The following is a 72089-nucleotide window of genomic DNA, read 5'->3' as shown; positions in this document are numbered from 1 at the left end:
TTTATTTAGTAATATAACAGAGGATTGAGTCAACCAAGGCTTACCCAAAGTTGTATGGTATGAATATATAGGATTTTTAATTTTGCCTAGTCAACGAATCGTACATGTCTTGGCACGTTTCCTTAATTTTCGTTGAGCAGTTTCTGGTTGACTAGCAAAGGAGACATGAAGCCGATCTGATGGTGCCATCCATGTTTTCGGCTTCTTTGGGTCTCCTGTCTAAACGATACAATAGAAATTTTATAATGCACACATATAATTATGTTCTTGTTAACAAAAAGTATTAATGTAGAGGTAAGTGATACTTACAAAACCCAAATGGTGATGATAGCGGCGTCGAGGGCTTGTCGATGGTAAATGTGATATAAATTTTCGAAGTACACCCAAAAGTCCTCCTCCCCGCGGAAGATATCATGGTCACGATACTTGACTCCAAACATTTTCCCATGATCCTTCGACATTCGCAGGTACCATATATGCAAATTGATCATCTGCGTGCCTAGACTTTTCTCCTCTTCCTCAGTGACAAAAGATTTTCCATGCTGGAATAGAGTAAGAACGGGAGCGACAGGGATTTCTGCCTCCACTTGCCCTGTTGCCTCCTCTAGCGTTAATCCAGTTTCAGAAAGAAATATCGCGGCCTGTAGGTCCGCCTGGAGTTGTACGTCCGTCGGGTGTAGGAGTGGCAACCCTGGCACCCGGAGGGGCTCGAGTCCTTTTTATTGTGTGCCAAGCTGAGGAATGGTCTTGCCACATTTTATCTTCAGATTTCTGATCTTGTGTGCTTTTGTCAGAGTACAATCATAGTCCGAGGGTAAGCTTTTCGATTTTGGTGGGTTGTCTAGGTTTGCGAGAAGCTTTTTTCCTAGTTCTAAAGGTACCTTTTCCCTCGGCGGGGGGACTTTAGGCTTCAATTATTCTTTTATATATTGAGCAGTCTCCTCTTCCAATTTCTCAGCAGTTTTCTCATAGGTTAATTTTCTTTCGATCGTTTTCTGCTTCTTCTTTGAGGATCCAGCCGCTGGGAAGCCGGATGCTGTCTTTTTCTTTCCTTTTTCTGGGTCAGGAGGAGTTGGAGTACTCGTGGCCCTTTGCGCCGGTGGAGACGGTGGTGAAGGAGGTGGTTGTGGGGACGGCGGTGAGGGAGACCGCGGAGACGGGCGATCGGTCTGCACGGGAGCCGTTGTGCTTGCAGTAAGTTTGATGTCGGCCTTGCGCCATAGAACGACCCCGTGCAGTGTGTCTCCCAATGTCTTCTCTCCATCCCCTCCAACGAAGTCGAGCTCAAGATCCTCATTGTTTCCAACTATCTGCTCGACTGTGACGGAGGTGTAGCCAGGGGGTATCGGCCTTCCATGAATTGTAGTAGAAGGATTTAGGGGCAGGGCTGACCCGTATGCGACATGAATGGATATATTTCTTGCTCGCACATGAAGCTCGCACGGTGTCGGCATGGTGACATCGTCCACTGGATACCTCTGGTCATCTACCGCCGTTGGCTCAATATGGGGTTGCTGTTCCGCTTGTACGTCGGGCGCCGCTGTGGATGCACAGCTGCTGCGTCGCTGAGAGACCGGGCTTATCACAACATCCGGGTGAGACCCAGCAGTGCCCCTTTGGTTTAGAGCTAGCTGCACTGCCTTATTGACACTGGGGTCCATCTGAGATTCCAAGGACGCAACCTTCCTTGTCATCTCTTCTTGCATGGCACGAAGTTTCTCTTCCTGTTCGGCTTTGCTCTTTCGGTGAGTCTTGTAAGAGGAATCTCCGGCCCAAGCAACTTTCCATGGGACCACGCCGATGCCGCGGGCTCATCCAAGGTGTTCCGGATTCTTTAATGTCCTTATCGGCTCATCATTCTCCCTTTGAGGATGGAATGTTCCTTGTTGGGTCTCATCTATTGCAGCGACTAGATCGCGGGACACTTCTTGCATATGCTCGGGCACGACCAAATTTCAATCCAACTGGTTTAGTGTCACGCCATTAGCAAATAACCACCACTTGGATCTATCCGGCCAATCCCTAGTCGTCGGCCTGATGCCTCTATCCATAAGGACCTGCTCCATCTTCTGCCATTTTTTATTGACTTCTTGTACCCGGCAGCCCCAAGGTGGTGGTTGTACTTCTTATTTGCTGCATTCACCTTGGCCTGTTTGGATTTTTCTTGGGCTTCCTCTGATAGTTTGTATTGTTTGAACTCCTCCCAGTATGGTTTAACCTGGGAAAGATCGTCCCAGTTCGGCTCCTTATCCTTTTTGATGTAATTGATGTACAACTTCTTCTTGAAAGTTGCAAAGCCAAGGGCCATCTTTTTCAAGGCACATTTCTTCACAAGTTCTTGGTCAACTCCTTCAGGAAGAGTGAACATATCCTTGAGTTCTGCCCATAGCATTTCCTTCTGATGTGCAGGCACGGCGTGTTGCTGTTCTTCGGGTTTGCTCTTTTTCCATAGTCTTGTGGTGATCGGAATTCTTGCCCGAACAATAACCCCACATTGGTTGATAAATTTTGTGCTAGCAGCCTCTGGAGCACTTGGACAGCCCTCTGCGTCCACTTCTGTGACGACCTATCTTCCCTCCATTTTCTTGGTTGGCCGGAGTCTCCCTTTTGACTGGCTCAACGAAGTCGATGCGGAGGTCGACTAAATTACAGAAAAGATATGTTAATCACAAAACTAATCTACCGAAGTCACCATGCATATAGTTTTAAGATTCGTACTGGAACATGCTGCTGTTGATTGGGCGGCGGCGCAAAGTCATCATCTTCTTCATCGGCATCTCCAGACATATTCAGGAACGAATCAGCTGTCCGAGCATCTTCTTCACCGATTGGCTGGGTGGTGTTGGCCCTCGTATCTTCATTTATTGCGTCCAACATGTATTGCCTGGCGGCCTCATCATCACCGAGGGGGTCCATCCTTAACTGAAACCGTAAAACTGTGTTAGAGTATGTGTCCATTCTTAAATGAAGCAGGAGAATTCAATTCTTTGAACGAATATGTGTGTTTGAAAGAGAGAGAGAGTGTGTGAGAGAGAGTGTGTGTATGTTAGAGGGAGAGAGAGAGAGAGTGTGTGTGTGTTTGTGTGTTAGTGGGACAGAGAGAGAGAGTTAGTGAGTGTGTGTGAGTCAGTGTGTGTGTGTTTGTGTGTTAGTGGGACAGAGAAAGAGAGAGAGAGTTAGTGAGTGTGTGTGTGAGTCAGTGTGAGTGTGTGTGAGTGAGTGTGTGTGTGTGAGAGTGTGTGTGTGTGTGTGAGCGAGAGACCGAGTATCGGTGAGGAGACAGCGAGATAGAGTCGGTGTTAGGGGGCCGCGCTCTAAATTTAAAGCGTCGAGGTGTTAGTGTGTGTGTGTGTTAGTGTTAGTGTTAGTGTGTTAACGTGTGTGTGAGAGTGTGTGTGTGTGTGTGTGAGAGAGAGAGACAGAGAGAGTGTTAGTGTGTGTGTGTGAGAGAGAGGGAGTGCGAGTGTGTTAGTAACGCGTTAGAGGGCCGCACTCTAAATTTAAAGCGTCGAGGTGTTCGAGCTCGAGAATTAATTTAAATCAATCTAAATTACACATGGAATACATGTAATGAGTTACAGAGGAGCTTGATAAATTGAAGTCTTTGAATACATGTCCATTTACAATAAATTTAAGTCTTTAAATACATGTATATTTACAATAAATTGAAGTCTTTGAATACATGTACATCTAAATTACACTTGTAAAAAAAAGTAACAAATAATTGACATTGACATGTACATTATTCACTGCAAAAATTAAATAGAAATTATTTCTTTTCATTATACTAAATTCTCTACATTCTCTCTATCTAAATTCTTCTCTCTATACTAAATTATTCACCACATAATTAAATAGTACAAATAGAAATTACAAACTAGAAAATTACACATTATTCACTACATAATTAAATACTAGAAATAGTAGAAAAACATTAGATATAATAATTAAGAAAAAAAAGGAAAAAAGCAAGAGCCGGCGGCGGCGGCGCCATTGTTTACGTCGATGGGGGGAGGTCGGTGGCAGTGGTGGAGGGGGAGCAGCTCGGCGCGGCGCGGTGGAGGAGGCCGGCGAGTCGGCGCGCGGCGCGTAGGAGGGGGCCATCGTCGAGTTGCGGCACGGGGGAAGGCCGGCGGCGCGCCGGGGGCGTCGAGGGCGGGGGCGTGGAGGCCGATGCCAGGGCGCTCGAGGTCGGCGCGGCGTGGAGGTGGCCGGGGCGTTCGAGGTCGGCGCGGCATGGAGGCCGATGCCGGGGGCACTTGGGGGCGCCGAGGCGGGGCCGGCGTCGACGGCGGGGGCGTCGAGGGCGGCTGGCGTTGAGGGCAGCGGCGTCGAGACGGCGCGGCGGTGGACGACCAAGCATGGAGGGGGCGGCGGAAGATCGGGCGTGGAGGGCGTGGAGGGTGCGTCGTGGAAGTCGACGATCGGGCACTGGAGAGGAAGCAGAGTGGGAGGAAGAAGAACAGGGCTTTGTACCCGGGCCCTTAGGTACCGGGTGAAAACATAACCCGGTACCTAAGAAAATCCTAAGGCACCGGTTGTAAACCCAACCGGTACCTTAGGCACCGCAAAGGTACCGGTTAGGTTTGCACCCGTTACCTTAGTTCCCAATGGGCGGGAAACTAAAAAGGCCTAAGGTACCGGATAAATAATACCAACCGGTACCTAAGGCCGTAAATTCTGTTGTCTTTAGTATTTTTGCCGCCCGTTGTTTCGAATTCACAGAGTAGCTCAATGGCAACACTACACACTTTGCAAGCTGCGGCCAGGGTTCGACTCCTGCCGCGCAACCATTTTTTGCAAAAAGGTACCTTTGGTACCGGGTGAAGGTTTCAACCGGTACCTTAGACCTCCTTTTCTATTCTTTTTTTAATAGTTCACAAACAAATTAGTTAATTACCTAGAAAATCATTTAGTTGCCCAATAAATATATTAATTATGTAGTAAATCATTTAATCTCATAATAAATTAGATAATTGAGTAATAAATCTGATAATTACCTAATAAATAATTTAATCATCTAATAAATTAGATAATTGAGTAATAAATCTGATAATTGCCTAGTAAATTATTTAATCGTCTAATAAATTAGATAATTCATAATAAATCTGATAATTGCATAATAAATCATTTAATCATCTAATAAATTAGATAATTCATAATAAATCTAATAATTGCATAATAAATCTGATAATTGCCTAGAAAATCATTTAATGATCTAATAAATTAGTTAATTCAATAATACATCTGATTAATGCCTAATAAATTTGTTAATTGCTTAATAAATCTATTAACTACCTAATAAATCATTTAAATGCCTCATAAATCTGATAAATGGCTAGAAAATCAGTTAATTTCCCAATAATTATATTATTTATCAAATTTATCATTTGATCATCTAATAAATTAGTTAATTGAATAATAAATCTGATAAATGCCTAGAAACTCATTTAATTGCCCAATAAATCTAATAATGTTCACAGAAAATATTACAAGACATAATCATTCAACTAAGGGAATATTAATGATGGTTCGCTTTACAATCGTCCCTTCATTATGATCATGACGTGCGTACGGAGCCTCCTCTTCGGCTAAAAGAATACTTGTGTCAACCTCCACTGCGAACGGAGTCATATCTTCAACCTTATTGTATTCTTCTTCATCTATGACATCGTCGACTCCCATAATTTTCCTTTTTCCTGCCAGAACAATATGGCACTTTGGCTCATCTCCGGTACCTACAAAACTTGATTTATTCCTGTACTTGTCCTTTCTCGTTTGCTAGACATGTCCTGCACATAGAAAACTTGAGTGACATCTTTAGCTAGGACGAATGGTTCGTCTCGATAGCTAAGCTCTTTGAGGTCTACCGTTGTCATTCCGTACTCGTCGATATCGACACCTTTTCCTGTGAGTTTAACCCATTGACAATGAAATAGAGGTATTTTCAACGGCCCATAGTCGAGTTCCCAGATCTCTTCAATGTAACCAAAATATGAGTTCGTTTGGCCACTAGAGTCGGTGGCATCTATACGGATACCACTATTTTAATTGGTGCTCTTGTTATCTTGGACTCTTGTATAAAATGTGTAACCATTAATTTCATATCCTTGGTACATCAAGATTGAATTTGCCGGACCCCTGGCCAGCCAAGCTAGCTGCTCATGAATTTGATCGTTAGCCATGACTTCCTTCTGCAACCAGGTGGCGAATGTATCATTATGATGTTTTGTAATCCATGTCTCAGACTTCAAAGGGTATATGCTTTGCATAATTTGCATGTGCTCCTCCATGTATGGAGCCACCAAGGCTGATTGTTGCAGAACTGTGAGATGTGCTTTGGTCAACGTGGCATGATCTGTGGCATTTACTGATTTTCTTCCAAGTGTGCCCTTTCCAATCAGCCGCCCCTCATAACGTGATACTGGAATCCCAATTGGGCAGAGTTCTTCCACATAGTCATCACAAAACTCAATAACCTCCTCTGTGACGTAACCCTTCGCAATGCTTCCTTCTGGACGAGCCCGATTACGAACGTATTTCTTTAGGACTGCAAAGTATCGTTCAAAAGGGAACATATTATGAAGGAAAACAGGACCGAGAATACCAATCTCTTTGACCAGGTGAACTAGAAGATGTGTCATAATATTGAAGAATGATGGAGGAAATATCAGTTCAAGACTTACTAAACTTTGGACAACATCCTCTTGTAGCCTGCTTAAACTCGATGGATCGATTGCCTTCTGAGAAATTTTGTTGAGAAAGGCGCATAGCTTTATGATTGTTGCGCGAACATTAGCTGGTAGAATACCTCTAAGTGCAACTAGAATCAATTGCGTCATCAACACGTGACAGTCATGGGACTTTACGTGTGCGAATTTCTTCTCTTTCAAGTTCAGTAGCCTCTTTATATTAGAAGAGTAGCCTGATGGGACCTTGATACTGTTCAAACAGTCAAACATACTTTGCTTCTCTTTCTTACTAAGAGTGTAGCACGCAGGACCTAGATAATGACGTCATTTATCCCTTTTTTCTGGATGTAGGGCGGCCCGTTGTTTCACACGTTGAAGATCTTGCCGCGCTTCCAATGTATCCTTTGCCATACCGTAGACACCAAGGAAACCTAGAAGTTTCACACAAAGATTTTTTGTTAGGTGCATCACATCAATTGCGTGGCGGACGTCTAAGACTTCCCAATAAGGTAACTCCCAAAAAATACTCTTCTTCTTCCACATAGGTGCACGTCCATCATCACTCTGCACTGATTTGCTGTTGGGTCCTTTTCCGAATACTACTTTTATATCTTTGACCATTTCAAACACCATTTTCCCACAACGGTGCCTAGGCTTGGTACGATGATCTGCCTTTCCATCGTAGTGAGCATGCCTCCTCCTTAATGGGTGCTTGATCGAAAGAAATCGACGATGACCCATATACACGATCTTCCTATAGTGATTGAGGTACATGCTGTCGTTTTCTTCTAAACAATGGGTGCATGCCCTATAACCATTATTGGATTGTCCAGAGAGGTTACTTAGTGCTGGCCAATCATTGGTGGTTACGAAAAGCAATGCACGAAGGTTAAAATGATCCTCTGCATGCGCATCCCACATACGAACACCCTCCTCTTTCCACAACAATAGAAGATCCACAATCAGTGGTTTTAGATACACATCTATATCGTTACCGGGTTGCTACGGGCCGGGGATAAGCACCGGCATCATAATGAATTTCCGCTTCATACACAACCAGGGAGGAAGGTTGTATATACAGAGTGTCACATGCCAGGTACTATGGCCACTGCTCTGCTCACCGAAAGGATTCATGCCATCTATACTTAAGTCGAATCTTATATTCCTCGCATCATTTGCAAATGTTGGGAATGTTCTGTCCACTTTTCTCCACTGCGACCCATCAGCGGGGTGTGTCAACATATTGTCTTGCTTACGTTCTTCTTTGTGCCATCGCATCAATTTAGCATTCGTTTTGTTCATGAACAAACGTTTCAGACGTGGTATTAGAGGAAAATACCACATCACCTTGGCAGGCACCCTCTTCTTGACACGCATCCCCTCAACGTTGCCTGGATCATCTCGAGGGATCTTATACCGGCATGCGTTGCATACAGGGCATGAATCCAAATTTTCATACTCACCTCGATATAGGATGCAGTCATTAGGACAAGCATGTATCTTCTGTGCCTCCAATCCTAAAGGACAAACAACTTTTTTTACCTCGTATGTTGTCTCCGGCAAGGTGTTACCCTCAGGGAGTAAGTTTTTTATAAGTTTCAGCAACTCTTCGAATCCCTTGTCAGACAAACCATTTGATACCTTCCATTGTAATAATTCCAATGTGGTACCCAACTTCTTTTGGTCTTGTTTGCAATCAGGGTACAACAATGTTTTGTAGTCCTCCAACATACGCTTCAGATCTCTCGATTTCTTTTCTGTTTCGCAACCTTCCTCAGCTTCGCGCAACATCTGACCAAGATCATCTTCTATAACGTATCCTTCAGTATCTTCTTCAGGCTCACCCATTGCAGTGTCATTGAAAAATGAATTATAATTGGCTGCAAAGTCAGGAATCCTGTCCTCTTCTTCTACATTATTATCCAGCACAATTCCTCTTTCGCCATGCTTGGTCCAAACATAGTAGTTCGGCATGAAACCACTATTGAACAAGTGACTATGGATGGTTCTTGATGATGAGTAATCCTTCTCATTCTTACAGAATTTGCATGGACAACGAACGAAACCATCATACTTGTTTTTCTCGGCCGCTTCTATGAATTCATGCACGCCATCCATGAACTCCTTTGAACGCCGGTCGGCCATGTACATCCATTGCCGACTCATCTGGGTCCACAATACATTTATATACATCATTGTACTGTACAAATAGTTCATTCATACTACCAATTTATAACAATACATTTATATAATTGATAATGCATATAACTATAATAAATAGATACTATTCACTTATCAAATAAATGGATAAAACATATAAATACAATAATTTGATAGTATTCAAATATCAAATAAATTGATAACGCACATAACTACAATAAGATGCTACAAATAAAAATAATTATCACATGTATAAACTAAATCAAGTAATAACTGTTTCTAAAAATTAATTGCTAAGTTATAAAGAAAAATAACTAACCTTTTTTCAAAAAAAAGCAAAAATTCCCCTCCCCTCTCCTCACCTCACTCAGCTGCCATGAACAGTGAGTTCACGGCAGCTTGAGGGGGGAGGGGCTGGGGTATTTATAGGCTCGGGCCAAAGGCACCGGTTGGTGCCTTGACCCTGTGCTAAATTTTGTTCAATAGCACCGGGTCAAGGCACCAACCGGTGCCTTAGGCACGAGCTCCTGGCAGCTGCCACGTTTCATCACCATAGGAACCGGTTATTACCATCAACCGGTGCCTATAACGCCGCCATCATTTGGTACCGGGTGGTGGTTCAAACCGGTGCCTATGCTGACGCATTGGAACCGGTTGGAACCACCACCCGGTGCCAATTGTCCTCCATAAGGTTGGTCCAAGGCTAAAGGTACCAGCTGCTGTTGCAGCCAGTACCGATGGGTACCATCGGAACCGGCTGCAACAGCAGCTGGTACCTTTGGGCTGGACCGATGGCCCATTTTCTAGTAGTGGATGTTCGTAGTGCAGTCCCACGAACGGCCACCAGAAAGTAGACGAAGTAGTTGTTCGGGTCGCCGGGATGTAGTCGTTCAGGCCACCAAGAAGTAGAGGACGTAGTTGTTCGGGAGCCTTGCGAGCAGTCGGGTCAAGACGCTCCTCAAAAACCTGATTGCCCCGCTATCCCGTGCAGGACTTTCAGCGGGCAATGGTTTTGGAGGCATGCTCTTGCTAGGACTGTGCGCGCAGTGCTAGCGATGGAGATTGCAGAAAGCAGGAGAGGGAGAAGGAAGAGATCTCCTAAGCAGGAGTACCTGAAGCAAGTGCTTGAGTGTGTAAGAATGAGAGGAGGAGGGGCTGGCTTATATAGGTGAGGAGGTGCCTTAGATTCAACGAACCTGGACGTTCTGATGGGATTTGATGAGTGCAGTTACTAGTGAATCATGGTCATCAGTTACTAGTAACTGCCAAGGATATGATTCTCCAGTCATCACTGTTAACGTTTTATTGTCTCAGAATTATTGCATTCAACAACAAAGTCGCACCGCACCGCACGCCACGCCACGCCACGGCCGCGCCTCGCCACGCCCACGCCCACGCCCACGCCCACGCCCACGCCCTCGCCCTCGGCCTCAGCCCGGCTCGGCGAGGCGAGCGTGGGTGTGTGCGCGTGTGGTTCACCAATCTCCTCTTACCGGCTTCTCAAGGGGTGTACATAAAGTCCACTATTTAAGTCGGTTGAGATCCTCCTCAAATACCCATATGGGATTAGGCACTTGATTCCCTAGCATTTATTAGTGGGCTTTTAATTCTTAAATTGTAAATAAATGGGCCAAGACCATATATTCTAACATCCCCACCAAAAATTTCAAGCCACACTAGAAATGCTCTCATTTCCTCTTTAATATATCAGTATTTGACAGAGACTGTTAAGTTGAACTTCTATCTAGAACTAAGACTACACTTGCTCACACCTGTACAATGGACTATGCCTTGAATTGACAGTCTTGTGCAAACAAGTTTTACCAAAGTCCTACACTGGTACTAGGCTGCATAAGCATCCCCGCTGTTTGGAGCTTATAAGTCATACTCATGGCCTTTCATGAGTTTCTAGAGAATACCCACTTCTCATAGACTATGACCAGTAGTCAGACTCATATAGGTGTGTTTCTTTTAGATGTTCTATAGGACAACATCTTTGTTTCAAGAAAATAACTCATTTGTTTTCTAGAAACCACATGGAACACATTAAGGTATAAACCATCCTACCATATAGATTAGAAGAGAAATGCACCTTTCACGTGGAATGAGCCTTTCACAGAGGTTCTCTTCTCTCAGTCAAACTATAGCTTGTTTCACCTTCCTACTTCACGGGATCTCCGATCACATAGAACATGTTGCCACTATAGACTCACGTGAGTCTCATTCCCAATTCTAAGGATGCATTGACTATCACATTTCGTGAAACACCCTTTGTGAATTGATTTGCCAGGTTCTTCGCCATTTGAACATAGTCCAAAGCAATAACTCCGGAGTTTTTCAATTTTTTGACAGATTTCAACCGCCTTTTTACATGCCTGGAAGACTTCATATTGTCCTTAGAACTGTTTACCTTGACAATCACAGTTTGATTATCACAGTTCATTAGGATAGCCGGTATCAGTTTGATTATCACTGTTTCCATTGTTCCTTTTAGATAGCGCATAACTCTTTCAAGAACCTTCCAATGATCATCTCCCGGGTTTGAAACAAACCGGCTCAGTTTGCTCATAGCAAACAAGATGTCAGGCCTTGTTGCGCTAGCTAAATACATCAATGAACCAATAATCTGAGAGTACCTCAGCTGATCTTTCATTATCCTTTTATTTTTTTCTCAGAACCACACTGGCATTGTAAGGTGTTGAGACAGGTCTATAGTCACTATATCCAAAGCGACTTAAAACCTTCTCCACATAGTGAGACTGTGTAAGAGTCACCCCACCATTACTTTATTTTACCAGTTTTATATTAAGGATAACATCAGCTTCTCCCAGATTCTTCATCTCAAAACTTTGAGATAAATTTTTTTTGACTTCATTAATTACATTAAGGCTTGTCCCAAAGATTAGTATGTCATCCACATACAAGCATAGAACACTCCTTCAGCACCACCAAAACGATAGTACACACATCTATCAGCTTCGTTTACAACAAAACCCGCAGATGTTAAAGTTCTGTCGAACTTCTCATGTCACTGCTTAGGCTCTTGCTTGAGATCATATAAAGATTTCAGCAACTTACACACCATTCCTTCTTGACCTTTTGATATAAAACCATCTGGCTGATCCATATAGATCTCCTCCTCCAACTCTCCATTAAGGAAAGTTGTCTTAACGTCCATCTGATGAACGAGAAGACCATGAGAGGCTGCCAAGGAAAGTAACACTCGGATCGTGGTCAATCGGGCAACAGGTGAATAAGTATCAAAGAAGTCTTCTTCTTCTTTCTGGGTATAACCCTTGGCCACAAGCCTAGCCTTATACTTTTCAAATGTACCATCTGGCCTGAGCTTCTTTTTGAACACCCATTTGCATCCTACAGGTTTGCACCCATAAGGACGTTCAACAACTTCCCAGGTACCGTTAGACATAATAGAATTACTCCTCACTGCTTCCTTCCAATAGTCAGCATGAGGAGATGAATATGCCTCTTCAATGGTTCTGGGTGTATCATCCAAGAGGTATACAAAGAAGTCATCACCAAAAGACTTTGCAGTTCTTTGTCTCTTGCTCTTTCTAAGAGTTTCATTGTTATCCTCCTCAGGATTATCTACAAGTGTAGGTTCACTGTGTTCTATCGGTTCAGTAAAGTTATCATTTTCGATAAACTCTTGCGTAGATGAACTTGTTTCATCTCTCATGGGAAAAATATTTTCAAAAAATGTAGCATCTCTGGACTCCATTATAGTACCAACATGCATGTTAGGTACTCCAGATTTCACTATTAGAAATCTATAATCAACGCTGTGAATAGCATAACCTAGAAAGACACAATCCATAGTTTTAGGTCCAAGCTTACATTTCTTGGTTATTGGCACACTGACCTTGGCCAAACAACCCCGTGTGCGTAAGTATGAAAGTTTTGGCCTTTTCTTCTCCCATTCCTCGAATGTGTTATCTCTTTATTCTTTGTGGGAACACGATTTAGGACATGACATGCAGTCAATATAGCCTCACCCCACCATTTCTTGGAAAGTCCCGCAGTATCTAACATGGCGTTAACCAAATCAGTTAGAGAACACTTCGGTGGGGAAAAGATGTAGATTAGGATAGGGAGTGTGTGAGGAGAAGTGTGGAGGAGTGTCGGGCTTGTCGGCATCCTTCTTCTGCTTGTACCTCGATAGGTACGAATCATTTGAGTAAGTACCTGAGTTTATCTTTTGGTTATGTTCTTGGTAAAGTTATTCCTTGTTGTTATTCGTTTGCGGGTTCATCATCCGTTCTTGTGACGGATACTCTAGTAGAGGGCCCCTGATAAAGACGGGTAAACCCTGATCGCCGCTAGAATAGTAATCGAAAGATTAGACGTGGTGTCTAGGCCCTAGATTACCTTTGTTTGTCTCGAGCTCAGCTGGCATTGTGGGGTAAACGGCAGGTGGTGACAGCCCTGTCCGTCCGCTACAGAGACAGTCTGCGTGGTTAGTGCACCCCCCCCCCCCCCGCCTGGGTTCGACATAGAGCGATACCGGATATTCCTTGGCAGACCAGGGTCAAACCGGTGCCCGAAGTAAACGAATAGCAGCAGAGTGTAGCCTACCTTGATCCTTTTCCTTAGATAAACCATGCTGCCTAAGCTATCCGACCTCTTGTTCTCATGGGTGAACTAGCTCGAAGACCGTTACACCTCCGTTCCTCGTGGAAAATACGATACCCTGAATACTCCCGGGTGAAGTGCTACAACGGTATTTCTGTGCGCTTGCGGACTTCTCTGTAAGAGTTAAGAAATACCAACACAAACGTTTATATTACATAAGATACAGTCGTCCAGAACATGAACAAGAGACCATAAATAGACACTAAGCAGATAGCAGGACAGACTTATTCATTGTGCATGATGGTAGGTTCCATCAGCTTTGACCACCACCGCCAGCACCACGCTGGCACTTGCGGACATCCTCATCAGCCTTCTTCAACCATGCCAGATATTTCTCATCACGACGGCTGATGGCGGTGTCAATCCACTCATGGAAATGGTAAAAGTTAATAATGGATCACCTGTACTAGTCTGTCACCAAGAATTCAACGGAAAGAAATTTAAAAAATGAACGAAATACCATAACGAATCATATGAAAAGAACAAAAATACCATTAGTACCTGCGCAATTGCACCTGTTTTTTGAACTTCCTCAATATTCTTGCAACACCAGGACCTCTGACCAAATGTCTCGTACTCACGAGAAATGTTGGGAACACAGCGCATGTGGCAATAGCAATTAGGTGGCTCTGCACCTTGAAGTTAGTAACACATCTTGTTGGATCATCAGGAGGACCTCCCATATGCGCTTCCATTTCCCTACGCAAATCTGCCCTAGATAACATTCTTATATTGTTGTCCTTCACATCGTTTCATCTCCACTCCACTATTCCTTCCCCTTTTATAGGCGAACTCATGCCACAATGAGTGTACTTGAAGACACAAAAGTAACCTATCCCCTGGAACGAATCAGACAAAATGCATGCATGTCGCCCCCGGACACTTCTCCGCGCCAATTCCACTGGCGCGGCATTAAAACCCACGCGCGCCAATTACATTGGCGCGTTCCCCTGAGTATTATTCCAAAAGCAGGTACTGACGGCACATACGTACACCCGTGTTCCCGTGTTCCCAAATGTTCACAAGATAAAAGTAAAAGGTTCCTCCTGGTACAAATATTCCTTTGTCGTTTTGCAGGTCCAAGGGAATCAATTCCTTTGTCAGTTTTGCAGGTGGACAGGAATCAATTCATTTGCAGGACAGCCAATCCTTATCTACAATACCGCTCCAAAGAGGCTGGTGTTGAACTATTAGGCCAAACAGTTTCCACCCCGTAAACGAAAAAACACAAAAAAAAAACGTAAAATTTTGTGAATGAATCTTGTTAATTTGAAGTACTAAATGAAGTCTATTTATAAAACTTTTTGCATGGATGGCCTGTAAATCACGAGACGAATCTAATGAACCTACTTAATCCATGATTTGCAACAGTGATGCTACAGTAACCATCCGCTAATTATTGCTTAATCATGAATTAATTAGCATCATTAGATTCGTCTCGCAATTTACAACCAATCTGTGCAAAAAGTTTTGTAAATAAACTTCATTTAGTACTTCAAATTGGTGAGATTCCGTCGAAAAAAAATTGCGTTTACATGGAACTAAACACAGCCTTACTATGCCGCGTCAATTACGGCGGCGTTGACCTAACACTGCCGGCCAAACAACCGAATATCAATTGCTCCCAAGTCAGTGCCAAACAACCGAATATCAATTGCTCCCAAGTCCTCCGTGAAGCATTGCAAAAGTACTCAACCCTTTAACCAGAGTCCCACCTCCCTTGCTGCAATAGCAGAGTGCCCCTCGTGAAGCACTCAACATGTCCTGTTGTCATTCACGTGGTCCCACCTTTGCTCCTTTCATTTCATAGCAATTCATAGAGGCAATCCTATTGACATTGAAATAACAGTCACCAAGCGAATAGTGTTCCCATCACAAAACATAAATTAACAGCACTCCACTACTAGAGTAGCACATGAGAGCACACTGAAAAGTCTAATACGTGCTAACACAATAGCACTCCACATAATTAATCGATACAACAACCAAATGTTGACACCAGCGACACCAGTGAACGTCATTATGCCCTACAACTTCATTTCTGGGAACTACTGCATGCAACGAGGCCACATTCCCTTCCTCAAACCATCGGGGTTCTGTATTGCTTCTTTTGCACGACGTGCATGCGCAAGTTTTTTCTCCCTAACTTCCCTTGCCTCAGCTTGACGACTCATTTACATTTCCGCTTCGCGCTCCTTCTCTGCAGCCTCCTCTCCAGCCGCACCTCGCGCTCTTCATCCCACTACTTCAACTTCTCCATCCATTCTTTGTCTTTCGGCTTAATCTTAGTATCAATCCAATGCTCAAAATCACAAAGCGGTGGAGGAGTCTGCAACAAATACAACCGTTATGCATTCAATCAAGAACACTAAATTTTTTAGGAACCTGAAATTAACAGAATGCATCAAACAACTCTCACCATCAAGCCAATGCGGATCGCACGAAGCGGAGGCTCAAATACATAATTCGAACACATCCAATACCTCTGCAGATACATGTCTTCTTCGTCGGACTTGGCGACCTTGCAAGGATCGCCGCAAAAACACATCGGCACAGGGACACCGCTAGGTAAAGGTAACCGTTCGTACGCATTTCCCACCCGAACACTAAACAAAATATATGACACATATCAAACCTATAGTCAAATAAGAACTAAAGTCATAAATTAAAAACTTTGATGGAGCTCAGCTTACCTGGGTTTTTTAGCCTTAGCACGCCTTGGCATCCTACTGTACAACAAAGCAGATGCAATCTTTAATCTATAAACTTCAAACAATCTTTACGAATATGTTAACAGCAACAATATTATGTAAAAACAATCATTATTCATCATAAAAGACTGCGGTATTTGAACCCTACCCCACTGCAATTGACAAAATAAAATTTCCTCCTACCTCTACCTCTACAAATACACTAACAAACCCTTCAGATCTACGCAGCAATAAAACCAAATTGTTCAAATTGAGTCATCTATTTTACCAAAACCAACCACGGAAAAAAAACCTATGAATTCCCAAAGTACCTACGGTTCCGGAACTAAAGAACAAGGAAATCACATAGTACTAACCTCAAATAGATGGTCGCTCGTCCTCGCGAAACACCAAAAATCAAACCACTACGCCGCCTCCACAACCGCCGCCAAACTCAACAGCACCGCGTCCACCGCCGAGGTCAGCTGCGCCGCCGCTTGCTATAGCACCGCCGGCCACGAAAATATCGCCGCAGCCGCCGTCACCGGCGCCACCGCCCTTGCTAATGAAACAAACAAATGAGGCCTCTTTACTGCCCTACCCCTTTAGGGTTACATGAGGCCCGTGCCAACGGCCACGGCGCGGTACTTTGTTTAAAATGGGCCCACCAAACCAACGGTCCACTATAATGGAAATCTAAGCCGCGCCAAACTCGGTGGCGCGGATCACTGCCGTGTCAGCAGGAGACCAGAGTCAAACGGCCACGTACGCATTGAGCCAACACATATACACGCCATGGTCCTTGGCGTTAGATAATTCAATGTCCGCACCAAATTTGTTGGTGTGTGTATCGTGGGTCAGATTTAGAAATAGTTTTCGGTGCAGTCTACTCTTGCAAATAGTTTAAAAAAAGTCCAAATTACCAAACAAAATTATTAAAAAAATGTTGGAGACAATGTAGCCGTTGGATTCTCTGCCATGCCACCAACACATTGCCATATGAACTCAAAGACATTTGGGGACTACTTTTTTTTGTATAAAAGAATTTAATGATCTTTTCACTCAAATGATTTCCCTATTGGCAGAGCACATTGTTGAGTAGTCCAATCTTTCTACTATACCACAACACTGAAACAACGTTAGGTATTAGTCGGTAAATATTTCATCGATAAACTGTCTGTTGCGTTAAGTGTTGTCGAACCGTCTGTTGGTGATACAAAATGTCATATTTGATCATCAGTCGGTACTTTTATTTTTTTTTGTTGGAGCGTCCATTGGTATCAGTAATATCCTGATAGATGGTCGGCAAATGTGACCCAACCGCCACACCCACGCGCCAAACAAAAACCTGCGCAATATTTTTATCTAGATCCACATGTCGGTGGGCTGTAGAAAACAGAAGTCTATCACCTTCACGTAGCCAACTCCAAATCGTAGGGGGAATCAAAAAAAAAAACTCCAAATCGTAGGGACCCAAAAAAAATTCTTGGTGAGGAGCTTTGTACTATGTTCTATTTCACAGTACCTGCATCCTCATTTGCTCACCTCTAATCCGATTAAGGTAGGGAAGCTAGACCTGCATTCTGCTTATTTTGATGATGCTGCTTGAATCTACGGTATGCACTGGCGGAGCTATGTGTCGACTAAAGTGAATCATGGCCCCCTCTTCCTCCACGCTAATATCATTGTATATCTGTTTGCCTGAACTGCTGCAACTAACAATATAGAGAAGAACAACATCAAAGTGGCGGACCCATGGAAGGAGGAGTAAGCTCTCACATACTAGTTGCCGGATAAGGGAGCACCTAACCCCCCCTCCAATTTTTATGCATGGATGGGAGTTCCAAAGATAGAAGAAGAAGTACCTCTGTGCTCGTTTGGACTAAACCGACTGAAAGAGTAAAAGAACAGTTGTCTATGGGCTATAAAGATTGAAAGAGTACTTTGTCTATGGGCTATAAAGATTGAAAGAGTACTTGAATCATTGAACTAGTTAAGCCGACTATGTACTCAAGCCCTATTTAATAAGCCATAAGTTAGTTCCGAATCCTTTAGTCCAACATTAGATTAATCAAAGTTGTGGGCAAATGTTGAGACAAGGCTGCTAGCGTTACTATGATTACTATAGCACTGGCCACCTCTTGGGTTCAATCCTAACTCCGCCACTATTGGCACGTACGAGTTAATCTTGTTAATCCTGTGCAAACTAGAAAGGACGACGGTGGGCTTAATATGATCACTATCACCAGAAGAATAAAGATTAAATGTTGAAATTAGTTGTTTTCTTTGTGAACCAGTTGTAGCTCGGCTGGTGGGAGTAGTGAAAAGGAAACCACTAGGTCGGGCGCAAAAAAAAAAACTCTCATCCCACGTCAAATCATAAGACATGGCACGTCTAAATCTCACTGGATTTTAGCGCCCCTATGTAAGGGTGGAACAGAGGTTCGGGAGTTTTCTCAATCTATATGAGAAGATCATCTTTTATACACAATGTTTGCCCCCCGCATGTTGTGCTTTTTTAATTATTTTTAAAAAAATACTATCCCAATAATAATAGTCAGCCCGGATGGCTGGAAGGGCAGATCAGCTATTGATCGGGCTTCTTTTAACCCTTCTCTCTCCTTCCGGCTTCACGCTTAAGTCAAACCGATTTCCGCTTCAGCCCAGCTGGTTATTGCCATCTGAATAGGACCAGTGATATCGAAGTTGAAAATTGCAGTTTGACCGCGTTGATGCTACTGTGGACTGCGGCTGGACTTCGCTGCACTGACCTTGTTTGTTTTTTATTTTAGAAAAGAAATCATAGAATGGATTTGACCACCCATCATTAGAGGTGTCAAACAAAGTCGGTTTATAAAATTAACTCCAAAACTCCTGCGCTAGGAACCTTGATGAATTTAATGAGGCCTTTGATCACATGATTAGAGAATGATTACTGTATAATCACGTAGCAAATCATCGATCAACTACCGTCATTAGATTCGTCACGAAAAATGACATCCATCTCTGAAAAAAATTACAAATAGACTTCATTTAGTACTTCATGCATGTGAGATTTTTTTTTTCTAAAATTCTAGCGTGAATCTAAGGCCACTATCCTCAAGACGGTGTGTTCCTTCATCACTGCTTTGTGGGCCCTATCATGGTCCTGTTTCCCGCCACTTTCCTCCCAGCGCCGCAAAACTTCCCGCCATCCCTCGCCCGAGTCGCACCAACAGCCGCCGCGGCACCGCCTCACTCCCCAAACAACTGCCCACGACCGCCGGCTTCAGTCCCTCACTCCACGCGTCCCTGCACTCATCCCTCCCAGGGGCGGATCTAGCGTGGGGGCTGGGGGTGCGCCAGCCTCCCCTACGTGCTTGCACATCAAGGGAAAATAGGGGAGGAATGAGGGGAAGAAGAAGAAGAGAAGAAAGAAGGAGAGGGGGTGCTGGAGGAGGAAAAAGGATGTCAGCCCCCTGTCCATAAATTCTGGATCCGCCACTGATCCCTCCCCACCACCGCCTCCAAAAGCTTCCAGAAAGAATCCGCCCACCGACATGGCGGAGGCCGGGCTCACCGACTACGAGCGCCGGCGCGAGGAGAACATCCGCCGCAACGAGACCATCCTCGCCTCCCTCCGCCGGCAGGTCGCTGAGCTCTCCGCCTCCGTCCGCCCCTCCCCCAGCCTCAAGCGCCCCAAGAAGGAGCAGCCCCGCGCGAGGCCGGCAGGACCCGTCGTCCTCCGCCGCTCCCCCCGCACCCGCGGCATTGCCCCCGGCGAGCCCTCCGCCTCCACCGGCGCCAACACCTCCCCGGCTGCGCCGCCGTCCCCGACAAAGCCTCGCACCACCCGGTTCTCCTCCTCCCTCGCCTCCGCCCTGCGAGACGCCACCGCCGTCAAGCCCCCGCCGCGGCCGGAGGGCGGTATCTGCGCGGCGGACGGGTTCGACGCCGGGAGGGAGCTGGTGCTGCGTTCCGCGAACGTGAGGAGAGTGGTGCCTGAGCGCATACTCTCGGTGCGGATCCTGCCGTTGGCCGACCGGACCGTGGTGGCCGCCGGGAACAAGCTCGGACATATCGGACTCTGGGATGTGGATGGTCTCGTGGAGGATGAGGAGGACGGAGATGGTGCAAATGGGGTGTTCCAGTATTTTCCCCACAGGGGTTCTGTTGGGGGTATTGTGATGCACCCTGACGCGCAGAGGAAGGTGACCGATTTCTTCTCCTTTGGCTCTCGTGTTTATAATTTTTTAATAGTTACTATTTTGTCTTTTTTTTTTCCTGTGAACCTACGGGTGCATGGTTGGGTAGTTTAACTAGGTGTTTTGGTCTAACATGCTAAATCTTAATTGGTTTGGCTTTCCGCAGTTCCTAAAGTTTTACCAATCGATCAGTTACATATTTGTTGATCTGAAGTGCTGAAATGTGGATGGCGGATTTTTTTTGTTATGACAATCTTGTTCAAGCGGATCACAATTTTGAGCAAAGTTACTGGCTTACTGCATTGGGATTAACTAATTGAAAGGGAGTGTTGTTACTGTTAATTGTAACTATATGCTAGAACATGGAGTGAAAAAGAAAATCCAGGGAAGTGGGTTAAGCAAGACTGTGCTATGCTGCTATGAGTCATGGAGGTTAAATAGCCCTTATCACTGGCAGCCAACCATCCTCTGTATATTAGATAAATTAATGTAAAGCTCTTTTTCCTAGAACTGTCCGATAGGGATGTCTTACAATAATCATGCGGTGCTGTTGACATACATGCCCTCAATGGAATCACAATCACCAATTTCTGGCTTGTATAATTTTGAGTGTTGACCACCGTCTCTGGCTTCTCACAACACAGATGGCAGGTTGGGCAAATAATATTGGCATGCGTATAAGGACATTACAGTTTTGCTAAATGGCAACTTTTTTCATGTTTAATATTTCGATATTTGTTTGGTGCTCTGACTCTTTTATATACAAACTGGACCTGCAGATTTACAGTTGTAGTTATCAAGGTGAAATTTGTCTTATGGATGTTGAGAAGGAGAACTTTAATGTGATCCACTTGTGTGACTATCCCATTTTCTCGCTTTGTCAAGCACCAAATAGTCCCAGCTCCCTTTATTTTGCCGAGGGCAATGACTTGAAACTTTACGATGAAAGGACGGGTAAGGTGTCAGCTACATGGAATTTACATGACCATAGAATCAACTCAATAGATTTTCGCCCAGAAAACCCATATGTGTTTGCCACAAGCTCGACGGATCGAACAGTATGTATATGGGATATGAGAAGCATGAAAAAGGAGGGTCCAGAGAAGTTGAAAGTTTTGGAGTACAACAGAGCCATTCAATCAGCTTATTTCTCACCCAGTGGCAATATGCTTGCAACAACCAGGTGCCCATTTTTTTCTTCCAAACTGTTTATATTTACTTCTTTGGCTGGTTGTAGTATGAATCATTCCCTTTCTATGTAAAACAGCTCTATCTGTTTGGTTTAAAAATGAACATGTATCTTAAATGAGATCATGGCTAAAAACGTATTCATATCACGATCATAAGTTAATAACTCATGTAGTCTGATTGCGCCAATCAGCATCACTCTTACACCTGCATATATGAAACATTTGCGAAGTTAAATACTTGAATCCGAGTAAGATTATGACATCCGTGTCAGATTTCAGTGACATTTCCATCCCTATCAAATTTTGACTGTTTTGGACTCTAAAGTCTGTCGCACTCCTACTCTTTCCATGACCATGCAACGCGGGTGCTGTTAGACTGCTGGTTTTTATTGTTAGCTCACTGAAATTATCTTGTTAACCTTTGTTAGATTGGAGCTACTCTTTTTACTCTCAGCCTATACTATATCCCGGGACCTTTAGCTTGGGTGCAGTACTTGGCATGAGTAGAACCTGACTTCAGTCTCTAGACATTGTGCCTTTGTTATGCTACTATAGATATATTAGCACGTTCACTAGCAGCATCATAGCAGATCTGTTTCTTGGAACCAAATATTAAGAAAAATTCTTTCTTTATCTAATACTCAAGACTGCTTATTCCATTGTCTGGTCCACCATAGTTTCTCTATTGCTATCACCTCAACTTGTATTTCTTGTAATCATAAAATATACTTTGTTTTACCATTCACAGGTCTATATTGATATGAATCACAGGTTTTAATGTTGTAAATGACATTATTCTTGCCATTTGCAGCCTTGATGACACTGTCCGAATTTTTAACATGGATAACTTTGATGAGTCATGTATTCTTAAGCATGATAACAGGACAGGCAGATGGCTGTCCACGTTCAAGTAAGACGAGCTCCTCACCTGTAGTTTCGCAATCTTTGGTGACTATCCCATCATTATTTTCAGTGGTGAAACTTGATTCATGGTTGCAGGGCAATCTGGAGCTGGAACGATAACAACCTCTTTGTTGGGAACATGAAAAGAGCAATAGATGTTATCTCAGTTGATCACAGTGGGAAGAGCCTCTCGGCTTCGTATACGGCGTTTCTTCAGAGTGAACACATGACAGCCATCCCAGGCCGGTTTTCGCTGCACCCCTACAAAGTTGGCCATCTGGCTGGTGCAAGCTCCAGTGGTAAGGTGTTTCTCTGGACCAGAGCTTGAAGGATCTGGTAGTAAGGTGTTTCTCGGGACCAGATCTAGCATGAAGCAACAAGATCTTAACGGACTGACCTGTGAAATCGGCTTGCCTGTCCTGCTATGCCAAAGTTCCTGACCGGGGAGATCCCCAACTCGTGGCTGAGTACAACACCTGATGCTTGTTTAGCATCACCGTGCTATCAAATTTATAACAGTGAGCACCGCATAACTATTAGGTATTGTAATATCTAATATGCATGGGATGGAGCTGATGCCTTATCTAGTTATTAACTGGCATTTACCCATGTGAATGCACCGCCTACCCGCTACCATCTTAGTCTGTTTTATCTATAATTGTTTAGAAGTTTCTTGTTGAGGATGATTTCGAGTACGGCTTTCTAATGATTTTTACTTATGTAAACTAGCGGAGATGCACATGCCACGAGCACGTGTTTAAAGAATAATTATATTTTAAAATATCACATGTTTAAATAATAATTATATTATATTTAAAAATAATATGAGATTCAAAATTGATATAACAAAGCAAAGTTGGATTACATCAAACGACTACTAAATGCTGCACGTGTTTCAAAAGTTGGCTTAAGAAAATCGTTGGCGAACCGGAGTCTCAGGGTCATCATTGGGCCCACAAGCATTCTATATGCCACTATATCTGCACAAAAAAATATAGTTATATTGATAATAAACTAACCATAAATAAAAAGTACGCCTAACTCATAAAGCATGAGCCCACTTGAGCTTCATGACAAAGGCGGCTCACATAAGGTTCACAACACAAACCATGCAATTTATAACTTTTTATGACCTTGCATGCATCTTGCACTTGCCGGCACTGTTCAAAGAGAAGCAGGCAATTCATAGATGCAAGGAAGTAGGCAATTCATAGATGCATGGGCGGATCTAGGGGTGGGCCGGGGCCGGCCCACTCTAAGATTTGCCCCCAAACACTTTTATCTCTTATTTTTTTATTATCTGCCCTTATTTGTTGTACACAAAAAATAGCTGCTAATTATTTTCTTTTTTACAACAATTGATAATTGAATTGAGAAGATGAAAAATCTATAAAATTAAATTGACTTATTCACTAAGATATCTAAAAATTTCTATTGGACCACCCTAACTAGAAATCCTAGATTCGACGCTGCATAGATGCAATAAACAGATTTGTATATTCATGATGCTTAACTGAATAGAAGGAAGTAGTAACCAGCAATGCTTTGTAACACCTACTAACCGGCAACTCTGCGAGGGCGTTAGTATACTGCAATAAATAAAGAAACTTCTATCCTGCAAGTAAAATATGAAAGAAGTATAGCTCTTTTACTCCGTATATTGCATGTTTCAGTCTGCAAGTTCTTTAAATCACCTGCAGTACACAAGTGCCGCTCTAGCTAGCGCGTCTTTTACTCATTTATATTGCAGATTCAGTCTGCAAGTTCTTTTTATCACCTGTTGTATAGAAGTGGTAGCTCTGAAAGAATTGCCGCTCTATCTCCTTACACTACTCAAAGTTAAGTCATACCGGTAGTCCATTCATATTTATACTACCGAACTGAAAGTTAAATCCCTTAGATGGTTCTCCTGAAAAGAAGCAAAATGATAAGAAAAATAAGACAGCTATCCATGCATCATGCTATATATGTAACTAAAACAGGCTGGAACAACCAAGGTGAAGATGCCCAATACCACCGTGGATGGTTACCATGCATATGCAATATATACGAGTACTTTGCACGCGCCTTGGCGCGTCTAGCCATCATCAAATTAAGATAGGGCATCATTAATACATATAAACAGGTCAATCACATGGTATGGCCATATGTTAGCAGGTATATATGATAGTACAATTATTTCTCATATACAATGCACAACTACGTATTAGTACAAAAGCGCTACTGCCTATTAAATCTTCTGTATTGGCAGTGCTAAATGTTAAGTCCCTGGAATGGTTGTGTTGCTCCTGACCTGCAATCATTGCGATTTAATTCGAATTAGTGATAAATTGAAATCAATTGCAAGGTATGGAGGTAGGTGCGAATGATGGCAACCTTTTTCCAATCTGGCTTAGTGCTCTAAGCACTGACATGGTTTTGCTCTGGTCTTGTTTGCGATGAAGATGGGGAGTAAACCATTTCTCGCATTACATTGGAAGTAGCGTGCCCTGTTTTTTTCTTTTTTCTCAAGATGAGTAAATGTAGAAAACATATATTTATAATGGAACATGTAATTTATAGAGCTACTATTTAGTCTTTTAATAGGAATCTAAATACACATGTTTTTTCACGTCGGTACGAAGTGATAGAACTGATCAAAGGATGTGACAGAAAACATGGCTTCCTACTACTGCCCTTGAGCCCTCGGCTGATACCTGCTACAGTAATGCAACTAATTAGCACCAGTGCCACCCATGCTGCAAACCTGGCCGTGTGGCTTGTAAGAAGGATATCCCCTATCTGAAAAGAAAAGCACAACAGAAAAAGAATTTTTTTGCCACTCACACGTACTCCTGGAAATGGATTGGGCTAAATCCAAATTTAATTGGATTTTGGCGTTTGGATTCTACTGGATTTGGATCTAATTGGATATGGATATCCACCGCTTTAGATGAGTTAGGATTGGATTCTATTGGATAAAAAAAAAGGATAATCCAAATCCTATCGGACTAGAGGAGGAGAGCGCTACCAGCACATCTTCTTCCCCGCCCGCTCCAGCCCGACGCGAAAGCAGGCGCAAGCGCCGGCACCGGCGCGACGGCGTTCAGCCGCCGCGCAAGGAACGGCGCCTCGGCGCGGCGTCCGCATACGTCGCTGCCGCCGCCGCACGGGAACTTCACCTCGCCGTAGCTGGGCACGACGCTGGGCGCCTGCTTCCCGCCCGGCCCGTACCTGTGCTGCGCCCGCTGCGCGGCGTAGCCACACGTGCCTTGAGCGTCCATGGCCGCCGTGTGCCGCTCCTCCTTGAACCCGATGCCAGAGGCGTTGCACATGGACTGCACGGGACAGAGGCAAAAGCCAGCCGCACCAACTTATCCCTCGCCTCCGTGCGTCTTTGGTGCGGGAACGAGAAGCAAAGGACATGGCGGACTCTTTGGTGCAGCGGGGCCGCCCTTGGTGTGGCGGTGCGAGGTGCTGCCGCCATGGGCGATGCAATTAGATTATATTAGATGGATTTGGATTAAGAGGCGTTGGAATAGACTGAATTGGATGTTGTAGACTAATTGTTAGGATTGGACTAGATGTAGCTTGATTTTAGTTGGACTTCAATTGGATTCCTCCCATTGGATTTTGGATGTCAATCCAATCCCAGGAGTACTCACACACATAGAAAGCCGTATAAGAGAAGGTGGAGCAAGGGTTGGCGTCTTGGCAAGCTCGAGCACAGTATGCTATATGAAGAGTTTGGAGCACTGATGTATTTGGTTTCTGGATTTGGAGCAAGCAGGTATTTGTTATAGATTCAAGCATACTGCTGCAAGCATATTGGAAGAAAATATGCTCTGATTATAGCAAGAAAAGAAGAAAGGCCTGGGTTGGACCTGAACAAAAGTAAATTTGGGAAGAACAGAGTTGGGAAGAACTAACCTCGATGTACATGGCCTCCTCAATTTGCTGTGCAAGCTCATGGGTTAGAGCAAGAACCGATGCCTAGCACGCAACCAATCCATAATCAACTGCTGCAAAATTCCAGAACAGAACGTAGCTATTTTCTTTAGTCTAAACTGAGCTTGCTGACTCACATCGAGCTGATGGTTTCTCATAACCTAAAAAAAAGCTGGTTATAGAGCAGATCAAAACTGTAACCATAGAACGAATATCAAGAAGTATAGGTTTTTTACATACCGTGGTGAGTCTTGCCATAGCAGCCTACATTCCTAATCGGTAGAAGCCAATATCAAGTGGTTGGAGAGTTTTCTCCTTGACTTGACTTGGTGAGTGGTCTTCCAACTTTGTTTCCTGTATGGAGAAAATGCAATTGCAAAAGAAGAGGTAGATAGAAATGTTAGGATTGTGAATTGTGATTAGCTCTGATGTATATGTAGCTTGCAGTTTGTGTATTTTTTTTAAACCTGCTGCTGCGCTGGCTGGTGCTTTTCTCTCCTTTTTTTCTTGGCATGCATTTACTTGAGGTAGGACATGTTTCCTGGAAAAGATTTTGTAAGAAAAAAATATGTTAAAGATACTTTGCATGAGAGTTGAGATGGTCGGATAATCATTTGAATAAATATCTATTTTCTAAGGTGTTGTTTGAATTGAAGAACATATCTGATCTGATCTGTGCTGAATATTTTCAAAGTGCAACTATACATTCTTAGCAAAAGAATATCTGAGGAACAATATCATGAGATCAATGTCATATCCAAATAATATCCAAATACCATGTACTCCATGATGGAAAAAGAGAATAGTCCATGATAATTAATGTAGAGAGATACAAGCGGTGCTTCGCTAACATAAATAGCATCAATCATGATTAAATAATGTAATCTCACATATGCCAAACATCAAACAAATAGTTAATCATATCATCATATCTATAGATCTCCTTAATCTTAAAGAAATAGGATAGCATGTAGCCATGAGTGATTTAAACATAGAGAAGAACTCTAATTTCATAATTCAAGCACGAAGCATATCTATCATATGAAAATGTTTCCAAATAGAGCTAGTCAACCCAAAGTTCAATCCTTATATTTTAACACATATACCAAAGAATAGTAGGAAATTATTTTGAATCTCATTCATAATTCAAACTCCAATTTACCCAATGTATGATAGCACTAGGAGACATCAGTAGCGTAAACACCTTAGAGGTTATCATACACTAAGATTAACATAACCTCTACTACAACCAGCCCACTCATTAGTAAACTGCCAAGCATTCCATAGATTTTACTCACGGGAAGACATGACATAGGATAAATTACTAAATATATGTCATATGTAAATAATTTATCAACGTCAACCACAATATCAAAACCATCATCTAACAAACATTTTATACATATAGGCACTCATGTTAAAGTAGACGGGAAAATACCCACCACATAGCTACATTGGTTAAGAAGAAAAACATATTCACACCTTTCCCAATAGCTATGAAAGTCATGTATAACTTTTTAGATTACCACAAAATAGAGAAACATAAATATTCACATCAAACCCATAGAACATATATCTACTCAATTAGAACATGGTTAAATAGATTATATTATATTAGTTGTGGTTCTGAATTTTAAAGTGGAGGTAGAATAAATAATAAGTTAAAGCAAGTAGCAACCATTGCTACGTTTACTTGTCTCCCATGAAAGGATGACCACTTTAGGCGATCCGGAGTACTACCGTATGTGTTTGACATTGCAAGATTAGATAATGACTCATACCAACAATTATAGGTTACTCTAGTTTTGTCTATAAGTCAAGCATTTCTAACTTCCATCAAATTATTTTAAAATAAATTAACATCTAAAATATCAAATAAATGTGATGCCGATGGAAACATTGGTGGATTATTTTTGTAGATTTGATCAAAACTAGAGAAGTTTGACTTAGATGAAATTATTAATAACATAATTTTGGTAAACTCACTGTAACTTACAGGTAAAGTTTCTTGTGGTAAAACATATCCACTCAGATTCAATACCCGACTCGGTACAAGTACTCGTATTTGAGTGTGTGAGTGTGAGTACTAATCATTCTTGGGCTGTAAAGAGACCACTAAAACCATAGCTTATTACCGCTCCTAGCGAGTGGAGGTGGGCCTGGCCGCTATACGCGGCCATGCTCAACCTCATGTCCAGCAGCTTCTTCTCCGTCGACATGGTCGACATGGACAGCACCGAGTCGGCGCACGGGATACGGCACCACGTGGAGGAGGTCGCCAATCTGATGACCAAAGCCAACGTCTCTGACTTTTTCCCCTTCTTCCGGTCACTCGACTTGCAAGGGCTGCGTCGCAAGGCCTTTATATATAGAGTTCCAGACAACCAACTGTATGTTTGCCTCCTCCCTATCTAACACAAATAGAAATTGCAGCAAGCCGCAGTCTGCAGGGAGGCCAACATCAACCTAATGAATGGTGCACATATAAGAAACATGGCTTATTCTCCTACGCTAACATATGAAATTATTAGTCTAAAGCTCATTTCCATCCGCGTGTAACAGTAGTATAGTATGCAGCGACAACGAACTATGCCAACAAAAAACAAAACCAGATGAGGCAATTTTGATCTTCATTTATACAACAGCCCTGCTTATCTGCTTGTCCCCAACTTCATCTAGTTCTAAACAGTTAAAATTCTAAATACATACATGGGAAAGCTTCATTCCAGCTAGTGCACTATAATCAATAAGATAAACCTCTAGGAGCCAAACAGCATATCCAACCATATGCTAATTCATCATAGCAAATCAGATATAATTAGGTAAACATATAAACTTTTGAAGACGGCAAGTCATCAGATACATTATCGCCCTAAAAAGGTCAGGGTGTCAGTACAAAATAGAGAGCAATAATACATCTGAAATCTGATAGAACATAAGAGAAGCCATGAATTTGATAGGAAATGCCATTCTGCCCAGTTAAATCCTTGCCATTATAGCCACTATATGAACTGTACCAAAAATAATTAATAATTAATCCTGGCTATCTGTATGGAAATCAAGGGAAGAAAATCCACCAAACAAAGACTTAAGATTCATTGACATATTTTTCATAGGTGTGATACAGATAACAAAAAGTAATCGCAAATGGATGACACCATAAGAGAAACTAACCATCTGATCAGCTAGCATTAGTACTGTTTTAAGAGAGAATCTTCGGCTGCAGAAGTTGAATAAGTCCTCCAGACTTGGACCAAGAAGATCAATAACCATGACATTGTACTCCCCCTCCACTCCGAACCACTTCAAATGAGGAATCCCAGCTGAAGTTTAGAATAAAAAATTGTATTCAAACCAGAACCGGTGAAAATATATGAAACAAGGAATCACGTCCTCATGTTGGTACTTACTCCCCCCCCCCCCACCCAGAAGCATGTATAGCTTTAACTCATAATGAAGCTGAGGATGCCTTGATTTGACAGATAAAACATGAGATGGAGAAAAACAATCAGGTAGCATGCCCTAATGCTGAAAGGGACATTGACGAGAGTAAGACTATGTTTGTTTTCAGGAACTTTTTTAAGTCTTTGTCACATCAAAAGAAATCTTATTATTTTGGAGTATCAAATAAAATCTGTTTATAATTTTTTTTGACAGCTGAGTGCTAATTCGCGAGACGAATCTAATGAGCCTAATTAATTCATAATTTGCTACAGTGATGCTACAGTAGCCATTCGCTAATCATAGATTCATATAACTCATTAAATTTGTCTCGCAATTTAGCCCTAGGATTTTGCAGTTAGTTTTATAATTAATCTTTAATTAATACTTCTAAATACTATGATTCTTTTTGATGTAATATGGACTTAAGTTTAGCCCCGGGAACCAAACAACCCCTAAGGCTGACAAATAATACTGCTCCAAAAACGGTTAGCCACATATTGTCTCAAGGTGGTTGTATATATTCAAGATAGAAAAGCAATACCAATAGCAATGTAAATAATATTTTCCCATAGCATAATTTTTGGTTCAGTCAATCCGGTCATCCAAGGAATAGTGAAATATGCGGTGTATGACATCAAATTTACAAGTATCTTGGCACAGATGCAGACCACGATAGATCAAGTTTCAGCATGTAGTTTTCAAGGTGTTACTGTTTCATTTGCTGAAATTTGCACTACTAAAATATGAGTTGTCACTTCCTTAAAACAAAATAGGGTTGATATACAGCCTAACAAATGAACGGATAACAAGACCATGCTCTATACTTTGAACTGGATTTCCGAACTCTTGTTACTTATTATTAAAAAATCATGACCCAAAGTGAGAAGCCATGTCAATCCTTTCGCAAGCAATCACGGAACGCCAATAACATTTACAATTAGGTTGTGCCACAATATCTACACGAGAGCCCCTCGTGAAACCATTCCTAGCAACAGTAAATCAACAGTAAATGCCACCCCGCTCTGTATGTTGACGCCCGCCGCTACCTTCTTGCCAGATCCGGACGCCTCCTCGCCCACAACGACAGCCTTCTTTCTCTTCCTCTTCCTTTGCATCCTTCACTTCCGACTTGCCATCTAGAGTCCCAAATCAACGCTAGATCGAGAAGGCCCAAAGAAGATAAGCCACGAATTTGCCGAAGAAACTAAATTAAATGAATCTAAGGAACACATCTGCTGCAGCACCGGATCGGGGCGAAGGCAGCGGCGGGGTGATCGGAACAGAAGGGCGCGGCATGGCACCGCGGCCCCCCGGAGCGGGGCCTGGGGCTCGAGGTGGCCGGGATGGTGGGCAGGGGGAAAGCGGATCGGGAGGGTCCACATTCCCTCGCGCAGCGGCCTCGCCAGCCCTCGAGCCGTGCCCCCCCCCCCCGGCCCCCTCGCGCTGCTTCTCCCCACGCGGCATGCCGCCGCCCATCGCGAGCCTTCGCGCTGCCGCGGCGGGGGAGCAGCGCCGGGGTGGGGAGGGGATTGGGGAGCAGCGCGTGATTGACGGGAAGCGGAGATTTGGGGCGGGTAGGCTGACAGTCCGTAATAGAGCGAATTGGGCCCAGTTTAAAGGCAAGATTTAAAGTTTTTGAAATAGTATCTTTGCATATTTAAAATATTAAACATAGACTAATTACAAAACTAATTACAAAATTCATCTGTAAACTACGAGATTAATTTATTAACAATAATTAATCCATCATTACCACGTAGGAGTATTTACTGTAGTTTTACTGTAGCAATTTACGAGCAAACTATGCAATTAATTTTTTATTTTATCTAGATTTAATATTCCATGTATGTGGCACAAGATAGTTTTAGACTTTTGAATTTTACATCTAAACAAGACGTTAGCAGAAACATTTTAAACATTTTGGAATCATCAATTTTTGCATTGGTAATTCCTGTCCATCATGTGTGCGACGAAAAATTTTCTAATTAGTGGGTCCTCTGTGAAAGGTGGCTGAGAATATTTTATTAGGTGAAAGGAAGTTTCAACTGTTTTGGTTCCTTATAGTATAGAATCAATTTTTGCACTTGATGATTCCTGTCCAGCATGAGTGAGATGAAAAATTTTCTGATTAGTGGGCCCTCTATGATAAGTGAGAGAATATTTTAGGTGAAAAGGAATTTCAACTGTTTTGATTTCTTATAGTATAGTATAGATATATTCTCTTTTTTCTCATCAATTGCTTGCCATGTTATCACTTTTGCTTACATGGTATGTCATTTAATGAAAATGAAATTTACATTGAGAATGGTCTTAGAAATCGACAATTAAAGAATCAGCAACATGCAAGTAGGTTTCAGGGCTGTCTGTAAAGGCTGATGCTTCTTTATTGCAAAAAAGCAACATTGAGAAGGTTCACCATCTGCAGGCACGCTATAACCTTTTGGGGACTTTGATGAAGGTAGCGTTCTCTCAAGACACGAGAATAACTATTTAAAAGGTAGTGAAAAGGTCCACATGCATTTAGAGGTGGTAAGAAGTCTTAGAATTTTACCTAGAAAATTTAAAGGACGGGCTTTGGATTACTAAGAGACCACTACAGTCACAACCTACCACCCTTTGTTCGGCTGGCTGGTGCTAATTTTTTGTAAGAGAAAAATACTGCTGGCTGATACTGGTGCTAATTTTATGTAAAAGAGAAATATTGTTGGCTGAATGCAACGAAGATGCAGCGAACAGAGTCATGCAATCTGTACTGAAACATCGTAACTTCAGAACAGTTTGAGCCGGTTGTAAGAACTTCATAAAACAGGTAAGTTTACAAAACGGAGACACAGCACAGTGGAAACAAACATGATGAAGTCGGACCACCAAGGTAACAAATAAGAGGTGTATACCTTATATGGACTACCATAGCAAATAAGACAGTCGCAAATGTTAAAACAACCAAGTAACAGGAACCCCAGAAACAAGCATTCGGTACTAATTTTCATTCTGACAGCAAATCAACAGGATAGCCCAAATTGAAATTCTGTACAACCAGACCAGGGATTGATCTCATGATGCTCATTTATAAGGAACAAGAAGCCTCCACGATGAAATGCAAGCACAAACCAAACCATATCATATGAATTTTACAACAATGTTTATGTTAGGTCATCCTCATCGTCTTCCTTTTTCTTCAGCTCGTTCTTTGCCCTGAGAAGCAGGGTGGTTTTCCAAGGATCCTGAGACAAAATATTATACATTAGATGCAGGGTAGAAAGGATCAAATGAAGTAAACATGGTGTGCAATAATTCCATTTAGAGCATTTTCTAAGTAAACAATGTTATCTCACAAAGATCTGTGACACCTTGTGTTGTAGCAGCAACTCATGATCTAGCAAGTTCAAAAGTTGAAAACCCTAAAAAAAAAACCGGGCCCCAAAATTGCTGAGCTAGGCTGACCAGCCAGGGGAAGTGAGAATGTACCACAAAAAATTGTCATTCTTCAGCCGTTGGTGATCAAGGAAACAGTAGAATTAATGTGGTAGAGACATTTTCATGTTTGCTGATATTATTCCACCCAAATCAAGATGCAATTTATAAGGCCAAAATTGTATACTTTAGTTAACCCACCTTACATACAATACAATTACAAAGCATAAAGTTACAGATAGACAGGTTACCAACAAAGAATTGTAAAAACACCCTCTAACAGCTTGAAGTTACAAAATAAAACAGAGGCGTCAGACTTAACATACCAGACGTGTCATGCTATCAAATTCTTTGATGGCATCAGTGAATTTCGCAATATCTCCTTCATCCATTGATGCAGCAAGATCCTGAAATAAAAATACCTGACTGTATAAGCTCCATTGGAAACATCCTAGGATTGGATGATAAATTTAAAGTAACGGTATGAAATTTAGGGTTAGCACTAGAGAAAATGTTATATTCAAGTCCGGCATGCATTGAACAAGATCAAGAAAAAAAGGGCAAATAAGTATGCGTACAGCTAAAAGCTTGTATTCCCGTGTCCCAGAGAAAGTTGGGTCAATTTCCTGCAAAACAGTAACAGAAAATCTTAATAAAGATGACAATGACACTAACTCGTTAGGATCTCAATAGAATAGTACACACCTGGTATCGCTCCAATGAATTTGTGATAGCAACAGGATCACCTCTACATAGTTGGCAAATGCCAGCGTTAAGGAGAATGCCTCTGACACCATACTTAAGAAGATTATTATTGATTGACTGACGGGCAATCCCTTCAAAAATCTCAGTTGCCTTTGGGTACCTAGAAATAAATTTGCATGAGAAATATCAAAGTTGTAATAATGTAATTCTGCAATTACTATGACAATGTATGTGTGACCCCACATATAAGTCAATAATGATGGAAACGATTAGATAGACGATGCTACCACCTTGAACAAGGATATAACATGTTTGATAACATGTTTGACTACATAATGCCAGTTTGAACAGGAAATAGGTAGAATAGAGAAGAACAAAAACAAAGCAACCCAAATCAAAGCACGATAATTAGCAAATCAATAGGCTTAATAACTTCTGAACCCACTACCAACAACACTTGCTTCAAGATTTGAGATCTTTTATAGAGAATACATAAACAAGCTGACAGATAATCTATGTAACTGAAGCAAAGTATATGACATTAAAGAATGATCGAATTTTTGAGGCAAGTGAATGTCACCTTCAAAAGCACTGAAATAATCTTAATAGGAATTCTTGTAGCTCAGATGTCAGAACACATTTTGCTGCTACCCATTATCTAATCCAACTATTGAATATAATATATACATTCTCCAGTAAGGATAATATTAATATTATAGTCACCAACAAAAAGGAACACATAAAAAAATAAAAGTATAACAATAATAATACTGTTACTAGGGGAGGAGTGCACCTAGTTCATGCGCAGTGACATGGATTGCTGGTGACATGCTAGTAAAGACCCCAACAAAATACTACTACCTCCAATTCCAAATGCAGGATCATAGTTTGTCAACATTTTTAACTTGATCCATCAACTTATAAAAGCATTACATAGACTGACAGCACATGATTGATGTTATTAGATTCATCGTGAAAAGACTGTCATATTATATAATTCTCTATTTAAAAATAGTAACTGCAACAGAAACTGCAAGCCAAAGTATCATATTGGAAACCAGTCAATAGCATAAAAGACTTACATACGGGATCAGAGGGAGTAAGAGATAAACAATGAGTGAAATAAAGTTAATCTTACTGTTCCAACTGAGCAGCAATTTCTGCCACTTTCTGCTTGATGGTGTTTGCTTGGGATGACTGCCCCTCACTGTCAAAAAGGTCAGCCGCTCTTTCCAGGTAATCTGTAGCCTTCTCTAAATCTTGTTCTTGCTGATATATCTCACCAATGTCCTGAAAATACATCAAATTTGCACCAATATAAATAATATATTTCCCTTTGAAACAAATCATCCTTCTTTTCGAACATGACATCATGCAAAGATACTGATAAGTTGCATTGTAACAAAAGACGAAGATAAAGGGTGCTGGATAGTATCTCAAATCATCAATCAAAATGCCTGAGATAAAAATAAGACAGTAGCGTGTAGTAACACTTTTTAAAACAAAAACAAAAAAAAACTTTATTCACCTTGCTGTATCTTGCGGCCATGTTCAACCTACCAATTTCCAAGAAAAGATTAACAGCTTGATTTAGCGCCTGCGCAGCTTCTGCATTAAAGGGGGTAGTGTACACAATGAGTTAGCTACTTAGCTAAGCATGTTCAGAAAAGAAATTTAGACGTCTGAATCCTTCACTCAAATGTACGCAGTTATTGATGGAAATATGCCAGATAGCTCCGACAACTTATTTTCCTGATGATCAGGATTGCTTAGTTGGCAACACATCTTTTTTGGTATTCACAGTACTTACTTCTTAGTCGCATATTTAATCATGAAGGGGTAATCATGATGAAGGGGGCTATTCCCTCATCCTATGACACATTTTCCGATATCAGGACACTGTTTCCATGTTTCAAAAATTTTGGTAATGTAAAGGAATTAGCAGCAATGTTTCTGCTACTACTAAAACTAAAAAATAACAAGTTCCTGGAGAAATTACAGAAACAGGAAATCTAGCACATTTCCAATGTAATCAGTATGATTCATATTGAATGAAACTTGAAGTCAGTGATTTTATTTTAAATGTTAGTAGAGACTTAGCTGATGGTATAAAAATACAGAAGTAGAATGCTTAAAGAACCAATAGTTGACCAACAACAGAGAAAAAAACAGTCAACATTAAGCAAGCGGAAGTGCAGCACAAAATAACAGAATTACTTATTTCCTGATTGCCACAGGACAACTCACAAAACAGGCGCATTATACCAATTATAACGAATAGAGAATACAAATTCACAGACAATTAGTGGTGGAGTATGCATGATACTCAGAAGGTGGAGGTACCCTGAGGTGAGAATTTTTTGTAGCAATTTGCAGCCTCAACGTATGCTGAGGCAGCCTCATGCTTGCTATCTCCCTGTTCAGAAAAGTGATAAGCACAATAAGCATCATACCATTTCAACAGCATGATTTGTCAAGATGACAAAATAATAATTCAAAAGATAAGCAAAGCAATGAACAAACCTTTAAATGGCAGTTTGCAATCTTGATGTACACTGATGCAGCTCTGCTCCCTGAACACCAAATTAATTATTTTAATGAAAACAATAAAATCATGGCACACTGACATATCAAGGTCATTTTACTATCAATCTCTTGAATAAAACTTTATTCTACTATACTTATGAAATTCTGTGAGTGCACCCACAAAATATAAATAAACCCTATGAACTGACAGCACATGGATTCCAGATACACTACAACAATTCAAGCATATGCATGATGCTCCCTCCCTCATACTCTTATTACTATGCACCCTAGAGGGGGAGCGACGGGAGCAGTCGGGCGCTCCCTGGGTGACACGTGCCGGGGAGAGGACGCCCGACGCGGCTCCTCGTCTCCTCGATTCGTCGTTTGCCCGTTTCGCGGAAGTCGCGCGGCGCCCTCTGCATGTGGGCCTCGCTGCTCACGCCCGACGCGGCTCGTCGATTTGGCATTCGCCTGCGTGTGGGCCTCGCTACTGCCGCCACGCCTCTCCTGCGCCCCCCACCCCCCCCAGCTCTCCTCACCCTCTACGTGCGAGCCTACCTGCTGCCGCACCGCCTCCCGCTGTGTGCGGGACCCGCCGGGCTCTCCTCTCGTGGAGGCGGCGTAGGGTTTGGGGAAGGTTTGGGTGAGGGCGGAATCTTGGCGCCGTGCGAGGAGGGCAGTGGCGGAGGATTCCGGCCGCGATATTTAGGATCGGTGCTACAAAAGGATGGCGACATTGATGAAGATGTTAGGCATAGAATTTCAGCTGGCTGGTTGAAATGGCGGCAAGCTTCTGGCATCCTTTGTGACAAGAGGGAGCCACAAAAGCTAAAAGGCAAATTCTATAGGATAGCAATTCGTCCGGCGATGTTATACGGTGTTGAATGTTGGCCTACAAAAAGGCGACATGTCCAGCAACTGAGTGTAGCAGAGATGCGGATGTTGCGATGGTTTTGCGGGCACACAAGGAGGGATAGAGTCCGGAACGAAGTTATTCGGGATAGGGTCGGGGTGGCACCGATTGAGGAGAAACTTACCCAGCATCGGCTGAGATAGTTTGGACATGTCCAACGAAGACCTCCTGAGGCGCCGGTGCGTAATGGGGTTCTTGAGCGGGTCAATAATGTAAAGAGGGGTAGAGGTAGACCTAAAATGACGTGGGATGAGTCGGTTAAGAGAGACCTTAAGGATTGGAATATTTCTAAAGAGATAGCTTTGGATAGGAGCGCTTGGAGACTAGCTATCAATGTGCCTGAACCTTGAACTTATTTCTTTCGGGTTTCATCTCTAGCCTACCCCAACTTGCTTGGGGAAAAAGGCTATGTTGTTGTTGTTGTTGTTGTTGTATTTACTGTTTGTGCGTCTGCTATCTTCAGGTGCTCTGGTTGTGGGGCGCATTGTCAGCAGTGAACTCCTGCTGCTTGTTCAACTAATCAGGCGTCTGCTATTTGACCATATTTTCTCCTCATGGGTCCGCTACCAATTCTGGGTAACAATTAGCCCCCCTCTGTCCTTAAATGGTGTAGTAGTGGATTGAAATAGTTCTTGTTCCCCCAAATTGATCTGCAATTCTTATCCTGTAGCCTTTTTGTGTGCCCATGATTTTGCTACAAGTCCGTCGAGCAAGTGACCTACATAGCGATCCCCCAATGAGGCACCTTTGGGTGATGAATTGAGCTGTAGAAACGTACCCATATTATAGTCCATGTTACAGTTGATTACAGTTAGGCCATCTATGCATCAGAAAACTAAATCCATTTGATTCGAAGATGTAGGTCTTTCAGTCAATTGAAACATGCAATCCCTGATGCTGTTCTTCTTAAACGATAAAATGCATTTAATCACAAAGGGAAAGGTGATAACCTACATCTATTTCATCGTTTGTGCCAATGTGTCATCTCCTATTTCTAAGATTCTGAAATCAGTTTTGTTTAATAACTGTGGAGGTATCTAGCACCTTTTTTTTAAACTCTGAAGCCTACCATAAATGTGGCACCTCAACTCTTATTCTTTGCATGTCACCTCATGTAAACCACCTTTCACTTTGCTATCAATATTGGGAAATCATCTGAATAGTTTTGGCAACATCTAGATGCTAAACAGGCTATACAGTTTAGCTATGGAAGCTATTTAGTTTACCATTATTAGTTATGTAAATTTTGTTTTCTAGCATGTTCCTTTGGTCCCTGTAATTTCATTTATCTCTATCTGGTCACCAACAGGGAGAACCAACTTTTACATAAGAGAAGATCGCAGATACCTAATGTTTGCGTAGTTGAGTATGTTGTGCTTTGACTTGAGATTATCGGGCTTTCCAGTGAGTCTTTTCTTTATTTGAGATTATCAGGCTTTCCAGTGAGTCTTTTCTTTATTAAAATAAAAAACATTTCATAATATACTTGGACATATCTTGCAGCTCTTTGTGCTACTCAATAAGCCAATGATCTGAAGTAGCCAAGATAGCAAAAACATTACAGGTCGAATTCTATCTCAATTTGTGGTACTCAATGTTCTGAAGTGCTCTATATCAAGTTAGTATAAGAATAGTAGCATTTCATAGGAAGGAAGGTACAATCAGTTGTTTTTTTTGTTTAAAATTCTCATTTCAAATCATGATAAGTTTGGTAAATTATTTTCTCATTATTTCTTTTACTATTTGTTTGGCAGTACCAGATTATATGTTTAAAACCTTGGATTTCAGATGTAGCTCGTGGCACCCAATAAGGCATCAACCATATCTAGCGATGCACTTTTATTCTTATTAATTATTAAATTAAGGGGTTACTGATTTCATGTTCATATCTTCCTTTATGGACTTTACCCCATGAGTTGCAATTCCAAAGTGCAACAACCATGAAGAAGTTCCTTTTTTTTAAAAAAAATTAGCTTCAATCATGAAACTGATATGTGGTAGTTTCACCTTTGATTCTAAAGGTTTGGACCTTTGGGTGAAAAGTTCAATTTATTTTCTCATTGCTGGTGCTTCTTGCAAGTTTTTTGGGTTCTAAGGCAGTAATCTAGGTTCTTGATATTTTCAACGGTTACATATCTCACACACTGCCATAGTTTTCCATCTCATGTTGTCTCATGCTATAGTGTGTCCGCTCTTGGAGAAATTGAGTACTACTTCATTTCAGGTATCAGTTTGAAAGGGGGGCGGCCAACACCATATGACCACTATCTTGTGCAAGCTGCTCAAACCCACTACATATGCAGTTATTTATGCTTTATCATTTATACATGTGTAATTGACCTATCTTTATTTTATCTTTACGACGAAAGATTGTATGGCTTGGTCAGTTCTAGAGTTTTATGGTGCGCTACTTGATTACATGTGTATAATTATTAGTTTGCCGCCTTGCCGGCCGTTTAAGAATAGTCTTGCTTTTTTTGTTGCATGGGCTGCACAAGTCAGTAGCAGCGCACACAAGCAGCACCGGCGCGGCGAAGCGCGCCAATCTTCCTAGTTCAACCATATGGGTCAACAAAACCCACATCAAAGAACATATTTGGATCAAATACACAGGAGATGCAAATGAAACAACCTGATCTGAAATAGAACGAGGGGCACACAACTCTCTTTCAGAATAAGCCACTTAGACAAGACGCCAAATGTTTAGTATCCTTCTATAGCAGTCGGAGACAAACAAGCACAATCTTTGTGCTCATGGAATCAATTCATGCAGCACTAGCTAGCATCCTCAGACGAAACCTAGCGCATCTAAGATCACGCGGCGCGGCCGTAGATCCGCAGCCCAAGATCCCACTCCCCGTCCTAACCGCTCGCTACTGCGCCGAACCAAACACCGCGGCCCCGATCCCGGGCCCCGATCCGGCGGCAGATCTAACGGCTGGAGGCAGCAGCGACAATCGAAACGAACAGATTGGGGGCGGAAGTAATTGGGGGAGAGGGCGTGGCGAGAGGGGGATCTGCGCAGCCAGGAGCGCTCACAGTTCTTGGCGAGCTTGAAGGAGTTAGCAGCCTTGTCGAAGAGGTCGGCGGCGTCCTCGTACTTGGAGCCGAAGATGCCCCAGCCCGTGAGCTTCTTCTCCGCCTTCTTCTCGAAGTCGTCCCCGCGAGCCTCGTGGTCGCCCATCGTCGCCGCCGCGACGATCTGTGTCTCTGTCACGCCTACTCCTCCGCGGCGGTGGCCGGCGAGGGGAGAGGCCGGAAGAGGAAAAAGGGAGAGGGGGGAGGGGAACGGCGCACACCCACGCGGAGGGGTGGGATGTCTGTTGGGTGCGTCTCTGCTTGCTTCGTCGTGCGGTCTGTTGACGGGGTCGGGGTGCGCAGCCGCGCGGGTGGGGTACTGGGTGCCCTGGGTGGGGCCCGCCGCGCAGTCGAGTTTCTGCGACACGGCGCCAGAGGGATACACGCGGCGGATGAACAGCGTATGTTTGGTTCGGCTCTGAATTTGTGATTTGGCCATTGTCAAAGGTGAATTTCTGTGTCTGAGGTGTACATTAATCGTTGTTGCCGTGTAGTATGCCCAATGGACGACCCTTTGAGGTGTAGTATGTACATGACTTTTTTTTAAGAAAATACAAGTGTTCCTTTGTCTTTTTAGTTTGTTTCTTTGTTTTTTTAGATTACGCAGTACAACTAAGACACTCACAACGCACGCACACTCACACTCCTATGAATACACGTATAAACCCTACCCCTATGAGCATCTTCGAAGACTGAGCCGGCAAATCCTCGAAATTGACGAAGTCACCACAGGCACCTCGCTGTCGACGGGAATGTCGCCTACTACTGAATGCACAATGCCGTTAAATCCCAGAATATTCGCTCCCATGAGGAGTCGAACCCAGGACCTCAGGTGCTACCGAGGCTCTTGTAACCACTAGACTAAAGGCCCTTTCAACTTGTTAGGTGACATTTTGTAGGGATTTCCTTTAACGGTGGCACGATTAATGTTGGGACTTAGGAATATTGACAAAAATAGATCCTCATCTAAATTATAGGAAATATTGGGACTTAGGAAGATATGTGGTGCCTACTCTATAGGAAATATTGGTAATTGGCAAAATATGCATCCTCTAATTTGTACGATAAATTAGGGCATATGCAAAATATACATAATTTTATCTATGTATTTTCCTGTCCATAGAAAAAATTCGGACTAAATACACGTTCATCAGTGGGTGAGAGAGAGGGAGGGAGGAAAAATGGAGCTAGGGTTTTCGGGGGAGGATGGTGCCAAGGGTTTACATCCGGCGACGGAGCGTTGTCGCTCATCCTGTTGGTGGAATAATTTATATTGTAAATTGAATTTATCATATGATAAATTTAATATGTTGAAATTATGTGTTTGTAGGAACTGATCAGTTGAGGTGTGTTTTTTAACTCTATATATGTGTAGTGTTTTATTGTGTAAAATATCCATGTTTGTACTTTCTAGTTTTCAAGTAAGTTGGGATTATATAGGTTTGTCTTAAACTATCACATATTTTTATCCAGACATTTGAACCCAGTAGTGGCGATGGATTGGCCATATGTACTTGGGCACGGTAAACCCATGGCCACATGTACTTGGCACGGTAAACCCGTTTAAGCTATGAGAGGTTACAAGAGCCGCTATGAGAGGTTACAAGAGCCTCCTAGCACTTCAGGTTCTGAATTCGACTCACCATAAAAGCGAATTTTCTAGTATTTAGCGGCGTTGTGTATTCAGTGGCAGTCGATATTCTCATCGACAGCAAGTTACCTGTGGTGATTTTGTCAATCTTAAGGATTTACCTGCTCAGTCTTCGAAGATGCTCATAAGGATAGGTTTGTGTACGTGTGTTTATAGAGGTATGAGTGTGTGTATTGTGAGTGTATGAGTTGGATTGTAATCTAGAAAAAATAATTTTTTCCCTATTTTTGGGGTATGTATGGTCGTATGGTGCCATTGCGATGCTCAGTTTGTAACTTTGTATGTATGTACAATTTTACACATTTTTATACTCACTCTCACTTAATTTGCTGTTACACGTATTGAGTGGCCATGCACGTGGCATCTACCTTTTTGCTTTGCCCATGTTTCCGGGGGCAGTGCTCCCACCGAGTGAGTAGCAGAGGCAGCAGCTCAAACCTCCGTGGCTCCCTGTGACGATGGTTTGCTTCCGCTCAAGTCTCCTCTCTCCATCGATTTGTTATCTCTGTTCCCCAAAGCTACAGGCCTCCAGCACCTTCCAGCGATCCATCCTTCCCTTCCTTTGATACGGTAGCGTACAGGCATCCAGATACACATCCATGCCAATGCCAGAGCAGTAGCTAGGGGGCTGTTTGGATGCTGCCTGCCAAGCAGCTCCGACGCCAGGCAGCGCCCCCCGGTGTTGGATTTCGGTCGCCTGGGGCTGAGATTGATTGCCTGGCAGGCAAGCTCAGGCTAGAGCGCCATCCAAACGAGCCCTAGGTCTCCCATTTCCTTTGCCAGACCCTATACCGCGGAGCGACAAAGCAGTAGGGAGCTCCCGCCCTCCCATCTGCAGCTGCAGCTTGTGCTCCCCGGCTCGTCTGCGCACGGCGTGGGTAGAGGGGCTGCGAGGCACAGTAGAGGCATATAGGGATGGAGGGTGGCACAGCGGTGGGAAAGATTGCTGCTGGCTGCTGTGGCGGCGAAGCTCGAAGCCAAGCGTGGTGGCCCCGGTGGAAGGAGACAGCGGCGTCAGCGAGGTCCACTAGCCTGATTCATGTGGGAAGGTCGCCGTCGTGGTCTCGCTCTGGCTCCGCACGGGGCGTGGCGGTGCAACCTTCTTCCCCACCGCCGCCCGCCCTTGATTCGTCATCTCCGGTGAGGCTCCCTTCAATTCCTTGCGTAGGGAGCTTCCCCGTCCTCTCCTCGACCGATAACGGTCCTCACCCGGCTGATTCCCCTTCCGTAGGTCCTCCTCGGTGGAGCTCTATTGCCACTGCCGCCGAACGTCGTCGCCCCGCCTCCTCGCCGCTGCTCCCCATGTTGTGCTTGGCCGGTGAGCTTCACCGCGCCCTTGGGTAGCTGGTGCGCGTGCGCGGCCGGCCTCCGCTCGCCTCCTGGCTGCCTACCCCAGCCAGCCACCGCACCAAGCCGCCGCGGGCGTGTACGCAGCGCCACGGGCCACGCTCGTGCGCCGGGTCGGGGCAGCCGACCGGACATGAAAGAGGGCGGCGAGGCAGGGGTGGGCAAGCGGCAGAGCAGGGGCGGCGACAAAGGCAGGGGGCTGGCGGTGGCGGAGCAAGGTCTACACAGCGTAGACAGGAGCGGAGGCATCGGGGCAGACGACCGAGCGGACGATTTGGATGAAGAGGCAACCCAATCGGATGGTCGCTGGTTTTTCGGGTGATGTTGGATGAAGAGGCGGCCCGATCGGATGGTCGCTGGTTTTTCGGGTGACGTGGCACGATCAGCTTCCAGAGAATCGCCTGAGCGGGACGCGCTTTCGTGTTTTAGAGATTTGGCCATTGTCAAAGGTGAATTTTTCTATAATACCATCAAATATTTGGATTTTTGGAATGCTGTTTTGAAAATATATCTTTCAGCTGCAATGTCTTTTCTTATTTTTACAATTCATTCATTCCATGATTTTTTTTCTACCCACACGAACTCATCGTTTTGTCCTCAAGGCACTAGGCTTATTCCCTTATCCGCTTGGCCCGGCATGATTAGGCCGGCATGATTGGCCTGTTTATCTATTCGTGCCGAGTCAAGAAGGTCCATGTGTCTAGACATAGGACATAAGCACAGGCACGACACGATGGTCTATTTCGCGTGCCAGGCCAGCACGATTACCTAAACGGGCCTGACATGCCGTGTCGGCCCATGGCTCGTCATCCTTGCCACCACTTCAACAGCCCATATTTTTACCATCTATTCAAATTTCACAAGTAAAAAATTGAAATTTTCACACATTCAAACCTAGACATAGCCACATTAACAAGGACTACATATATTAAATAACTTGAGTTGTTTTACTTGCTGCCTCATTAAAAATCTTTGTAGGTAAAACCTCACACCTCGTGAGGAGAAAACCCTACAAAAGAAAAGAGTACGACTAGCTCTAAATTGTTCAATTACAACATTTCAAGTTCAATTCGAGTTTGGACTTTGGACCACATGCCCATACCACACTACACAGATTCAGCTTCATCAAGATACAAGTTTTCAAAAGAGTCTTGCAGTTCTTCATGCTCTATGGCATGATGAAGTCTTGCATCTCCTTGCTCCCAATCCTTCACTAGAGCTAGCATCTCCATCTTCTCAGGGCCCAAACGCTGTCGCCGCTCCTTGATGATCTTGCCCGTTGTATTAAAAGCAGACTTTGATGAATTGTAGAAACAGGCATAGTCATAACATCTCTAGCTAGGATTGAAAGAACAGAATATGATAGCTTATGCTCATGCCACCAGTGCAAGATGTTGAAATCATCATCAAACTAGTTAATTGTATCACTGTCTAGGTAGGTAGACAGTTCAGAAGTAGCTGCTAGAGAAGCACCAGAAGTTGCAGCTTGCAGCAAAGCACTACCAGATGATCTTCTATGCAAGGAGGAAGTAAAACCAAGACTAGGACTTCCACTACCAGTACCAGAATCAGAAGCATCATCATTATAGATCTTGCCCCAAGCAGTCTTAGTTGTGGGACATTCCATCCATTATTACATTTGTAGTAGAAAGGCACTTGAATTGACTCAACGACAAAGATGGATCGGTGAAGTCCTGGCGGCCGACTCTACTCACCGCGGCGCGGGCTACTTGCCCGACAAGTCCCGGTGGCCGCCTCCTCTCATGGCGGCTGTATGGTCGAGATGGCGGACTGGAAGGGAGTGAATAGTCCTTTCTAAAACTTAAAACGTTGCCGGCTATCCGAAACAAATGCGGAATTTAAACTAATCGGGCTAGCCAAGACTACACCCATCTATCTAATTGAGCAACTAAGGTGCAGGGTTAGGTAGAGCTCACCTACACAATTCTAGTTTGCAAGGTCACACAAGCCTATGCAACTAGTACTCGAATAATCGGGGAGCTCCTACACATACTAGTATGCAAAGCACACAAAGCCCAAGCACAACTAGAACTTACTCAACTAGCAAAGCAACACAAACTAAACTAAAGAGTTTAAAACTACTTAGCTACACAAACTAAGCAAGGCTACTTAAGCTACACAAGCTAACAAGCACAAGGGAGAAAAACTATTTAACTACAAAAGTAAACTAGTTACACAAGAGCATCCACAACTCACTAGCACAAGAAAACGAGCAAGTAAATACAAAATTGTATATGTCTAGAAAAACTGGTATCACCGGTTTTGCAAATTCGGTGCCACCGGTTTCGCCCTGGCAAAGAACTCCCAAACTGAAGAGTAAGGCTAGAGAGCTCCAAATCAGGCCAAATTTGGAGATGATCATTGAATTGACTTCCTCGGGTATATCTCCAAGTTCCTGTACTCAAAACACAAGCACCACTATATCGAGCAACTTCACCACAACTGTAAATTATGCACAAAGAAAATCAAACCATTAGGGAGACACAAGATTTTATCCCGAGGTTCACTTGGTTGCCACCAAGCTAGTCCCCGTTGAGACAAGTTTTAAGGTTGCCATCGATCCTCTTGAGTGGTGACTCTTGAAAGGACCTTAATCGCGTGATGTCGCCTAGAGGGGGGGGGGGTGAATAGGCATTTAAAACAAATCTTGCAGATTAAAACACTTAAAGCACACAGTTAGTCACCGACCGGTCAGACCGGTCATACAGACCAGTCAGACCGGTCCTGCACTTAGAACCTGTGACCAACTTACCAACCGGTCAGACCGGTCTTGCTTAGAACCTGCACAAATAAGATTAATTCCCTTTCCTCGAGCTCTAGCACAACAGTAACTTGGTGTAGTGCTTCTACAAGTGATGGAAAATATATTCTACACACCTGCACACACAGAAATAACCCAACCAAGTAGATCGAAGTGGAAGCACAGATAAAGCTAGAGCACAAGATATGAGGCAAACCAAATGAAGAAGATGCAAAGGAGACACAGAGATTTGTTTCACTGAAGTTCGGATTCACCACATTCACCATGTGTGAATCCTACTCTCCGTTGAGGAAGCTTATGGTGACCATAAGGTCAAGCTATCTCCTCCTTTCCACTATATGACCATATGCCCTCGTGGCACACAATCACTGCTGCAACAAATTTGCCGCTGCTCAAGCTTGGGAGCTAGCCGGCGACGCCTAGCCGTTTAGGAGGCTTCACCTCCAAGAGTAACAAATGCTTTAATCAAGTTGGCCGACGCAACCTTAAGTGCTCAAGTTAGGGATTATGCTCTCACTGCTTAAATGATCTCTAAGCAAAGATTTCACTCAACCCAACTCAAAGGATTCAACTCTAATCACTCAAATCTCACAAAGAGAGGTTGGGGAGGACTTCTCAATTGCTCACACAGCTCAGAGATCACTATGTAGGAAAAGGCCTATAGTGACGGGCATCGCGCCCGTCACTCCTACATCATCACTGTTTAGAACAGAAGGGTGACGGGAATTTGCTCGTCACCTATGTGACAAAAAGGTGATGGATATGAGTATACAACCGTCACCTTTCTTGGTGACTAGACCCCCCGTGTGAGGTCTTCGTCCGTCACCTTTGTCTACTCCAGGTGACGGGCCTTTAACAAAACCCGTCACTTATCAGTATGTAGAAGGTGACGAGCTTCAGTTTAGCACTGTCACCTTTTTCGGTGACCAGGTCCCCCGTATGAGGTCTATGGCCGTCACCTTTGTCCAACACATGTGACGGTTAGCTCACGTCGCCCGTCACCTACGATTCTAGATAAGTGACGGGTTGTGCTTTACTGCGCTGTCACCTTGTGAGTATACAGAAGTGACGGGTTTGGTTGTTGCAGGTCACCTTAGAACCTGACCCCTGCAAGCTGATATTTGTTTCCTGGCTGCATCCTAGAGCACAGCTAGGATTTGACAGCCTTCTTGTTGATCCAGCAAACACACAAAATAGAACTCAATTGATATCTCACAAAGCTTACATAAGAAACAACCACCAACTGTACATGACAAACTATATATTGTATCTCTGCACTACAAATTAACAGTACACATATATAATAATCACATGAATCGAGAGTACGTCCATGAAAGAAATCAGTTCAGCTGTGACAGTGGAAGTCACCTTTGTCGCTTATGACATCTACAAGCAAGAAGGAGGCAAGCCTTTCTCTAATAGCCGAGAGCTGCTTGTTGTTCAATTGCTTGTTCGGATGACCTCGCACGTCCTAGCAAAAAGTGACAGTCAAATGATGAATGCTTGTACAACAAATATATATATGTTGATGCAGCAAGCGGTCAGAGATATATTTGACAAAGGCTTACTTTTGCTCCTTTAAGGTTTTTGAAACTTGCAGCAAGGCGGATCATGTGGTATGTAACATAGAACCCGTATTCATTTCTAGGTCCTTGCTGCATGCACTGCTCAAGATGATATATACTGTTTGGACAAATATATTATTTAGTGAAATCATAAAAACTTAGTATGCAGGCGGTCAGAGATATACCGGAAAATCGGTCACATGCGTCAAATTGGTTTTTGGAAGACAGTGCTCGGCTCGAAAGGTGGAGGAAGCATTGCATTAGGCGTTATGGATGTCGTTAGCTGCAAATTAAATAGGTGACAAGCTCCAAATGAGAAGATTGCAAATGTGTTAACTCAGAGATATACCTATCAATAACCACCTTGATGCTAATGTAGTCTCGTTGTCCCAGAGTGATGCCATCGTCGCCGCGTGGTCTTACGGAGTACAAGTACCACACTATTTCCCACTTCGGACAGATGACGACTAGGAGATAGTGGGTGCCTGTGTGGTGCGCAGCAAGCACAGAACCTGGTGAAGACTTCAAGACCGTTGAGATGGCAGACTGTATGTGCTGCGGATCCGAATTGATCACGCTGGCAGAGAAATCCTGGGGGTCAATGAATGCAACACCAAGCTGACGTTCCTTTGATTCTCTGGCCAATTGCCTACATACAAATACATTAGTTTTCAGGAAGCTGACATAGGGTTTAGCATTACGAATTAATTAAGAATGACAGTGAACAATCTTTTGTGCTATATATACTCACAGTGTCAAGCAATGGATGAGGGAGGTGTCCAAGTCATCGAGGTTGAAGACGTCGTATTGATCAGACCAAGAAACGGAGAAAAAACCAGGCCCACTGTGCAAGTCCTCAGCCTTGAATTCACCCACGATTGACGTATTATCATTGTCCATGGCATGGGTGATGTAGTGGTTGTGGAGTCCCTTGGTATTCACTCCTGCAGTGGCCAGATCCAGCTCTGACAACATTGGCTTGCCCATCTCAAACTTGGAGTGAGCAGAAGTCCATACATTCTTTGCTGGTTCCTTGGGTGCCACCTCACCCTTTGATTCCGTTGCTTTCTATGCTGATTCCTTGGGTTCTGCCATACCCCTTCCCTTTTTCTTTGGGGTGGCTGGTCTCTTTTTCTTTGGTTGGGGGGTGTTGGCGCTCCTTAAGTACCCATTTTATCCCTTGTTTATCCTTGATAATGGCATGAATTTAATATCAAAATCACTAACCGTCTTAACCCCAGCCTCATTATTGGTCATTTTCACACTTGCACATATATTTTGGAGGAACTTCGTTTCTGCAGGTTTTTGGCCTATTTTGGAACATGAAATGACGAGGCCCGTGATCGAGCGCTAACACGGAGAAAGATGAAGGCCAAAGCCCAAAGGGAGGACCAAAGCCCATGTTGATTCGAAGCCCATTCACGCACATCCATCCTCCAAGACAGCCCAAAGGACCGAGCCCACGAAGATGAGATCAAGATACTTCAGAATTAAGCAAAGCAAATGAAGATTTAAGGAAGGATTCCCTATCCTATCCTTTCCTCGAAGATATCTCCAAGATAACAACGTCCAAAGGGGTGCAATCGTGAAGGACAGAAACTCTAGAAGATGCGAGGAGTCTACACGCGAAAGATGAGACCGAGGCGAGCCCGAAATGGGGTAGGCCGGCCGGCCTAGGCCCATGGGGCCGGCCGGCCCAGCCCGTTTTCGAGGCGGTTTAGCCTCCCCTTCGACCGGTGGCTTCCTCGGCTTATAAATAGCTCACACCTTATTCAAATCGGAGCATCCATCCACCCAGAACTCGACGAAAACCTAGGGCCAAGACCGGAGGGAGACGACGGCCGCCACAAGTCTTCGAAGTTGTCTAGGAGATGGCTTAGGCCACCCCTAGCTGCCATGGCCTCCCTGCGTGGTTGTGCCATGGTGGAGTTCATGAGCTAGTTGGAGTCGTCAATGGTATGTACTCGGTGGTGACAATCCAAACGAATCTATTATGTGAGTAATGATAATCATGTCTTCCGAATCTTTTAGCGATCATGTTCTCTCTTTCGATTTCGTTCTTTTCTTTGGGTTTGCTTCATCTTATATCTATTATCGAGATAGATCGCTTAGCATGATCTTGTAGTCATGGTGGCTAGAGGTTCATGGCGGAACTACCAAAGGGGGTTCGACTTGCTTCAGGGTATTTCGTTCAAAAGGGGGGCGTCGTGACAGGCCGTCTCCACAGAGTAGGCGGAGTATCGAGGGATCGGATTGGAGATTTTGAGTTTAAAGATGCTTTTGATTGAGATGCATGATTTATTTGCTCGTTAGCTTGAACTACAACTAGATGACGATAGGCCTAGTCATGTCTTTGGTTTTGCTATGATTAAGCCTATGTTCATGGATGAGATCAACCTTTACACATCACTCATATCTATCAAATGTTTACCCTTTATATGCAATCAATGCTTCATGTTAGGATAGATTCGTTAGATTAGATGGAAAACCTAGGTAGTTCTTTGTCGATCCACGGATTGATAAACCTTGGAGGAATACTCTGAGGGAAAAGCTACACGAAACCGTGCGCTTGCGGTATACAAATCGGGGCGCTAAGGAGCGTCAACAAGCTTTTCTGGCGCCGTTGCCGGGGATCGGCAACACGAACCCTATGGCGATCTATCTAGTTTTTGGACTAACCCTAATTTTATTATTGCATATATCTTTGTTTTCTTGTTTGTATCCTTGAAAGTAGGTGGAAAAAGTTAGACACCAAACTTGGACTTAGAGAAGTCCATAATCCACTTCGACAAATTTCAAAAAATCGGCAACAAGATGATCGAGGAGCCTCGACATGGAACATCGACAACGTCCACATCGACAACATCCAGATTCACTCTTTAGTGGTAGGTGCTAACTTTTGTTAGTGGCCCAGCATCCGCTATCGAGTCCCCACTCCCCAAAAGCAAAAGATGATAAATAAGGTACGCCGCTGTGTCACTTAATTTTAAAGACTAATGTTTTTGGGAAAAATTGTTTGTTCAAGCAATAGGTATGAAGCATGACCGTGAAGAAAATCGTGCGATCATCATCATCTATGAAGTGTTACTATTGTGATGAGTTTTTCGTCCAAGATCAGAGAAGTACCATGAGCAAATAATAGATTATTTTGAAGCTCCATCAAGTCTTCTTTCCAACGGATCAAGAACCATCAACTTTGGAGATCGGTGTGAAGAGTTATGGTAAAATCTTTCAACGCTGCGCGTTCTGAAATCCCTCTGGACAGATTGCAGCACCGTAATAAAACGAGCATAACTTCTTTATCCAGAGTCTAATTGGGGTGAATAAACACTTGTTGGAAATATAATTTGATGCACCTTGCAATGGAGTAGAAGTTTGGTACATGTTCTGCACTGGATGAAGGGGAATTCAACGAGGACAGAGGCAGTAGCAACCGACGAAGAAGGTGATGATGATGTCAAAGGATGATTGGAAGGGCTGTGTACGCAAAAGATGATGATTTGAAGTTGACCAAAGCTGGAGGCAATAAGATTAGAAGAACCACGACACCACCTATCTTCTCCAGTGAGATGCTCGATATACTTCTAATCGAGTGATGTTATCAAGGGAGGAAACCATTCGGATCATCAACATGAAGCACAGGAGCATCTTCCAATCCCGACACCATGGGTAAAGCAAGAACAATGGAGAAGACACATCATTGAAGCCATGATATTTGCTGGTGAATCAATGGTGAAGACCACAAGATAAAGATCATCGGCATCTTCGGATCGATTCACAAGAAGATATTGTTCTCATCAATGTCCAGCTCGACCTCAGAAGTAAATAGCGGTATATTTTTGGATATTCAAAAGCCCCATGAAGTTCCCGTCCCAACGAATCAAGAACCAAGTCAATCGGAGATTCCTACAAGCGGGTATGGCCAAAACATTGAAGGTTGTGCACTCTGAAAATTTCTGGACAGCACGCAGCGCCAAAAGTGAAACGGGCATAACTCCCTCGTTTGTGCTCCGTTTAAAGCGAATGACCACTCGTTGGAAAGGTAATTTCATAAACTTTTCAATAGATCTATATTTTGGTATATGTTCTGTTGAGTATATAGGAGATATTCCACGAAAAATAGGCAGGAGCAACGCGATGAGAACAAGATAGAAAAGATGACGATGACAACAATGAAGGGGAGCTTGGGCGATACTTTCATCAAGCGTACATGATAAAATTCAGAGGCTTGGAGCAGAGGAAGAACCCCAATGACATTAGCAAATGAAGGCACAAGCGGTCGACCTTCGACAAACGAAGATGTTGCAAACAAATCACGACGGATTACAAGAGCGCAACATTCAACACATGGAGACGTGAGAAGCAAACCACGATGGACCATGAAGTGTGCATCAAGACGACATCTCGCACAAAGCACCACGACTCCAATGAGTATGAAAAAGCTCCGAGGCTAAGGTATACAGTGAATTCTCAAGCTTCTATTGGTTTTGTTGATAATCTTTAAAAATCTCATGCTCGAACCGATAGTCAGAATGAAAGTTTAAATTCTATGCCTTGTTCTTTTCATGATGATAGGCTAGAGTTTCTTGAGAAGGTTGATTTCATGCTTAAAGAACCTCTGCCTAATAATGAGCTCCGCGCTATGCAAGAAACACATGCTGCATTAAATTACACCATGCCTTGTTGATAAAATTTAATTGAGGATGTGATTATGTTGCATATGTTTACAAATAATTGCAAATCTCGATCCTGCTTTGCGCTTGGTCAAGCTCATGACCCTAAAAGAGCACATGTCGGGAGAAGCCCCGAATTTCACTAACCATGCAGGACATGAAACTCAAATGATGAGGGAAACTGTGCCCAAAATTTTGACCATCATCAACATCTTCAAGTTTCAAGAATGAACGTCGCTAAGCCTCATCAATATTGTGCACAAGTCCATAGATTTACAATGCAAGAAAGTTGAATATTCAGTATCTCCATCAAGTCCTCGGTTCGACGCATCCATGATCGATACAATTGAAGACCCACGGGAGGAGCTATGTCTCAAACATCGGAGATGCACGTGCTGAAATCAGCACGGGGCAGATTGCAGTGACGGAAAAAAGGGGCATAACTCCCTCAATTGGAATGCATTTTGGGCAAATAAAGACTTGTTGGAAAGAAGATTTTGTGCACCTTGTGTTGGATCAATTGGTTGGCGCAACTCCCAATCTTGACAGAGAGGAAAATCCGTGAAAAGAAAGGTAGCAATGAAGGACAACAAAGAAGGAGGTGACGATGATGTGAGATACGATTGGGCAAGTTTTCCATTAAGCGTGATTGATCATGTCCAACATGGGAAGTGGAATAAGAGCTGCATGGAACACCTTCACCTCTTGCATGAAGGACCATGGCTTCGCATCAATTTGAAGGTAAGAAAGTCGAGCTCTATGACTTTAAATGAAGCGCTTTGCGAGAGGCAACCCGATCTTTTATTTTATATATATTAATATGACCGTCTACATTGCACTCTTTAATCGGAATATCAAGTAACATTGTACCATTGCTCTAACAAAACCACAACTTCATGTTGTTCATTCTAAATGTTATTGAGGGAGCACTTTGTTATTTGATCTTGGGAAACTTGTAGACCTTTTTGTGTGCCTATTAGCATTTTGAGTCTTTTTCTTTGTGTCTTTTTAGAGAGATTTATGAAGCATTGCACCACCATTTGATTCTAAACTTGTGGCTAGTTAACTTAGGCTAACTTTTTGTTTTGTTTTAGACCACCTCATCATGTCATTTTATTTTGTTCACCCACCCCGTGTTGCATTGCATACCATGTTGTTCGTCTCACCCTTGCATTGCATTGCATGTTGCATTTAAAAAAAAACTTTTCTAAAAATATTGACTAGCCTCGCTTTTGAGATCCTAAAACCCTTAGGAAAACCACTCATAGAGCAATCCCAAAACCATAGGGTATGTTTTTCATTCAAAAAAAAATCTAACTTTTGTTTCTCTCTAGTTTTTTTTGAAACCACCTTAGATAGAATTTCTATACCCAACACTCTCTCTCTTCAAAATTTTTGTTTTAAGCCAAAAATATAGGAAACCCATAAACCTCCTTCTAAAACCTTGTTAGCTCGGTTGCTTGGTCCTTTTTCGATAAATAACCTTTTCATTGACAAATGCCTCACTTCTTATGAAGTGTCGCGAAGGCTTTTTTGTCACTCTTAGCAATTGTTTTTGAATAAACTAGTTGCGGAACAACATCGAAAGGTCCTTTCAACCTAGCTAATACTTGTTTTTGCTAATTTTGCATTTGCACTTTGCATCCATTCCATTGTTCATGCACTCATTTTGCTAGCTTGGTCTCAACTTTATTGATGAAAGCTTTCATATCCATGTTAATGCTTCACGTGAACATTTTCCTTTTTGCAATCTTGTGTAAACATGGTGTTTAGACATGATTGAAGACCATCATCATTTAGTTACCAAGCTATGAGGTTGCATTTGGTTGGTTTATAAGCTTTGCAATGCGCTTTATTTTTTCTTGTGCTATTAAGGCCTATTGATCTTGGGATAGATATGGTGTTTTGACCTTGGTTAAATAAGTCTTTTTGGCTATGGAGAAGTTCGGCAACCTAGTTATAAACGTGGTGTTTAGAACTAGGTGTAAACATTGTCTTTGTTTATATACCTTCCTCTCATTTGCATTTACACTAGCGCACACGTACACTCACTAGCTCCGCTAAGCTAACTTTGCCACATATTGAGATCTTAGAAATGGTAGGTTTGTTGGCATTTGTTTCTACTCCCAACCGTCACCCCGGGGGTAGTGTGTGTTTAAAATGTTTTGCAGGCATGAAGAAGCGCTCCCATGAGTTCAAGACCAAAAGAATTTCAATCAAGATCGTCAACATCGTCGAAACCCGAGGAAGACGCAGCTGTTTTCATCAATTTGAGAACATGTTCAGAGCTGTACAAGAAGCAAAAAGTTGATATTCAGAAGCTCCATCAAATTATCATTCCAACGCATTCAAGATCAATGAATATGAAGACCCGTACAAGAAGATATGGCAAGAACATTGGACGTTGCGCGTTCTGAAATTCGTCGGGACAGATTGCAGCGCTGGGATAAAATGGACACAACTCTCTTGTTCGGAATCAATTTTGGGCGAATAAGGACTCGTTGGAAAGGAAAATTTGTGCACTTCGCAATGGAGCAATGTTTCAGTACATGTTCTGTTCTGGAAATTGAAAGAAAAATTCATGCAGATGAGGCAGCAATGAGACAACGAGGAATTGAAGGTGGCGACGACGATGAGAAGCAAGGATTGGGACCATGACTTAGTACAAGAAGAAGTTGAAGGAAATTGAGGCAACAAAGGTGAAGACACATTGAAGATGATATTCATACACATGAGGGAAGGACTTCAAGAATTGCAAGATGGTCCATCTTCCCCTTCCACGCCTAGTATCATGCTAAGCATGGGGGAGGATTTCGTGAACAAGGAAGAAAGATCTCATGGAGTAAGATAATCACGGTTGCCACAAGATGTTCATGATTCTTTTTCCATGCTTAGCACAATGCTTAAGTATGGGGGAGGCCGCACTACACTTCATTACGAGCATCGAGAAGGACGGTAATTCTTCCTCAACTCTCTCTTTTTCTAAATGCTTGTACATATATGCCTTCAACCATAGATGCAACCTTTGTATATATCTCTCAACCTATCACATGGCTTCTAGGAGGACAACCTAGTTTTGTTTTTATTTTCAATAAGTATAGGATCACCATCACTTTGTGCTCACCACATTGATACATTTTGGCAATGCCTTATGCTTATGGAAAAATGATGAAAGTTGCTGCTTTGTTTTACCTACGCTACGTTATATATAACTTGACAATTTGCTCTCAATTAAATGGAATTAAAATGATTAAATACCGGCTCTTTTATTTGTGGAGGTTAAATGACTAAATTCTAAACCCACATATTCTATGTTGCTCTTTGATTTAAGTCTACCGATGACCTTACACCTTGTGTTGTTTAATTTGAAAACTTAATTCCTATGCTATCTATATTTGTGAATCTCTTGCAAAGTTCTACCTACCAAAGCCTATACATACATATTCTTTCATGATGAAACATTTAGATTGCAAACTTATATTTTGATGAGTTGGATTAAGATTGATTTCTTTGGTATGAGACTAAGAAGCTGGTCATTCCGTTTTTTTGTGTAACCTTCTTTTTGCTAGCCTATTTATCCATGCATTGTGAGTTTCTACTTCGGGAATTTTGCAAACCTCGCTGGATATCCACCCTAAACCAAAAATATCTTTTTGTGATTACCTCCTTGACCACAACCCAATTTGAGTATGGATTATCATTTTGACGGAATCAAAAGAATCAAGGGCACCATATAAAGAAAAGTTTTGGGAGACAAGGCTCTCCGGAGATTCAAGAGGTTCTACGAAGAAGAAGGTGAATTTGAGATACTTACCCTAGCTAGTTGGTTCTCCCACTATTCATACTCGAGGACGAGCATTCGTTCAAGCATGGGGGGATGGCTGGGTAAGTATTCTATGCTATCAAAAGGTATAAGGAGCAAAAAGAAAGAAAAAAAGAAAGAAAGAGAAAAATAGAAAAATGAAAAAAAGGAGAAAAGAAAAGAAAAATGAAAGAAAAAAAAGAGATGAATAAAATGCTCCTTAGTTCTTTTTGGCTTCATTAATTTTCCAAGTTACTTTGAAGAACTATTCCATACTCAAATCTTCCAACCATGTGCAATCCGATAACGAGAACTTCATTTGTGTCTCGGGATCATCCATTTGCCACTTGCACATGTCCACATATCTAAATGTGTGTGTTTCATTTTTCTCCCTCTCCAACATTATTTTCCAATGGCCTTTTTGACTAGTCTCAGTAAATCCAATAGATCTCTCTCTTAGTTTGACAATATTTCAGATATAATGTTTTGCTAGGATTGTTTTTACATACCAAGCTCCACATAAGCCTTCCACTTTTACATATGAGTAGAATAGGTTGAAGACAATCTAATGTAGGCTTAAGCGACTTGATGAGATGAGTATTTCCATGATCTTTTGCAAGAGAACCTCACTTATGTTTGATATGCATTCTTTTGAAAACTCTTCATGATGAAACAAGGTAAATGTTTGAAGTTCGCTTAAGTTTGAGAGCATTGCATTTATCTATTATTGTGGCTTGTTCTTTAATTGCTAGTCTATCTTCCATAATGAAAAAGTAGCCGGTCAAAACATGAACTTAAATGCTAAATACTTGAGAGAGCAATATGTCTTGTTATGTATGACTAAGTGCAGAGAGGACATTGAGGGGCAACGCTGATTTCTTTATAAGCAAAGCTCCTGGACTTACTCGAGGACGAGCAAGGTTTAAGCATGGGGGGAATGTTGGCGCTCCTTAAGTACCCATTTTATCCCTTGTTTATCCTTGATAATGGCATGAATTTAATATCAAAATCACTAACCGTCTTAACCCCAGCCTAATTATTGGTCATTTTCACACTTGCACATATATTTTGGAGGAACTTCGTTTCTGCAGGTTTTTGGCCTATTTTGGAACATGAAATGACGAGGCCCGTGATCGAGCGCTAACACGGAGAAAGATGAAGGCCAAAGCCCAAAGGGAGGACCAAAGCCCATGTTAATTCGAAGCCCATTCACGCACATCCATCCTCCAAGAGAGCCCAAAGGACCGAGCCCACGAAGATGAGATCAAGATACTTCAGAATTAAGCAAAGCAAATGAAGATTTAAGGAAGGATTCCCTATCCTATCCTTTCCTCGAAGATATCTCCAAGATAACAACGTCCAAAGGGGTGCAATCGTGAAGGACAGAAACTCTAGAAGATGCGAGGAGTCTACACGCGAAAGATGAGACCAAGGCGAACCCGAAATGGGGTAGGCCGGCCGGCCTAGGCCCATGGGGCCGGCCGGCCCAGCCCGTTTTCGAGGCGGTTTGGCCTCCCCTTCGACCGGTGGCTTCCTCGGCTTATAAATAGCTCGCACCTTATTCAACTCGGAGCATCCATCCACCCAGAACTCGACGAAAACCTAGGGCCAAGACCGGAGGGAGACGACGGCCGCTGCAAGTCTTTGAAGTTGTCTAGGAGATGGCTTAGGCCACCCCTAGCTGCCATGGCCTCCCTGCGTGGTTGTGCCATGGTGGAGTTCATGAGCTAGTTGGAGTCGTCAATGGTATGTACTCGGTGGTGACGATCCAATAGAATCTATTATGTGAGTAATGATAATCATGTCTTCCGAATCTTTTAGCGATCATGTTCTCTCTTTCGATTTCGTTCTTTTCTTTGGGTTTGCTTCATCTTAGATCTATTATCGAGATAGATCGCTTAGCATGATCTTGTAGTCATGGTGGCTAGAGGTTCATGGCGGAACTACCAAAGGGGGTTCGACTTGCTTCAGGGTATTTCGTTCAAAAGGGGGGCGTCGTGATAGGCCGTCTCCACAGAGTAGGCGGAGTATCGAGGGATCGGATTGGAGATTTTGAGTTTAAAGATGCTTTTGATTGAGATGCATGATTTATTTGCTCGTTAGCTTGAACTACAACTAGATGACGATAGGCCTAGTCATGTCTTTGGTTTTGCTATGATTAAGCCTATGTTCATGGATGAGATCAACCTTTACACATCACTCATATCTATCAAATGTTTACCCTTTATATGCAATCAATGCTTCATGTTAGGATAGATCCGTTAGATTAGATGGAAAACCTAGGTAGTTCTTTGTCGATCCACGGATTGATAAACCTTGGGGGAATACTCTGAGGGAAAAGCTACACGAAACCGTGCGCTTGCGGTATACAAATCGGGGCGCTAAGGAGCGTCAACAGGGGGGAGGGTCGACGCATGCTGCGACATCTTTCTTCACATATTCAGGATTAGGTGTTGGGTTGCGTAGACGCTTTTGGGCACCACTAGTTGACGACCGACCAATGGGCGGGATGAGAATACCACTTTTCTTCCATTGGATCCGCATGGTACGGGCATCCCCCAAAGTAAAAATGTCGGCTTCTAGCAGCGGGATGGGCAGAGCGACATCCTTGGAGTTTTCGTGGACAAAATCAATCTTGACCATGACATACCCATCCTGCACTGGCACCGTGTGGCATTCCTTGTCCTTGGGTTGCACAATCCCTTGTGCTAGCTCAATCAACAAAGGTGAGTAATTTCCAGTTATAATGCTGCAGGGGGTTGGGACATTATTGAGCCTGTCAATTGTGTTCGGCTCATCAAGTATATCACCAATGCATTTCTCATGGTCTGGCATGTTACGACGACTGGGGGAGGGAGGTCCTGGGTTCAGCATGCTGCGCTGACCTGGGGAGGGGGGTTAGGCAAGGCTGTTGGTGCTGCTGCTTCTTCTGGTACTCGCTGTTCCACCTCCTTGGAGGCGCAACTGCTCTTGCCACGGGCTGCAGCTAATAATGCGGCATCAACATCTATCCCCACTGCCCTAAGTGTAGCAAATATGTCATTCTTTATCTCCTGTTTCAATCGGTCGGGATCCATAGCAGATGACCGTTTCTTTTTCTTCCACAAGCCTTCATGTTCTTTGCCGAAGGCTTCCTTCCAACCCCTTGAACTGGAGACTCCACGCATGCGACCAGTGTGCTCTGGAGTATCAATGGGAGTGGAGAGGATGCCATGTTCTCTTACACCGCTCTTATGATCCTTCTGCTCGATCACCCGGTCGGCCAGCCTCTTGGTACCATCGCTACTCCTGGTGATTTCCCCGCTGGATGGTGTTGGACTAGCCTTGGCCCTTAAATATGGCGCTGATCGCCCAAGATACTATTTCCAAGGGTTCTCTGACCCCGCCTCCTCCATTGCCTTGTCCTCTTTGCTCCACCTCCCCTTCTCTTTCCCAGCATAGCCCTCTGGACTGAGGTGATGGTTGTCCGTGATCCTAGCACGAAGGTTCTTGAAGTGCTCACTCTTCTCTTTGAACTGCTCCGAAGTGACAGTCTCCCCAGTCTTGACGATCCAAGTGCTTGTGCAACTCGAAGGGCTTTGTACCTTCACTGACAAAATTTCGTAACAGATTGGACTTGAAGCTCCTGTGGAGCTTGGCGATTTACTTGCATGCCGTCCCTCTGACACGATTCATCTCTGCCTCGGACAAGCCCTGCCGCGTGGGCTCATCCAAATTCTCAAAGTGGATATTGATTCCAACCCTTTGCCGTGCGATTAATCCAAAGATTAGTCGCCAGCGTTTCATTCCATCATCATTTGTTGGGAACCAGTCACTGTCGAAGCCTGCGACTTTGATGATGTCACTAGGACACTTGGTTTGTGCTCTTGGCTTCATACGCTGAGACGTGCTACATGCACCTATTTGTGCAGACACTTCTTGTTGCAGATTCAGCACTTGGTCACGTTGTGCATTTGAATCGGAGGATCCAGTTTCTGACATGGCTGCCTCCACTGATCCTGCAAAAATAGGCAGCAAATTAAACCATGATGATCCAATTAAATAGGCAGCAAATCCACCACATCATCATTTGCAGAAAGATTCAATAAAACCAAAATGATCCAATAATACATAAAAAATGACCTTAGACATAAAAGATCAGCAGCACTTGCATGTCAACTATCAAAAATATAACACAGAAAGGCATCAGAAGTGGGAGAGATATGTTTGGATTAACTAACTATCCATTTGCCAATCCAATATCACTCTCAAGAATCCATGAAGACCTCAGCCTCGAAAGGCAGAAGCACATGCCACAATACTCCAGCAAGTGTACATGCCATATGCTTCATGCCTTTCGAGGTTGACCTGTTCATGGAAAGTACTCAATCTCTCAATTTTATGTGGCAGAGGTGGCAATGATTGATTCACTCTCTAGAATCCATGAAGAGTGCAGCCTCAAAGGGCAGAAACAGATGTCACACACTAGCGAGTGTACATGGCATCTGTTTCACGCCGTTTGAGGCTGACCTGTTCATGGCAAGTATGAATCTCTCAATCTCTCAATTTTGTACGGCAAAGGTGGCATTAAGATATTCACTATTTCCACATCATCATTTGCCTCTAATTGCAAAAATAGACAGCAAATCCAAGCAATTCAAACTGATGTTTCGGACAGCAAAAATAGACAGCAAATCCAAGCAAATATATGACAGCAAGAACAATGTTGCCTGAAGTCGACGACGGGCGCGACGGCATGACCGACTCTGGATCTTGCTCGCTGGTGGCGGCTGGGCTCTGGATCTTGTCTGTGCGACGGCGTGCCTAGCTCTGGATCTTGTCTGCTAGTGGCATCTGGGCTCTGGATCTTGCCTGTGGTTGGCTCCTCGGCGAGGGCGGGTGGGCGTCGGGGCCGCGACGAGGAGGCACGACAGCGAAGAGGGCGGCACAACTGGAGGAGGCGACGAGGTGGGCCTGCACGATGGCGAAGAGGGAGGCGCAAGGACCAGAGGAGGCGAGGAGGTGGGCCTGTGTGACGGCGAAGAGGACGGCGTGAGGACTAGAGGAGGCGAGGAGCTAGGCCTGTGCGACGGCTAAGAGGGTGGCGCTACCGGAGGAGGTGAGGAGGTGGGCGCGACCTAGGGTTTGAAATGGGAGACGTAAAGAACTACGGCCTAGGGGGATGGCTTTAAGTCCAGTTGGAACTTAACCCAGATGGCGGGCGCGGAATGTGGCCCGTCACCTTTCTATTAGCTTTATAGTGCAGCACCTAAAGATTGTTTCCAGTGTGGCCCGTCACCTACGTCTTAGGTGACGGGCTATGTTTTGGACCTGTCACCTTTCATGCATGGGTGACGGGCCACACATATGTCGCCTGTCACCTATGACTGATAGGTGACGGGTAATGCAGTTGCACTTGCACTTACAGAAAGCAATTCAGACTGATGTACATTGCAGTTGCACTTACACTTCCAGAAAGCAAATTCAGACTACTGTACATTGCAATGCACTTACACTTCCAGAAAGCAAATTCAGACTGTTGTACATTGTAGTTGTACTTACACTTCCAGAAAGCAAATTCAGTCATATTACATTAAAATTCAGACAACAAGTAATGTACATTACACTATAATTATTTGGGACATCAAAATTCAGAATTTGACCATGTTACACTAGGTTTCTTTACGTCCACGTCCATGCAAACATGTCCATGGCCTGAATTTGACCTTACACAAATTTTTTCGTTATGGTCGGTCCGCAGGCACGGGGTCTTGTCATTGGCATTTAGGCGGGGGAGCTCACAAGTTGCAAAAGGAGGGATTTCATGAAATTGATTAAACTTCTCCTCATCCACCGCATTATGCACTCCAACGATCCTTCTCTTGCCAGGAAGGATAATATGCCACGTCGTCCTAACTGTATCAGGCACATAAAACACTTGCAGCACATCTTTTGCCAAAACAAAGGGTTCTGTTTTGTACCCAACATTGCGAAGATCAACACTGACAAACCCATTCTTGTCATGTGTCACTCCCTGTGACCCTTGAACCCCTCGACATTTGAATAGGGCAACCTTGAATTCCAGGTAGTTGAGCTCCCATATCTCCTCTATTTGACCATAGTATGGGCCTTTTGCATGTTGTTATCATAAGCATCAATGCGGACCTCACTGTTCTGGTATATGCTCTTCTTGTCCTGCTGTACTGTGTAAAATGTGTATCCATTGATATCATAGTCCTGATATGTCATCACAGTGAATATGGGGCCTGCAGCTAGTTTCTTAATGTCATCATTCGGTACATTGCTTGCTGCCACATGGTCTTTGAACCAATTGTTGAACTCTTTCATGTGCTTTTTGGCAACCCAACCTTCACCTCTCCCAAGATTTTGCTGCACAATAAGTTGTTTGTGCTTGAGTACATATGGCTCCACCACCTCCATGTGTTCTAGGACAAGAAAATGGGCTTGATCATATGTTTTCCGTTTCGAATTCATAGACTTCTTGCCCAGAGTCCCAACCCCATCCAACCTCCCTTCGTGTGTTGAATGAGGCACTCCAATTGGGTTATCTGGATCCAAGTAAGTCATCGACCACTCAACAGCCTCCTCGGTCCCGTATCGGCTGATGATGTTTCCCTCCAGATATTTCCGATTATTTACGAATGACTTTAGGATACCCATGTATCTCTCATAAGGAAACATCTGGTGGAGGTAAGATGGGCCAAAGTAGTGTATCTCCTGTACAAGGTGAACCATAATATCAAAAAATGTCGGAGGGAAGAAGGCCTCCATCAGACAAAGTGTCTCATGTAACTGTCTGTCTAGAGCTGTCAGCAACTCATCATCAATTACCTTTTGCTCTATGACATTGAAGAAGAAGCAGAGGCTCATGACTGTCTCACGAACCTTCACAGGAAGCACATTCCTGATTGCTAGAGACAGTACTGACGTCATAAGCACGTGACAGTCATGAGACTTCATCATGACGAAATTCAACTTCAGTTCTTTCATGCTGACTAGCCTGTCAAAGTTGGAACCGTATCCTGAGGGAAATTTTACACTATGCAAGAATTGACATAATTCTTTTCTCTCCTTTCTGGACATTGTGGTGGCGGCTACAGGAAGGTCTTTTCCATTTTCTGCTTATTCGACGTAAAGCTCAGGATGAATGCCCATGTCTTCAAGATCAGATCTGGCATTCTCATGGTCCTTTCCTTTACCCTTTGTGTTCATGATTGTGCCAACAAGGCTCTCACAAATATTTTTCTTTAAATGCATGGTATCAATTGAATGTCGGACTGCTAAGATGTGCCAATACTCTAACTCCCATAGTATGGATTTCTTATTCCAGTTCCCTTCATCATGACAATCATCATCACCTCCTTGATCAACTCCACATTTCCGTTTGCCGAGAATTGCACTGACATCCTTAATCTGCCTATACACATCCTTACATGAGAAATGTGGTGGAGGATTTTGTGTCTTTCTTGTACCATCAAACTGTTTGTCCATGCTTCGGTACGGGTGATTCTTCGGAAGCCATCGTCTGTGGCCCATATATGCAAATTTGTTCGAGTTCTTCAGCCGCAAGGAACATGTCTCTGACAAGCAGTAGGAGCAACCTTGGCCCTTCCTTTTGCTCTGCCCGGACAAATTACGATGAGTCGGATTGTCACTGATGGTAGTCATCAGCATAGCATGCAAAGTGAAGTGCTTATTGACGACAGCATCCCTAACCTCCACACCTTCACAAAGGAGCTGAAGATCTTCGACGAGGGGCTAGAGGAACACATCAATTCTATCACTGGGTTGTTTCGGTCTAGAGACCAATGTTGACAGCAAGATATACTTGCGTTTATTGCAAAGCCATGGGGGGAGATTCATGATTGATAATAGAACAGGCCACATGCTATGTGATGTACTCATGTTTCCATATGGATTCGTTCCATCTGTGCTCAGAGCAAACCTGATATTCCTAGGATCATCACCGAACCAGCCATAGGTGTTATCAAAATGTCGTCATTGAGCACAATCTACAGGGTGACGTAGCATTCCGTCTTTATTACATCCCCCCTCATGCCAACGCAACAACTTCGCCTTCTTCTTATTTGCAAACATCCGCTACAGTCTGGAAACCAGAGGAAAGTACCATGCAACTTTCCTTGGAGTCCCCTTCTTCCTCTCATCCATGCTGTCCTCTCCATCATCACCACCATCCTTTCAACGCTTGTACCTCGATATTTCACATTCAGGGCAATTGTCCAGATCTTCATTCTCTCCATGAAATAGGACACAATTATTCCAGCAAGCATGAATTTTTCAATTTTCAATCCCACGGGACACACAATCTGCTTGGCCTCATACACAGTATCCGATAGCAAGTTCCCCTCTGGCAGCATATCCTTCAGGAGAAGAAGCAATGCTTTGAAACTCTTGTCTGTCCAACCATGAGCAGCCTTTAGTTGCAGAAGCTTCAGATCCCCGGTTATCCTCGAGTACATCTCACATTGGGGATAAAGAGGTTTTTTGTAATCTTCAACAAATTGCTTATATTTATGCAGCTCAACTTCAGTCATCTCATCTTCTCCCCTGACATCATGGATCATCTCCTCAAAATTGTCGACCAAGGCATAAAACTGGTCATCACTGAACTCCAAAATGCACTCCTCATTGATGTCATCCCTGCACCCTTCTTGATCACAGTTGCCTTGCCCATTTTGATCATCATCCCTGCACCCTTCTTGGGTATCGGCGACCCATTCCCCCCTTTTGTTAGGCCCTTCCTCTCCGTGCTTATTCCAACAAGTGTAATTTGGTACAAATCCACGAACGATCAAATGGCATAAACCACTTCAAAATCAGAGTATTTCTTATCATTTTTGCAATCGAGGCACGGACAATACATTGTTGTTTTAGACCTCGCTTCCATGTCGGCCCTCGCAATCTGTATGAAGGACTTCAACCCCCTCAAGTACTGCGGACAACAATGGCTAGAAAGGCTGATCCAACTTCTATCCTCCATCTACATCCGCAAAACACAAGATTTTTTAACAGTTAATTGAACATCAAGGAGGAGGGAATGGGGAGATCAAGCGGGATAATTTAGAGCACTAGCCGTGCACGACCCCCAAATCGCCCAAATGCGTCGCCGGCCAAAATTGCCGCTTCCCGCTGCCTCTGCGCCGCAACGAGCGGCGGTTGATTGAGGGGAAATACTAGGTTAACATCAACTGTGTCGGGCAACATTTAGAGGTGACAGACGTCATTGGAGACCGTCACTTATGGTAAAGAGCTCACGTCACCTTAAAATGGTTACAGGTGACGGGCAACTTTCGTAGGTGACGGACGTCATAGTGGTCCATCACTTATGATAAAGAGCTATCTTTCTCTCTTGGGAATCGCAACCGCCACCCGTTGCCCTCTCCGCAACCGAGCGGCCGTTCGAATTCCGTCGGCCCTTTCGCATTCCGGCCTCTCGCTATAAATACTGCCTCTCGGCCTCTTCTTCTTCTCCACTTGCCACGGTTGCCATCGCCTCACATCACACAACTGCTCTCGCGCAGCCGCTGCCGCACGCCGCGATGTCAGGTTCTGGCTTCGTTCAAGTGGTGGACTCATCGTCGTTGTCGCCGTCGCCGTCGCCGTCTTCCTCCCCTCCTCCCCTCATCGCCGTCGCCTTCATCCTCCATCGCCTCCTGCGCCGGCCCCTGCTCCAGCCCCTGCTTCGGCTCCAGCCCCTGCTCCGGCTCCATCTCCGGCTCCGGATCCGGCGCTATCGGTGGAGGACGTCTTCAATTCCAACCCCTTCGGCCCAGGCGACACCTGGGCAATCGGCGTCCTGAGGGACTCGCTCAACTCGTTGAACGAGACCCTCCGCCGCCTTGGGAGACCTCCGGTGAATGCGCCACTCGTGCCGAGCGTCGCCGGATACATCTACGTCATCTTCATGGTGGCGAAAGTTATGAGGGGGCTGCCATAACTATGTATCATTTATTGTATCATTTAGACAGGACACCCAAAGAAGCCGAAAACATGGATGGCACCATCAGATCGGCTTCATGTCTCCTTTGCTAGTCAACCAGAAAGTGCTCAACGAAAATTACAAGGAAACGTGCCAAAACATGTACGATTCGTTGACTAGGCAAAATTACAAATCTTATATATTCATACCATACAACTTTGGGTAAGACTTGGTCGACTCAATCCTCTGTTATGTTACTAAATAAATACTAAGTCGTCTAATGCATGTATGTATATATCCTATCTATATCCGCAGTTATCATTGGATTTTACTCATACTTTCCGTAGAGACCGGCAATCTTATAGTCTTTGACTCAATGAGAAATCCAAAGTCCGCAATCCAACATATCCTAGACCTCTTGAACAGGTAAGTTCAGTTTGCACAATCAAATCCTTTTTCTATTAATAACAATTCCTGAATATCAAGCTTAACTTTGAGCGCAGGGTTTGGAAAAAATTTGTGAAAAATAACAAAGGACGTGGTCAATGGAGGCCCGAACTGAACGTTAACATGGATTATCCGGTATGTTGATTCATAAAGATTTGTCTAGTTAAGTCTATAATCCCAAATTGTTCTAAATCGAGTAATTTATTTGTTTCTCCTTAAGTGTGCGAGACAACAACAAGAAACTGATTGGTGCGGGTACTACATATGTGACTACTTGCACATCATGACTCCATGCGGGAAGGCTACTGATGAAGACACGAGAGTACGTCCAAACCGTTCACTAGTATATTTTCATAATTGTAGTAACGGACATGATGTTAAGCCTTTTTTTCTAAATGATTGATGTCTCAAATGGGGGATGAATGTTGCTCTACTGATCGGATCAACGCCGTGTGCGAGCAGCTCGCCGGATTCATTTTGAACGAGATCTTGGATCATAGAGGCGAGTTCTACCACGACGGTCACATCCATAGAGGACTTCCATCGACCTCCTGAGGGGACCAGTAGTTGGACTATAAACATGACTTGTACATTTGTAAATATTTTTAAACATTATGTCTTGATGTTTGTAAATTTGTAAATATATTAGTTCATCTAATTAGCTTAATTATATACTCGCATTTCACTTTTAGTTAGTTTCAAATATTCTCTGAAAACGAACACGAACGACCAATGAACGTATAGTACTGTAGAGCTTGAGTGCTTTTAGCAATTATAAAAGAATAAACAGTAATAAATATAACAAACAAAACTAGATTTGGGAAAAAAAGAGAAAAAGTCATTGGTACCGGTTGGAAAGACCAACCGGTACCAAAGGGGCTGCCACCTTGCGTCAGCGTGGCAGCCTCTTTGGTACCGGTTGGAACCAACCGGTACCAATGGAAGCCTAAGGCACCGGTTGAAAAATCCGGTGTCTTAAGACGAGGCCATTGGTCGTGGTTGCGGGGTAGCGATTGGGAAACCGGTTCCTTTGGCCCTTCTCAGCCGGTGCTGAAGGCATGTTTTCTAGTAGTGATGTATCCCTACTCTGCGACCGTAAAAGACTCCTATTTTGTGACTCGCCTGTAAAAAGATGGCTCCCGGAGAACCGATGACCTCCCGTAACTGTAATTCATCAGCAAATCAATCCCACAACCGTAAAAATCATATGGACGAGAAATATTCAACATGTGTTGCAGCTTTTGTCCAGAGCTCGGATGAGCCCTCTGGAGAACTTTTAACTCCATTTTTATCGCGGGTAGTAACACGTAGCATCCTAGATACGATTTTGGTGTAATAATGCTCATTTTAGTGCCAGGCTGTCATTGCCATCAATGACTTTGTTGTGACAAACCAGGTATTAGGGGTTAAAAATAAAAATTTTGTGTTGTTTTAAAAATTTAAACTATGATTTCCAGAGAAGGGAATTTTTGAAAAATGCAAAGTCCTTTTTATAAAATAGTTTTGCAAAAGGCAAAATTTCAAAATTTATGAGGGGTTAAAATGTATATTTTGTTTTTCACTTTTTACCCTCATAAAAAGATATATTTATGCTTAAGGCTACCCTTGCAATTTTAAAATTTAAGTTATGTTTATTTGCAAATGAAAGTTTTGACGGATTTCAAAATAAATTCAAATCCTTTGATCTAGTGAATTTTTGCCCAACAGAAAAGTTGTAGATATTAAAAAGTTACACAACTTTCATGTTGAACACCTTTTCATTTGAGCCCTATATTAACGGAAAATTTTGTTTTACAGTTAGACCCCTGAATTTTTGCAAAATCACAAAACCAGCCCTCCCACCTTCTTCTCGTGATTGCCTTCTCTGCCCAAATCAGGGGCGCCGCTGCTCGCCGTCGGCGCCACCCGCCCACGGCCTGCCGCCCAGCCTTGCCACCCGGCTTGCCTTCCTTCTCCATGGTCCCACTTCCCCTTTGCGCTGGCCACCCGAGGGCCTGCCACACCGCGCCATCCATCCCGCCGCCGATCCAGATCAATGGCGAGCCCAACCTTGTGGCGCCGCCCATGGAACCGCCCTGGTAGCCGATTGCCTCGCCTGCCATCCACACTGACGCACTCATCCCCTCCTCCCCTTGCCTATAAAAGGCAGAGTAGAGTTTCCCTCGTACACAGGCCACGAACGGCGGCCACCATTGCCGCCGAATCCAACCTCACGCTGAGCTCCCTCCTCGGCCTGCCCTTAACCCAAATTGACCCCCCAGTTGGGTTCAGTTCATTCCCAAGAAGCTTCCAGGCCCAGCCACTCGGACCCACCCTCGCTGGAACGCCGCCGCGCCGAGCGGCCATCGCCGCCGGCGGCCACGCTCCATGGACAGCCCCCCACAGGCCACCCCGAGCCCCACCAAACCCCTCTGCAATTGCGGCTCGAGTCCCTGAGGCCCCGTAACCCCTCCACTCTCGCCGCCGACCACCCTAGACGCCAGAATCCAGCCGGAGCAGAGCTCCCCAAGGTCACCCAGGGCGCAGGGACCCAATTGCAAGGAGTAAAATCTTCTTAAGGTCTTTTCTGCAAAAGTTTAAAACCTTGTCTCTATTTTATGTGATGAAGTTTGAAAAATCCTAAACAAAATGTAGAAAAATCATAAAAATTCCAACTAAATTTTGTTGTGCTCCTCTTGACTATCTTTACAACTTTGGCTACTAAAGTTTGTATGAAACTTTATATTGTGTGTTCTAGTTTAATTGTTAGCAAATAAGCAATTTATTTAAATCTTTTTAACCATAGCTTTGTTATACTTGATTTTTGGAACCTAGTCTCCTATTTCCATGAGTAGTCTTGTATAAAATTTGTGGCTCAAATGCTAGATTTGTTCTCATTATTTCATGTGTTTTGTTTATTTCTAGCATATACACCTATTTTATTTATTAAAGCATGTTTTTAGTAATTTCTTAGGGTGATATTTTTACCATGAGCTCTACTAATTACAAGTAGATTATGATAATTTTTGGAATAATTTTTGCTTTGTCTAGCTTGAGTTTTTGATTTATTCCTGAGTTCTAGGTTTAATTCATACATACTAGTGATGTTTCTGTTTTTGTCAAAATAAACTCCATGTTTAAGACTTGATTCATATGCACAGTCTTTTCTTTTTAATTTTGAGCTTATGTTTGATTTAGAACCCTAATTGTTGAATTTTTTCTTTTGAATTCAAATTCTAAATTTAATTCAATCCACCCTATGTTCTTAAATGAAATTACCCTTTCTTTCTTTTAAACCATGTCTTAGATGGACATAAATTCCATCCTGATTGCCATGTTAATATAATCATGTTGTTCTAGTGGGGTAATTTTTGTATTACTCCACCAATGTTTGCTAAGTTAGGTTAAAATGATTGTATACAAGGTCATGCCATGTTTGCATTAAGATCTACGTTGTTTGTTTGACTTCTTTTGAATTCAAACTCCTGTTTTGAATGAAACCCCTTTATGTTGCTGTTATCGCCATAAATTAACAGGGTTAATTTATGGGCCGAAAGCAAGATGGGCTTAAAGCAGAAGACTAAAGAAGGCTTGTAAATCGGCTCCTGCGTGAGCATATGGGCCACATTGGCCGTGTATCTTTAGATTTAGTTCAAGATTAGAGATAGAGTCCAATCGGGACAAGATTAGTTTAGATTGTTTCCCAAGTCTCCGGACTATAAATATGTACCCTTTGTTATTCACGAAGGAGAGCGTCATCACGTCTCACAACAACAACTCTCGGCGCATCGCCACCCCTAATTCTAGGGTTTCATCCAAGTAAGTGCCATGCTGCCCTGATCGCTTCCTGCGATCAGGGCAGCATAGTTCTTGCTCTTACCTTGGTATTACTCGTACTGAAGCGTTTTTTATGGCGAGTAATACTAGTTATCCTGATGTTCGTAGCATGACTTTTGGTAGATCTATTACGCTTCATTGCTTATCATCTACGAATATCACGTTGTTTCTGTGCTGTCACGTTTCAATCTTATGCTAGTTCTTGTTGCATAGAATTAGTCGCACAGAAGCAACACTCTGCTTCTTTTATGTTTAGTAGATCTAATCTGTTATGGTTTGCTCTTATCTTAGGAGTTGGCGTAATATCTGCTAGGTTAGGCCTTGCAAACGGATTGGACGATCCGGTGGCGTAGTAGATGCTTTATCTTGACCTTGATAGGGATTGTTCTGGGAATCGGCTCTTGCTAGTTCTTAGGCCTCTGTTTTGGGTTATGGTTTAGTTGTCTGTTACGTTCATTAGGCCTAGTTACGTGTAGGATATTTCGATCTAGCAGTGAAGCTTTTACTATCGTGGATTAGATTAGCTAGATTTAATTGAAGCAGCTTTACAATTATTCGCTTTATTCGTCGACATCTGGATGGTTACAGATCCAGTCTGACACCGGGACTCGATCGGCTCTTTAAAGCCGATGCAAGAGTCGTCCCGGGGAGCCGACCACGGCTCGGACTTACGTTTACACGTGTCTTTGTATGCAGGAAACTGTTCGGAGCACGTCCACACCCTCCTGATCGGGTATAGGTCAGGTGGCACGCCCGGTTTTTCTACAAAACCTCCGGGCGCGTGACGGAATTGTGGGCCGTCGACGAGGGACAGTGCCTGCCAGCGCCCCAGCAACCTCCCGGCTCTTCGTGTTGCCCGTCGCTGCTCGCCGGTGGGTTTCGACTGACAACACATTCTGGCACGCCCGGTGGGACCACTCTCCTCGGCGACAACGTCCACTGCAACAATGACTGGAGCTCAAGATCAAGAACCCGCTCCCAAGCCCGTCACGTATGAAGAGCTCTCTCCTGAACACAAGAAGAAGTATGATGAGATCAAAGCTCTGCTGGAAGCCGATCTCATCGGCTCTTTTGAGAGGATCCGCAACCATGGCATCAGGTGGAAGGGGTTCTCGCCTGAAGGTGCTCTCGACAACGTGGACCTGTCTGTACCATCAGAGGAGCACACCAGGGCCCTGTGTCAGGAGATGAACTACATGGTGGCCCATGCACTTCATCGGCACTCTCAGAGCTTGATGAACGAGCTTGAGCGCATGGCGCACCGCGTCATCCAGGAGATAATCAAGAACCAGTACTCTCCATCGGGGCCAACCCTGGGGAGTCATACAGAGGAAGCTACGCTGCATTCTAGACCGGTGCTGCCGTTCTCGTTTGCGGCCCCAAAACCACAGAGCGCGCCGATCTACGTCGTCCACAAGATCGGCGGTGATCCTGGAGAAGGCCAATTCCTCACCGAGCCACCCAAGGAGATCCCGCACGGCTACACGTGCGCCTACATCCCAGACAACGTCAGTCCAGCACGCTGGGCGCAGATGGTGAACCCGGGAGCTTCTGGAGCAGACGCGGAGAAACAAGCGGGGCTGGCAA

The 72089-nt window shown here is 43.5% G+C and overlaps 2 protein-coding genes and 1 long non-coding RNA gene across 12 annotated transcripts; 1 reads left to right on the top strand and 2 right to left on the bottom strand.

The window, feature by feature from the left end:
* Window positions 1-19706: 19706 nt before the first annotated feature.
* On the top strand, window positions 19707-23158 carry LOC120712029 (WD repeat-containing protein 76-like). Its single transcript, XM_039997717.1, has 4 exons — window positions 19707-20382; window positions 21156-21559; window positions 22378-22476; window positions 22566-23158. Exons 1-4 carry the CDS (start codon window positions 19732-19734, stop codon window positions 22795-22797), a joined length of 1386 nt encoding a protein of 461 aa, XP_039853651.1. The 5' UTR covers window positions 19707-19731; the 3' UTR covers window positions 22798-23158.
* A 1395-nt stretch (window positions 23159-24553) lies between these two features.
* On the bottom strand, window positions 24554-31415 carry LOC120712027. Of its 10 annotated transcripts, none has more exons than XR_005690600.1 (6): window positions 30887-31415; window positions 26864-29719; window positions 26637-26750; window positions 26379-26557; window positions 24846-26265; window positions 24554-24762 (listed from the first exon to the last, which is right to left on the bottom strand). It is a non-coding gene; the product is annotated as an uncharacterized LOC120712027 (long non-coding RNA). The 10 variants fall into 10 exon arrangements; XR_005690601.1 differs by having other exon boundaries at window positions 24846-26262; XR_005690595.1 differs by having other exon boundaries at window positions 24846-26557; window positions 26864-26937; window positions 28532-29719.
* A 1276-nt stretch (window positions 31416-32691) lies between these two features.
* On the bottom strand, window positions 32692-40763 carry LOC120712026 (alpha-soluble NSF attachment protein 2-like). Its single transcript, XM_039997715.1, has 9 exons — window positions 40441-40763; window positions 36483-36532; window positions 36303-36375; window positions 35488-35567; window positions 35098-35249; window positions 33960-34119; window positions 33833-33880; window positions 33581-33661; window positions 32692-33064 (listed from the first exon to the last, which is right to left on the bottom strand). Exons 1-9 carry the CDS (start codon window positions 40583-40585, stop codon window positions 32984-32986), a joined length of 870 nt encoding a protein of 289 aa, XP_039853649.1. The 5' UTR covers window positions 40586-40763; the 3' UTR covers window positions 32692-32983.
* Window positions 40764-72089: the final 31326 nt, after the last annotated feature.

This window comes from Panicum virgatum, chromosome 6K, assembly GCF_016808335.1.
Source record: "Panicum virgatum strain AP13 chromosome 6K, P.virgatum_v5, whole genome shotgun sequence".
Lineage (NCBI taxonomy): Eukaryota > Viridiplantae > Streptophyta > Magnoliopsida > Poales > Poaceae > Panicum > Panicum virgatum.
The sequence above is the reverse complement of the archived record's forward strand: the minus strand, read 5'-3'. Positions and strand labels throughout refer to the sequence as shown.

What these genes read in the sequence shown, in the direction of transcription:
- LOC120712029 (XM_039997717.1), top strand. Translation starts at nt 19,732, where the DNA reads ATGGCGGAGGCCGGGCTCACCGACTACGAGCGCCGGCGCGAGGAGAAC. An exon ending in ACCCTGACGCGCAGAGGAAG is followed by an intron (nt 20,383 to 21,155) that starts GTGACCGATTTC and finishes CTGGACCTGCAG; the next exon opens with ATTTACAGTTGTAGTTATCA. An exon ending in AATATGCTTGCAACAACCAG is followed by an intron (nt 21,560 to 22,377) that starts GTGCCCATTTTT and finishes TGCCATTTGCAG; the next exon opens with CCTTGATGACACTGTCCGAA.
- LOC120712026 (XM_039997715.1), bottom strand. Translation starts at nt 40,585, where the DNA reads ATGGGCGACCACGAGGCTCGCGGGGACGACTTCGAGAAGAAGGCGGAG. An exon ending in CTTCAAGCTCGCCAAGAACT is followed by an intron (nt 36,533 to 40,440) that starts GTGAGCGCTCCT and finishes TTTGGTGTTCAG; the next exon opens with GGAGCAGAGCTGCATCAGTG. An exon ending in ATTGCTGCTCAGTTGGAACA is followed by an intron (nt 34,120 to 35,097) that starts GTAAGATTAACT and finishes ATTTATTTCTAG; the next exon opens with GTACCCAAAGGCAACTGAGA.